This window comes from Eurypyga helias, unplaced genomic scaffold (assembly GCF_000690775.1).
Source record: "Eurypyga helias isolate BGI_N326 unplaced genomic scaffold, ASM69077v1 scaffold36568, whole genome shotgun sequence".
Lineage (NCBI taxonomy): Eukaryota > Metazoa > Chordata > Aves > Eurypygiformes > Eurypygidae > Eurypyga > Eurypyga helias.
The window spans coordinates 1-52,136 of record NW_010268209.1 but is presented as its reverse complement, the minus strand read 5'-3'; the positions used below and the strand labels follow the sequence as shown (position 1 = coordinate 52,136).

Below are 52,136 nucleotides of genomic sequence, written 5' to 3'. Positions count from 1 at the left end.
ACGCTCTTCTCTCTGAGTTCTCTCAGGCTGCTGGCAGGGTCTTAGAGCCACGGTGCTGTCCTGGGAGCCTGTGTTCTGCTGGGGAGTGCTGTAAATGTTCTCATCAGCCCTCCCGGAAACACTTGAAGAGTGCTAGCCAAACCCTGCTTGGGCTACTTCATGAGCAACCCCCCTTCATCTTCCTCCGAATCCCAAAGAGAAACAAGTCAAATACTGCCGTTGCTTGCCTTATTTAATGAAAGTATGCAGCAGTTTGGATCTTTGCAGTAGTTACTCTGTTCTCCGTCTGGGATGTTTACAGGCAGTTTTATTTGTTTGAGTGTGCATCAGTATCCAGGCACCGGAGGGTGAGTTAAGGATGTTATTTCAGGTCCTGTTTCACCGAAGTATATGTGTGTCTCCTGCCTGGACTGATTGGCACGGTTCTAGAAGAGCACAGATCTAAGGGTAGAATGCAGCGTTCCCTGCTCTTTGCTGTTTGTCAGTCTCGGTTGGGGTGCTTTAACGTGTACAGCCTCCAATATTTGCGATTAAATGGGTTTATGGGGCTAGTATTTGTCTAAGGAAAAAACGGTGTCCGACGCGTGGCATACAAACGGATCGTTTGGTCCTTGCTGTAGGAGCGGTGATTCCAGTTCTGGGTGGCACTGCTGGGGTTAATGCAGATTTCCTTATGGAGCCGTTCGCAGAAAGACACATGATTTCTTTCTGTACCAGGAAGGGCAGTAGCACAGGGACAGAATGCTGTCAGCAGGAGCGGCCCGCTCCAGCCGTTAGGAAGAGGACTTGCTCTGGCGTGTTTTTAGACCACCCATCCGTTTTGTGCTGTTGGATTGCACAAAATAACACCGTGCATTTCATCAGGGAACCTCTGGCCACCTCCGAGTCTCAGTGCAAGGCTTGTTCTGGCACAAGACAGCGTGCTGATCCCTAATACGATGTCATGCGTTTTTGCACTACGCCACCTAATTCTGCCCAAAATGACCTCATCACCATCTGGTATCGAATCGGAGCATAGCTGCGTACCGTGGAGTCATTAGGTGGTCACAGTACAGCACAGTCCTGTACACTGCAGTACAGCACAGTCCTGATGTGTAACCATCGTGGCGTTACGACATCAAACTGTGACTGTATTGTAGCGTGATGCCAGGCCCTGCTCTGCCAGTGCAGGGTCATACTGTTAGGGTACAACGTCCTGGTATCAGAAATGATACTGCAGTCCCCTAGTATGTTGTTACTGTCCTATGACAGCACACATTTGCCTCATCGGGCCTAGTGTCTTGTTTTAATAGGTCATCTTCATGTCACAGTGTAATATTTTGATACCGTTGCAGACGTCTTTACGTTGTGACACCATATTGTGAAAGAGAACTTTTGCTTCCAGTCTTACATCACCGTTATCTCATAGATCCTTAGGGACTATAATGAGCCAGGCCCCGAGCTTTACATTTCAGAAAGCCAGAAGCTACAACAGCAGGGCGGGCGGGCTTTCCCTCCTCTCAAATCTCAGGCAGTGCTGTCTGCCATCAGCATTCTCCCTTGTTAGGAGTTTTGGGAAGCTCATAATTCAGCACAGACAGATACTACTTTGGATCTGTTACGAAAAAGGAGAATGAAATGACTGAAGAGTCTTGCAGCGCAGAAGCAAAGCTAGTGGCTGAAGCTGATGTCCCATAAATGGGATGCTGAACAAAACTCTGCTGATGTGTTTTTCTTTCTTTTGTGGTTCTTTCTGCATTATTGCTTGTGCTGATTTGTTGACTGGAGTATTTCTGAGCCACAGAACCTGCTATATGGAACCTACAGAGAAAATGAGGGCCAAAGGCTTTGCCTAAAAATAAATCTGTAATTCTTTTTTCTGCTAGTGCCTGTGGGTGAGAAAAAACTCTTAGTGTTCCAACACCCTACTTATCTGAAGGAAGGATCTATTATATAGTTGTGGGGGTGGATGGGAACTAGGTAGGGTTACAGAACAGCAGAGCTAAAATTAGAAGTTGCTTGATGTCAGGGAGCAGTGAAGATTAACATTAGGCAGTTTCAGTTATGCATGCTGTAAGGCTGCGACTTCTTTGTGTCTAGACCTAACCCTGCCCTTTCAACTCCGCCCCGAGACTCAAGGTCTCGGGGCCCTGAGTGCGTAAGAGGGCAGGGAGGGCGTTCGTGAGCTAGTCCTGCAATAGCTCTGTTCTTACAGTCTAGTCTTGAGATGTCTCTGAGGTCTAAAATAACAGGTTAGTGAAAAAGGGACAGGAGGAATACGTTTTGCCTTCACTTGTAGACAATTAGTACTTGCTGTAATACAGAAAGGTGACAAACATGGGTGTTGGGGATTTTTGCCTCCTTAATTGCATACTGAAATGATGAAGCCGTTTAAATCACTTTCAATTTCATATTGATACTGTGGAGCCTTGAAGAGCTACCGCGTGCAGTGAACGTGAACTTTGTTCTGTGGCACTGCGAATGAAAGATGAATTTCCAAATCGATTCTTCCTCAGTTTTTTGGAGCTGTTGTGCATATTGTTTGACCTTCACATTACAGGTTAAAATGTTATGTTTCAATGTTCTTTGATCCTCTGTCTTCATTGATTCTTCTACGGCTACATCTTTCTTCTTTGTGCTTTTTATTCAAAAGGAAGAAATAGGTGCTGATAATCCTGCGCTAAAAGCCATCAAAGATGACCCACATACATATAAATATGGTTCTGGCACTTTGGAAAGAAGAGGCTTTCTCTCCTTATAAATTCTGCAAATGGATCTTGGGAATCAGAACGTTCCCGTTTGCTGTCAGTGTGGTAGGAAGAGGAAACTATATTAATAGGTCGCTCGTCTCTCCCTGCATCATCCAGAATATTCTGAACGTTTTGACTGAACCTTTGTCCATACAGTACAGATTCTATCCTTTCTTTCTCAACGGGAAGAAATGTTAGGATGTTGTGTAAGGTGAGCTGAAGAACAACTTTGAGCAGCATCAGTAGATTTATTTTGTAAATGGTTTCATAGTACAACCAAGTGGTTAGTAGCAGGTTTTGTGCTGATTTATCTGGACTTTTGAGTAGTGGGAAGTGATAGTAAGCAGTTAGGAGCCTAATCCAAGTGCACTAAATTCAAGGAAAAATTTTGCACACAGTTCACATGGCCAGACTGTACTCGTAGTCACTAACTGAGCCAGAAGTAGAACCAAGATCACCTCATTACCAGTTTTTGTCCTGGACGGCACAGTGCCACACTGAATTAATACCTTCAGTGGTAATGTGGTATAAAGTACAAGCGAAGTGGCTATTTTAGTAGTAAAAAAAAAAATATAAAATTACAGTGGAAGGAGTTATTTGAAGAAAAACTGACTGACTCTTTATGAAGCCCTTGATCTGAGATTTGGTTTGCTGTAGCTCTCTGATGATAGACTGGCAAAAGTACTGCCTTTAGTGCTTTTTGTTTGTTATGTGGTATGCTTTTGGCCTCAGTTTTTGATTTTAAATTGGATAAACATCTATCATTTTGTTCTCTAACATGTATGTGCTCATTTAAACGTCTCTAAGGGCAACTGGACACAAGAGTTCTTTGACTTATGCCATGAAGATGCTGTGCTTTGCAGAGCTTGCTGCCAGCATTCAATCTCTCCTTTAGATCTCTCCTTGGGCTGCAGATTATTTTGGCTAATTGAATTCTAATCATTTGTTTTGTTCTAAAATTGCCTTTTCTGTTTATCAGATGGTAAAATCACCTTGCTCTCTCTCTGGTCCTTCAGCAGCCTCACAAATGTCAAGTGAAGGGCAAACTGCTTGGAACTGTTCTGGAATTCTGCAGCCATTGCTTGCTCAGGGCCTTAAGCTGAGATGAATGAGGCTGCAGCGAGGCTTCTCCAGAGGTTCTTTTCCTCACGTAGGCAGGGGGAAAAAGCATGGGAAGGGGCAAATTCAGTCAAGAAGAGGCTGTAGATTTAACCATTTAAATGACTAATTTCAGGATTTTGAGTCTGGTGAAAGTAAACTATAGAAATTAAGATATAATAGTAATAATCGTATCCAGTTATAAAATATCTATGTTCAGGAAACCAAAACAAATGCTGCACATGAATTGGTAGCTTTTCTTTTCCTTCTGTAGCTTCTGCATGCTCTTGCAGAGCCACGTGCTGAATATAAGATGGTGAATGTTCTCTGAGCTTCTCCTTTAGTGAAGTTCTCCGTTTGGCCAGCTTTAGGACTGTACTGTTGATTATACTTTACATTTTCCAGTGGTTTAGTCTCTGTAACCATTTTTCATGGATAGGACGCTCTCCGTGGTGCTCTGTGGCCACAGCCAAGTGACCTTGGGGTAGATGCTCTTCTTTTTTTCAACTAACACAGGCTTTAAAATGCTGCCATTCTCATTTGACAATATCACAGCTGCTCTATCCTTATGGCAAAGGAGCAGAGAAGGCTGAATTTTTGTTTGTTTTATTTGTGGGACGGGGAGATACATATTTGGGGCGTATATTTTGAATCATTTTCAAACCAGTTGGAATACCAGGTTTGGAAGAATGTGGTTTGCCCACACTTAATTTCAGACCTTGGAACTGGATGAAGGAAAATGGAGGAGAAAATGAGATGAATGAAAAAGATTCGGAGAGGAAGAAGGAGGTACATATTCAGGGGGAGGATGACTTGTTTATCTTTAGTGTAGGAACAGGTCTCTGACTAGAACCGTTCCTTTAATAAAATACTAAGCAAACAAGCCTGTCTTTAAATGACAGGAGGGAGAGATGGCAAGGTCTTAGGATTCCAGAGAACTCGTTTGCAAGGTCTCATCCCATACTTGTGTAGTGATGACACGTTGAAGTGCTGTGAATTACAAGGTTTGCACTGGAGACAGAGGCATTTTAGAAAGCGGTGGAAAGTTAGAGGTATAATTTTGGTGTATTTCTGACCCTGTAGGAGTAGAAATAAAGCAGCTATAGAGGTCTGAAAGAAGTGCCCTCTGGTCATGAGGAGATTGGGCTGTGGCTGTGCAGCCCTCAAAAGTGGAATTTATTTTTTTCAGACCTGTCAACTGTGAAGAAATGGTGTACTCGTGTCGTGGCCTTCAATCTGCTGTACATTTTAGGAACGAGGTTTGGGAGGCGAACAGCTGCTTAGCTGTAGGCCATGAAAGGTGGTACGTGTCCAGGGGTTGGAGCTTAGAGACTCTGAGCAGTATTCAGTGGCTGGTTCAAGGCAGTAAAACTACATCCTTGCTTCAAATGCCTGTTAGATTATTTTTCCAACAGGAAGAATAGGTTCCCCGTTGATTCTTCCAAGTCTCTGTTTCAAAGAGGGGTGATAGCACAACTGATTTTTAGAAATGGATCTGTTTCTAAGATTGTCCTGTTTTACAGTGAGAGAGGCTCTTAAAAGAAGGGCCTTGATGTGCTAGGAGAGGTTTTCATGTACATCTCCAGAGAGAGTTTGTGTCCTGCAGAGCTTGCATCATAAATAGTCAAGATGGACAGAGCAGAAGGAAGGAAGCGGTGTTAGCCTGAGTTTGCAGATGAGGGGCACAGAGAGTTTTTACCTTCAACATGTTTATTTATAGAGGTGTATTAAAAAACTGCCCTACTGGAATCTTGGCTTAGGTGAGCAAAAAACTGTTATAGCTTAAAACAGTTCTTTAAAGAGAGCAAACTCTATTGATGAGCTAGTATCAGAAATGCAAACTGGCCAGCCGTATCCCCTGCACGTCTTGTAGGTGACTTGTCCAAAGTCACAATCTGAATCCATAAATTGCCCCAAGCTGAATCCATAAATTGCCCCAAAGCAACCTGTGTCTTGCTCATATTTGGAAATACCATAATTGTCATAAGGACATTTGTTCTTTCATGGATCACAGCCCAGATTAAGAACTTCAGATTACTTAGATGCTGCTTTGCAAGATTCCCCACATGAATCTCAAAATCATGTGGATGTGTTTCACTTGGAAGTTTTGGGAACAAAAATGCAGCAAGTCAAAACAGTTCTCTGAATCGTGATGCTCAAATAGCTGTAGCACCAACCCAGTGCACACCTTTGAAGAGTCTTGCATTGCTAGCAAACAGCAGTAACCAGGTAGTCATTGGACTGGGCTGCTGCCTATTAGAAAAATTATGGAAATAAGAAGTAGAGACAGAAAAAAAACTTGATGGCATTGATCCATGCTCCTCCCAGTGTGGGAGAGTTCCCTGTTTTTTCTTTATTCATGGTTACCTAATGCTGTTTATAAACATGACAAGTGAATGGGCTTATACTGCTTCTCCCATGCTTTTGACTGCAAGGATTTGACTTAAGCCTCATTTTTTCCCCTCAATATAATCACACTGCTTGTTTTTATAAAGCCTTTTAATACAGCTTCTCTTTGGTATTTACATTCTTCAAATATTTGTTGACCACTTCACTTTGTTTACCCTTGAAGTTTCTTTTCATAAATGAACCGCACGAATACTGTAATGTTTTGTTGCTTTTCTTTGAACTTACTGCTCTGTAAGAATGAATTTCTGGTTACATGGCACCCTTATTATAAAGTTCCTGTTAAAGATTTATTGATTATACAGAGCAAATATTTCACCAGCTTCCATGAGTTATGATTGATCAGACTACGCAGCTCTGAATCACAGTAGTTTTCCTGCTCCTATACCACGTTGCTTCGCGCTGTCGAGCTGCGCTGCTGTCTTGCTTTCTCAATTCTTTGAGTTGCTGGACGTGACTTTTTGTTTCCTCCGTTATACCTGTTTGGAATAGGTACAAAATCAAGGATAGCGGTAGCCCATGTTTGACCAGAAGAGAATCAGTCACAGTCTGTGTTTATTTTTCTTGTGAGACAGGTTTTTGTATGTGTGTTTGTATACACTTCCAATGTGAGTCACATTATTACCTTCTGCATTTTATAACCTCTGTGCAGAAGGTGGCCTTTCAAAGAGTTTATATTTGAAAATACCCATGTGTTGAAGACAAATGCTTCTCCTGTTGCTGGCTGTGCTGCCTCCTGTTGTATGAGGGAAGTGGATGGTTTGTGTTGCGGCTGATAAGGTTTAGAGAAGGGTGCGCAGTCCCTCTAGCTCAGCAAGATGAAGAGCAGTGTGTCTGCAGGAATGACTAAGGAAGTAGTCAGAGTGCTTGGTGGGAGTCAGGAAGTTGAATTTGGAGATTAATTGGGATGCTTAGGTCCCTGTTGACAGCTCTACTCCTTTGTCCTCGCGGAAGTACTCCCTGGTGGTTTTTATAGCAGGGAGTGCAGGGATATTTAATAAAGCTCTGCTAAGTGTTTGCAATGGCAGGGATGTGCGACAGCATGGAGAACCCATATCAGGGCAGTAGAACAGGTGCGTAAGAGCAGGAGAAGAGAAGTCATCCTGAAATTTCGTAGCTGTCTACAGTGAATGGAGCAGCCAGGGTTAACTGAGCTCTAGTGATGTGGGCTACAGGGCATTCTTAAAGAGACAGTGGGTGCTTTTCTTTCCAGTGGGCAGCAGCCAGTTCACATGCCAGAGCTGGGTAGCAAGTTGCAAAGAAGGCTTTGTTCCAGCCATGCCAAGCTGTTATCAGAGCGGGGAATCTTTTTGTCAACTACTTTGGAGAGCATAAAATGCATCGGAGCAGTAAGATTCTTGAATGGTTTAATGATCTCTCCCCCAGCAGAATTGCTTCTGTCTGCAGTTTAGATGGTGGTTGCAGAATCAGAGAGCAGCGGAGCAGGGAAGACACGCAGCTGCGCCCCAGGAAATGCAGTGTGGTAGCAGGTGGCGATGTAATCATTCAGCTCTTCGTTTTTCATCTCCCGGGCAGGCAGGAGGGCTCCTTCCTGTGGATGCAGGTTCCTTTGTGTGTGTGTGGTGAGGTCAGGCAGTTCCTCAGGAAAAAGGATGCCCTGACGCAGTGTGGGGCTGGGATGGGGATACAGAGGGTTTGACTGAGAAAGCTAAGTCAGGATGGAAAGGACAGGGGTGTGTGTGTGTGGGGGGAAGCCGAGCAAGACTTGTGTGGGGCAATGTTCTGTCCTCGTGGGCTGGACTGAGTAGCTGTTCAGTGTTGTTAATGAGTTTCTGGGTGAGCCCTGCAGAAGATTACAGGAATCTGAGCCCATCCTGGAAGAAAGGGTCAAGCAAGGTTAAGAAAGTCAATCGGTGAGAGTGGGGATGAATCCGATGTGTGTGAGTGGGTATTGGGATTGAAAATCAGAGGTGGCTCATGAGGAATCTGAAGGTAGTGCTTTGGGGAAGGCTTTAGGAGGCTGATTTTGGTTGGGATAAACAGACTGGAACAGGCTAGAGGACTGGAGAAGCTGGCATAACCGTAACTGAATTATATGGCATAGCAGTGCACATTGCACCAGCCAGTGCTAAAGAGAGAGATTGGACTCTTTAAGTGCCCTTTTCCTCTTCCTTCTCTTCATAAACCTACTGGAGGGTTTGAGCTGTTCAGCTCTGCAGTGTGGAATAGGGAGTGGGGGGATTGAAGGAGTGGGGCATGTCTGTACCAGGAGAGCGGGTGTAGCCCAGCCCCTGGTGCAGAACAGCCGATGTGCATTTTGCGCTCCCCAATGGCAGCTATTGAAGCTCCATCCAGATGTCAGGGGATTCTGTCTTTGTGCTGAGCTTGCATAGGAGCAGCATGTATGAGGGTTGCTGCCCAATTACTGGGAGCAGCGGGGGATGTGGCTTTCTTATATTCAGAGTGGCATGCAAAGAAATTATTTGTTTGTGTTGGGTTCGAGGTGAGATTTTTCTGCCACTTACCCGTGGTGGTTACATTTGCAATGTAACTGAAAGTACAATGGCTTGGTATTTAACTCTGTCTTGGAGGGATAAGAAAGGGATACTTAGGTAATGGAGGCAGTACTGTAATGATTCCACAGGGACCTGTAATTAATGGGTGATCTCCTGTTTCTGTTGTTATTTTTCTTTGTGTGTATGATAGTCTTCCCCTGGTCAATCTGTTTTGCTTTTCTCTTCATCCTCTCTGAAGCTGGGCACTGATCTTGCTGCTGGGATGCCCTCAGACGCTGGTGGTCGAAGCTGACTCCTTCATTGCAGTAGGGTTTGAGATCCATGCAGCCTCGTTTCTTCATGACTCTCCCTGCACGGTTGAAGTCTTGCACTTGCCTCTCTGCAAGCTGCCCAGGCCTCCACACGGTGCTATAAAACAACTGAGTATGGGAGTTACTTTTATTGGTGCTCAATCTCAGAGACATCTGTGAGAGTTATTGATGTGCTTGTTAATCTTAGTTTTCAAGTGCACTGACTGCTGTATACATTAGCTGTCCGTGCAGCGCAAGTGCTTCTGGGGTAAAATATGCATCAGCTCATCGTTAGTCCACTAGAACAGAACATACAATGGTTTCATGAGATGGATTTAATATCAAGAGTGAGTTGGCAGGGGACTTGAGGATATGTGAGTGTCTTTCTAATATATGATTAGAAATTCAGGACACAGAATTTGTGGGAGGTTAGCTCAGCCAGCCTTTTCCACTGCATCATCCCAAACTGGTGGTTTCCAGGCCAGGAGCTGTTATGTGTCCATGATGCATTTGCTTTCTGCTCTCCATTTATCCTGACCAGGATGCAGTGCCTACCCATGTTGGGATGCGACTCTGTTAGTCTCAACCTACAGGGCAGAGTTGGGCCTACAGAGCAAAACTGACTGGTTCCCCTTGTGCTATCCTTCCTTGTCATGTTCACAGATCCCACTGAATTTAAGAGGGCTAAAAAGGCATTAAATACTTTCATGGATAATGCTGTCTGTGAAAGTGATAGCTGTAGTTACCGCAGGGATCCCTGGCAGTTCCACAGGTGATGGCAGTGGTTGCTGAAGAAACTGTCTAGGAAGATACTGGCCTCGCTAAAAACGCTTGTGCTGTGTGATTGATGTAGGCTCCAGCTCTCAGTCTAACCCTTCGCTTGTTGCTGCTGAGCCTAACTCCCCGCAGCCTCTTTCCTAACATCATTTCACCTATCCTGCTTTTGGCTTTCCACGTGCTGATTGTTTGAGCGTGGTGTTGAGGACAACAGGTAGGGCTCTGTTTCCTAGGTGAGGTGAGCTCTGCTACTGGTGAATGTCTTTAATTCTGTGTGGTTTCTTTTGTGCAATTAAGGAGAGCTAATTAGCTCCTTTTAGTGCAGTCTCCTTGCAGAGGTAGCTGACCTCTTGTTAATCCTGGATTAAGTTCTTACTAAGAACTGGCTCTTTGTGTGTCCCAGTTAAGATGTTGACACTTTGTTCTCTCTCTCTCCTTGTTCTCCTCCTCCCCCTCTTCCTCCCCATGCCTTTGAGCACATGATTGCCTGCCTCCTCCATCCCCCACTACCCCAGGAATCCATGCGCTCTTAGCAGCCACTGTATCTTGCTCCATGAAAATGCCATTGTCAGTTCAGAGGGCTCTAAAAAGATTTTTGCTTGATCTGGTACCTGGTATTAAAAGTGGAAGGGGAAATGAGCAGCTGTATGTGTGTTCAGATCCAGGTGCTCGCTGTTCCCAGATACTTTGCAGACAGACTTTTAAAGCCTGTTGTTGGTTTCTGGATGGCTGGTGTGGCTTACAGGGAGGGAATATTGCTCTAGCTGGATATAGAGTTTATCTCAAACCTATTTGTTGCTCTGTAGGCCTGGATGTTTAGGCACTGGACTGTCTGGTGTGTATCTGTCGTCAGCCCTGGACTTTAATTACTTGGACAGCACATCATTTCCTCTCACCTGGGAGATGCAGTATGTATGAGTATGCTGTGTTACGGCTGGCTCTGAGACAGCAGAGCAGAAACCGCCCCGCCACTCGGTCCAGCAGGCATTAATGGTACGGCTGGCGCCACCTGCGTGAACACTGAAGAGCCTGCCACGGAGAGGCATGCTCTGAGCTAGAGCATCCTTGGGGCAGTGCTCTTGATATATAACTTTCACCTTTCTGCAGGGCTTGGTAGTCCTGTGGTATTTGAACTGTGATGAGTGACCATGTCATGCCATGAATAACTCAGCAGTCAAGCCCTCCTAACGCTGTCCCAGTGCTGCAAATACTGCTCTAGGGCTCGTCTTGGTTGTTTAACACCAGTACCAGGGCAAAGTCTGCGACACGTACGTGCAAGTAAACCCAGTTGACGTGAAATGGGTTCTGCACCTCTTGAACAAAACAGGAAGTGGTAGCTTTACATTCAGAAGAGTTTCCTTGAAGGCCCCTAAATATCCTCTTCTCAGTGCAGTATTATCACCATGAAACAAGCTGTCTTCATAGTGACATGAATATTGCTGCAAAGACACAGAAGCGTAACAATGCCCTTCTGAGAGTTCTGGATTGGATTTTGCTGATCTGATAGTTTGCAAAGCATTTGAGGTGCTTTACCCATAGCTTCAAATTACCTATAACTTTGTCTTTTGCACACCATCTCAGATAAGCCTAAGAAGCTTTTCTCTAAGTCAGTCTTGTATTTCTACTACTGCTCTTACAGTGCTTTTGGAAGCAGAGCTTTCGTTGGATTCATTTTCTCTCCTGCCTGTCTGAAGAACACCCAGGTCTTAAACTCATGTACTGAATCTATCCTACCGCTTCTTGACCTGGTTTGAGCCTTTGCATGTTCTCCATGGTTCCAGTTCTGAAGTGGCTGTTATACTGAATTTCATGAGAGCCTTTAGGTCAGTGTAGCTCTCATGTGACTGCTGGAAAACAGTATCTTGTTCAAACTGTAACAGTCCTTCAGACAAAACATACCAAAATTTGTAGAGGCTAAGAATCACACTTCTGGCTATTTTCATACATCTTTGAAAGCCATAAGAAAAATAAACACTGGAAGATTCATAGATTGTAAAACGAAATGGGACCATTCAGATCTCTCTTCTAAGTCCTGTTGAATGCAAGGACTTGCCTGAATTGATTCTGGTTTGAGATATGGAACAGTATTTAGGAAAACACAAAACCTTACATAGTATTGTTTGCCATAGATGGATAATCTAGCCTTGAAATAGTTACAGTGGTAAGTTTTGTTTACTTCCAAAAATGTGTGCCTCTTGTCTAGTCAGAATTTGTCTGGCTTCAGCTTTCAGCACCCGGTCGTGTTGCACTTTCATCTGTTACCTACCCGCTGTTATCAAACTTGTGTTGCAGGGGGGTCATTTAAGGCATTGCAAAATTAAAAGTGGTCTGTGTTGGCAGAAGGTAGAATAGAAGAGAGGAATAAAAGACAGGTTTGCTTTGATGCGATTAGATTTCGTGCACCAAGTTTATGTTTGGGGTGAACGTTGATGTTTGTGATTGGCAGCACTGTGAACGGAGAAGGTGAAAGAAGCAGCTTGGTCATGAGAAGGACGTCACAAAATTGACATCAAGCTGATAGGATGTCATATGGGGCAATGCATTTATTGAAACACTGGCCATATACACAGTGAACCCATGTGGATCTGTATGTATTCTTTGAGTAACATGAAAAAGATGATGGTGCTGTTGTACTCTTTGGATGAAGACGCGTATGGTCATAGCATTTGAATCTTGAGCAGTGTTTGAATTGCACAGTAGCATCCATCTGTTGGGGAATTGACTAGTAAGAGCAGAGCACCTCCTGCCCCCACTGATTTTGATTATGGCAAGATGATGGATAATCAGCCTTTTGGAAAGATGCTCTTTTGGGACATTAGCACTGAAAGCTGTAGCTGATTCTAAAGAGAAGATGGTCAACCCTGTGTATGGAATGGGTAGACTGCAACAAAAGAAAGCCAAGGGCAGAGTGATGAATATTTACATCACTTAGGGCACAGCTCCTTCTGTTATCAGCGGGGAGCAGTAAGTCCCTGAGGGGGTCATTCGCAGCATCTAAATTTGGCTGTAGTCAGACTCCTGACTTGGGTACTCAGAATCGTACTCAGGAGTCGCCAGCCTGGCTTGGTTAATACGACGGGGAACTCTGAAAATAAACATCTAAGGTGGGTGATGTGACTGTAGACTGGGGAGTGCTGAGGAGTGGAAGTGATATAAGGAGTGAATTTTTAAACTACTGTATGCACACTGGTACAGGAGCTTCTCTGGGTTCTCTTTAAGGCTTGTCTACGCTGGAAAGTTATTTCACATTTAAAGCCCTACAACAACCCAGGGTACTTCCATGCTTGTGGACGCTTGTGCTTCAAATCAAGGGTACGGGAAGCTGTTCCCAATCAGTTCTACACTACTTCCTTACACAGACAAGGTCTGTTTTCATCTACTGGAGGGAACAGTGCAAGTTAGTTGGTTGTGATGCTCTCTTCTTTTTCATCCTTCAAACAATGTAATTGATATTGTACTGTGAGAGCCCTGGGGAGGGACTGAAACCCTTCGCCTTATTCTGGCATAAAGATGTCCATGAGCGGGTGTGTAGGGATACAGGGGTGTGTATGTCCCCCAAAGAAACACCATATACCAATGCTGCTGTAGAGTTGTAAATTTTGCTTGATAACGTTTCTTTAAAAATCCCAGGCCTGTTTATACATGAATAGTCATGAAAAATGAAACCAAATCAGCTTCCTCTATGAAGTAAGCTAAATTGAGGTGAGGTCACCTTACTTCTGAATGAGTGTGTGTCCTCACGGTGTTTAATTCAGTTTAGATAATCCACTTTACTGGTTAATTAGGGTTTAATTTTCCCGACTGGTCTTGTATTGACACGCTTACAGGTTTCAAAACTTTCTCCCACGCATGTGAATGATTTAGTGCGTACATGGGGAGGATGAAGACGAATCTTTTTCGACCTGTAAGATCTTAACCTGTAGGCTTTGCCAAACTTCACGAACAGCAGCCCAGTGTGACAGGTCTAATCGAGGGACCTTGAGAAAAATCGCAGGAGCTCCCCCTCCCCCTTTTCCTGTGGCAGACATGAATAATGAAGGCATTAGGGGGGTTGCATTATGTAAAGCGGCAGCCCACAGGCTGGGTGCATGCGCGCACGCGTGTGTGTGTGTGCGTGTGCAGGAGTGTGTGTGTGAAAGGACTGGAAGAGGAGAGGCGCCCAGACCTCCGCCGAGCCGCACCGTCGGCCGTAACCGCCACGAGCGGGGCGGGGGGAGAGGAGAGGCTGAGCCATGGCTGGAGCCCGAGCGGTGTGCGAGACAGCTGAGAGAGGGGGCTCTGGGTGCCCGTGAGGAGCCCCAGGCACCCCCTTCGCCCTCTTCCCTTCGGGAAGGGCTCCGAGATGGTGCAGGAGGTGAGTACCCTCCCACCTCACTGCTGGCCCACCCTCGCTCTCCCCTCACCACGCGCAAGTGCATGAATGAATGAATTCCTAGCTGCTCCGCGCTGCACTACGGTCCCTAATGGCTACCAGGTTAGTGTTACTCTCCTGTTCCTTCTGCTGATGCCTCTCCCCCTCCCCCTCGGCGTGTCTGTGTGCTGTCTGCAGCCTCCGAAGGGGTGTGCACGCGTGTGCAGGGGTGCATGCACGGGTGTGCGAGACGGAGCCGAGGGGCTGTGCGCGCTGTGCTCAGTGCAGGTTTGCCGAGGCAATCTGCCGTCGGAGACGGGCGCTTTCAAGGCAGATTAAATCTGGAGTCCATGTTGGTTGCTGCTGCTGCTCCTTTCTGTTTGGGGGACTCGAAAGCAGACGGCGTGACATCACGTTGCAGAGATGCTTCGTTTCTTTTCCCTTCCACGGGCGGATTCCTTTTTTCCTTGTTCTCCCCATGCACGCGCCCTACCTCGCCTGCAGCGGAATTGCTAAAGCAGCCTTTTCGATTGTTTGAAACAACCCATGAGCAAATCTGGTTGTTTTTTCCAGCTTTCGTTCCCCTCACCCCTCCTCTTTTTCCCTTTACGCCCACTGCCTGTCTCCCCCATCCCCCACCCCCGCAGGGGCAGTTATTACTCCCATCACATCTGGGTAGGGGGGAGCGAGGCAGAAGGGGGTGGAAGTTGGATGAACTGGCGATGCGTCACAGGAGGGCGGCTGGAGCTGCTGTGAAATACAGTCTAGTTGTTTGCCCATGTGCTCCCTTGCTCTGAAAAGGGCTCCGAGCATGCACACTGCTGTCTTGGTTCGGCTCGCATTCCTCTATGTGTTTATGTTTTTGCATAATGGGGAGGGACAGAATTTGGGTTGTGCTGCTTTTTCAGCTGTCCTCTGGAGCCTATACAGGTGGATATTTTTTTTTTTTGGTGGTGGGGAGCAGTAGGAAATGAGGGCTCATTGCTTTTTCTTAGGTTACTGGTGACTAGCATTTTCCTGTCCATCATGGAAATCATTGATTCGGTGAAGTGGGTATATTCCCATTTCCTCGCTTCATTGTCACATGCATCTGCAAGAGAACGCCTTTTGAAGCTGGTAGATTTAGGATGGAGCTTGTGATTTTTGGCTCAGTAGGACAGAAGGAAACTTCAGGCTGTGAAATCTCAGAGGTATAATTTACATCAGTGCAATAACTTTGGATGCCCAACGTTTTGCTGAGGGAAGCTTCCCCCTGCCCACTGCTACTGAAAACTAGAAAGCTGTATGACGTGAGAGCGATGCCACGTGGTGAGTCAAGCCTGAACCAGGTCCTCAGGACAAAGGACCATGTCTGACTCTTCCCAGTATCAGCTGGAATAGGGAAAGGCCCTTGGCCCTTTTTATTTTTAACTTTCAGCTGGACAGTGCTGCTGCATGGTTAGAGAAAAGGAGAGAGATTGCATGGAGGATATCGGGGTGAAGGGATGTGAGATTGTTCTGTTGTTTTCAGAATAGTAAAGGGATGCAACATCAAGGGATGAGCAAAAGAAATCATTTTGAACCCGGCTTTGAAGATCACAGCATCTTCCATTAGCCTATTATGAAAGCTGATGCTGATGAGCAGCAGGAGTGAGTGGGAAGATGTAAAGCTCTAGCTTTGTTTTCTGCTCCTGAGATACAGAACATCCCTGTCCACCCCCACTCTGTTGCTGATAAGATGTGGTGTGAGGCTTCGTTAGTTGTTTCATCTGTGGTTTTTATAGAACCTCAGCCACAAGACTGGAATGTGTTCAGGGGGATGCTACCTGTGCTGGGGATAAGGTCCGGGGATGCTCATAGCCTTACTGAAGTTATGGCAGCAAATGGGCAGAGAGGAAGAATGCTTGTGCTCTTCTAGAGGTAACCTGGGAGTTGTATCACACCCGTGTCCTCAGCCAAAAATGCGCATGGATCTTTATCCCTAGTGATATTTAGTGCTCTATTGCGTTTTCCTCACTCCCTAGAAAAGGTGCACATGGGTTGATGTATGACAGCAACGTTGTGTCTCCAAAGCACTGCAAGGTTTTGATGTTAGCTTGGAAATAACGAGGTTTAAAATAAACATGCTTGGATTTATTTTCATTTTATTTTTATTCTTTTGAGCTGTCAAGTTTCCAAACTTCATATCTGAGATGACTTAGCAGCATCCTTCATTATTATATTTATTTTATAAACACGAGTTGCTAGCTCTGTTCTGTCCCAAGTTCCAGGCTCTGAGGTTTTGCAGACAGCATCAGATACCACAATTCTTGCTGTTAACTTCAAGAACACTGGCATTCTGGAGGGGAGGAGAGGAAACAAAGCCCATATCTGTTCCTCCTTTGGAAGTACAGCTCTAGACTGAGTGACCTGCAGGTGACAGTGTTGGGGCCGTGTCTGAAACAGACATGCCGTCAGCTTTGGAGGGATGTGCAATTCTTATTTTGCATTATTTCCCTATTATTGCTTCCCAGATTTCATAGTATTATCCAACATACTTTGTTCCACGTGGTTTATCTTCCTTTGGAGCAAATGGAATCATACTGATTTGTGAACACTGGAGGGTGTTTAGTGTGTGATTTATAACACGTGTTTGTAGACTAATGATCCTTCCTAAATTATGGCTGTTGTATTACTGGTCAGTATTATTAAGATCTGTCTTGTTCTCTTTTGAAAGCATTTTCCAGCTTTTTCTTGGGATTTTTGCAATAACTCCAAGTAGGAAGGGAGCTTTGGAGGGTTTGTTCCAAACACAGCACAGCGGGAGTTTGTGTAAGATACCAGACCATTTGTCCATCAGTGTTGATAGTCTGTCTCTAGTGGTAACCAGTATCAGATGATGCAGAGAAAGACAATGACATCGTTAATAATACATTGGACCAACCTTGCAGCGCCTGTACAGGCAGAAGGCAAATTCCTTCCCAATGCTTGCAGTGATTTGCTAATGGCCCAGAGCGTAATAATTGCGTTAATTTTATCTCATGAATATGTAAACATGCTATTGAATGTCATAGGAGGAGGATGCCATGCTGTAAAACATCAAAATAATCACAGTAAATCTTGGACAAGGATGGACTTTTCTGTTAAAAAATAGTTGTTTAAAAAACATGCAGAACGGGTACTATTCCTACTGTTCTTTTTAAAGCAGATGTCATGAAACACTGCTCGGTTTCTGTACGGGCTTACAGGTGACATTGCATTTTAATTTAATGCTTTCTTTTTTGTCCTTCTGTTTTTTTACTGGGAGATGTTTGTTATTGCTTGTAGAGCAATGGCAAACCCAGGGAATTGCTTGAGGATATATGGATTCTTGGATTATCAGTTTGAAGTGAGAGTAGGTTGGTGATGACCAAAAGTTGTTACCATCTGCTTGCTGTTCGGTAGACTGCATAATGAGTTTCTGAATCTCATCATTTTCCACTGATGTCAGACTGTATCAGAGAAAAGTATCTTTGTGTAGGCGTGTAATTAACCCCCTTACTAGTGGTTTCTGCTGAGAATTAACTCCTTTTGTACTACAGGCAGGCTTGAGGTGCCATCTTGACCTTGTAGCGTTTTCTGCTCTTTTCAAGACTTTATCAGGAGACTTCTGTTTTATGCTTGAGGATCTCCTTCATTCCTGTTTAGGAAAGCATGTAAGCACAGGCTTGACTTTGTTTGCACAGCCCATAGACTTCAGTGCACCTGCACACAGAGTTAAATATGTGCTCAGCACTTTCCAGAATTAAGCATGTTGGTAACCCCAGTTCTGGGCCTTGAAGAGCTGACTGGGTGCTGTGGGCTGCGGGGAGGTGCCGGCAGATTTACTCATGTAAAGCAAGTTTTTCAGAGGATTGCGGTGGACTTGGAGGCTGCTGAGTAGCTTCCCAGATCAGGACTTCCTTGAGGAAGCCTGAGGGGTTTAGAAACGTGCTGCTGGAAATGGTACCGCTGATGTGTTTCTGCCCCGTGGGGAGGTGGTGATCACAGAGGTAAGGCAGCGTTGTGTGCCTGAAGCTGCTGCTTGTTCAGATGAGCTGCCCTCGTCATTACAAATCCTTCGGTACTCTTGGTAACACAGCATTTACTTCTGGCTACATTCTAATTCACATCCTGCGACTGGCAGATTCCAATGGATTTGCTGTTTGTCATCTTGTTCTGTGCATTGCTACCTGACAGGACAAGCTGCTATTGTACAGCGTGGCCACAGGTACTGCAACCCTGCTCCTCTGCACACTGCTGTGTCTGGAGGATGGCTGCTGGCTACTGGGACATGTCTGATTTGGGAAAGAGCTTTTCTTAAGCCCAGGGACAGCTGTATTGAGTTGGCAGGCAGAGTGATCATTTCAGAAGGTCTGGTAGGATGGACAGACTGTCATGTCAGTTCAGGGCTGCTTGAATGTCATTCATGCAGAATTTATTTAACAGGCTCGAACGAAGTCAGGTATCTTGCAGAGTTCTCCATTAGAGCATTGCAGAGAGTCCACAGGGTTCCTTTAGAGCTGTAAGAATCCCAAGCTTAGCTTGTGGAGCACAGACTGTAGCCTTTCCCGAGGGGCTTGCTGAAATCTCTGTTCACTGGCTGGTCTGAATCTTTACAGGACGTACTCTGTCAGAGGAGGAAGTTTGTCTTGTGTCTTGCCTTGCGTCCTTGCTTCGTGGCATGTCCAGAGTAGGTGTGACCAGGTAGCTTGTCCCTGCATGGCTAAACGTTCATTCCTTTCCCGCCACCTGAAGAAAAGCTCAGTTCTTCATGACGTTGCCCCGGATCTCGAGGCTCATCCTCCATGTGACTGAGCAGAGTTTGGCCTCTTCCTAGCCACGTCACACTTACTCATGGTATTTCTACCACAGCTCCATTCATAAGAGGAAGCACTTCTCTTGGGCGCAGTGAGAACATAAACCAAGAAGATGTGCTCTGCCTTCTGTGCTCTCATATAGTCCGTGCATGGGTTTCACCTAGGAGCACGGGGCTGCTGCTTAGGTGGGCTTGTTTGTGTTCTGTCCCTGGCTTCATCTGTTGCATCCGCTCAGGGCTGCGCTGCAGGGGTATGTGCGGCCCTGAATGCGCTCTTGGTCAATTAGCTCTGTAAAGCATTATTTATTACTATTATTTTTTTTCAAAGTGGGTCAAGCCGTTTTGGCATTTCAGACGTTGATTCCTGGTTCAATTGCAGGCCTTGGTCGCTATGGCAACTGCAGAAAGCGTTCGTCATGGCTGTGTCTTGGGTCAGATTCAAACTTCAGGGACTGAGCAGGAGCAGCGAGAGTTTTGAGGGGCTCAGGGCAGGGGGAGACGAGGGAGACGGAGCTGCGGGCTTGTGTTCTTTGTGCCCATCCTCACTGCGACAGAGAGGAAAGTCTAAATTATCAGACTCTTCGTGTTCTTTGTGTGCGTGCCCATGGAGTCCTTCATGTGAGAAATATTCAGCATTGCCCAGTCATCACAGAGCGTGAGGTGGATGCAGACCTCCTGAGCTTGATCAGATCACAGCCACTGACTTAAGGGAGAGCCTAAGAAGGCTCCCTTGAAGCTGTCTTTCTCCTTATCTCTGCAAAGGTGATAACCCATACATGCCTAACACAATGCATATGGATGGATTTAGTTTTTTAAAGCATGCCAGTGACTGGAAAACGAACTCAGAGGCCAGAGTCTGCCTGAAATTGTGCTTGGCAGAGCTGGCACCAAGATGTATAGCTACGGTAGTGTGAACTGAGCCTGGACGAACGGCTACATGGCAGCTTTAGGCTAGTTAGTGCTGATGCTGCTCCTGTGTATCTGCAGCAGTGTGGGTTACTCAGCCATGACTGAAAAACCCACCTGAGGAGCTTTGTGAGACTGTGGGCGATTAGCTGGAATTGGCAAGAGAGTCACGTAACGCTTGTGCAAGGCGTGTTAAGCTGGTTTGGGAGCACGAGCGTGAAAACTGCGAATGCAACTTCCATGCCTGTGTGTGATTGCATATTGGAGCTAATATTAATGTGTTTATTGCAGTTCACAAAAGGTGAACTTTGTCTCACTGTTCATTTAATGACAATTTGACTAAAAGAGTACAGAACTTCTTAGAGGCTTTCATCCAAGTTTCACGTGCACATGGTGCAGCTGCACGCTGGTTTTGGACCCTTTACTTTAGAAGCAGTAAAAACTCAGTGCTCCCTCATAATTGTAACCTGAAAGCAAGCAGAACCTTGACTTAATTGAACTTGGTCCTTACAGAGGTGCATGAAGCTGAAACTCAAAGTGAAACTTGTGAGTGTGAACTCACATGAACTGAAAATGGGAAGGAGGTTGTGGGTGATAAACTCAGGTTTCGTAGAGCTGTAGAAAAAAAGCAAGTCAGCCTGTTCAGACTAATTTAGTGTAGTGGTATGTGACTCGGGAATATTTGCTTTGACTCCTTGCCTCGTGTTTCTGGGGACCTCTCACATAAAAAAACAACCAGCTTATGTTGAATCAAGCCTGCTGGGGGCAAGGTTTAGGAAATTGGATGTAATGCCAGGTAAGCAATAACACAGCATGAGCAGGGGCGATACAGCCTCAGAATTTAGAGTTCTTAACTGTAGGGATGGCAATTCAAAGCCATTTCTATCTCTGGAAGCGTTGCTGATGAACTTCAAGTCTTGGTACCGTTTGTGCGGCACCTGCTGCACATGCCCATTGCTGATTGCAATCGGTACTCGTGATGCAACTATTCTGGGTTGTCAGAAAAGCGTGTGCATCTTGAGTTTAGCCAGGAGAAGTAGCAGCAGGAGGACAGAAAAGTAAATACCCATTTTGACTGAATCAGCTGAAAGTCTGTGAAGAAATGTTGAACATTTCAATAAGATAAAGAACCCGTCATCGTTTTACTTCATGATACACGTAAACTCTGCAGGCTGCTGGGAGAATGGTCCAGATCATCTTTTGCTCAGCCTTTTTGTTTCAAATATGATTTGGAAGGATTAAAGCTTGAATGTTGCTACAGCTGGTGCTGTAGGTGTAGTGAGTATTCCGTATACCTGTGCCTTGACAAGGGAGGACACAGTATGCTGTTGGCATATCCAGGATCCATCGTTAGGTGTGAACTCATGATGTGAAGAAATAAGCTAAGGCAGGGGAATTACTCTGCTGCTCTTCACACTGGAGCTAACTTAGGGTTTAGGTGGCATTTGGACAAGCAGCTTTTTATTATTCCACATCTATGTGGTTCTCAGTCTGCTAGGTAGAAATATGTAAGATTTAATCCATCTTCCTGCTTACAGAACGTTTTGCAAACCCATTATCTCTAGCCAGTTCATTATGCATATGAATTTCAACACTTTATATTCTGAAAACACCTTTTAAGGGTTTTCCGGGAAGTGCCACGCCACTGTTCCTGCCAATTGCACGCTCGTTTCTTGTATGAGTGTGACGTGATTCTGTTAATGTTTGTTGTAGGCTTGCTGCAGGTTGTTTAGGGAAAGTTTCATTGCTTGTGCGTTAACACAAGGGGTGAGCAAACAGAGGGGAATTTATGAGACCAGTTCATCCAGCACTAAGCCTGAAGCCAGTGGAGGAGCATATTACATTATCTACCCCATCTGCTAGCTAACGTTTTACAAACATTTTTGGTATCTTCAGAGGGAAGAGGTGGAGATGATTTTTATCTGAGAATTAATGAAACCTTGGGCATGCATTCAAGTTCCTAAATTTTCAGAAAGCAAATGATCCATTTTAACTACCTCACTATACATCCCACGGTAAGAAGCAAACTTCAGTTTGCTATATATAATTGGGTTTAAATTACAGCCCTTAGGAATTTTATTGCAGTAGGTTCTTTAATTCAGTCCCTTACAGTTTTAATTCCTTATCCTTTTTCCATTGCCTGCTCTTCCGTCGCTCAGATGTGGATTGCTTTCTAATGCTCAGAAGGTAGCAGGGGACCGTGACAACTCAGCATGACGAAGCACAGACTTCATCCTTGGATCAGGCCAGGATCCACCGTAACCCGCTAGCTGTGGCGCTGAACAGTACCAGCTGGAAAGGCCTCAAAGATGTTTGGGCTGGTCATAAAGAGATTGGACTGCTGAAGGAAATGGGTTACGTAGGGAAAAATGGAGGTAGTGTGGGGTAGTTGGAAGGGTCTGGCAGGAAAAAGAAGCATAAAAAGAAAAGGAACAGTGAGGAAATCTGTGTTTCCTTGTTCTGTGTAAATACATATGTAACTGGCTTTCTGGTGTAGGCGCTAGGACACTTGCTGAAGATACAGGACGAGAATTTCCATTACCATAAATGTTTCAGAGTTTCTATAAATCTCTGAATGATCTTGCTTTTCCCTGTTATGAAGGGGAAACATGTTTAAAATCATGAAAGCTTTTATGTTACAGCAAAACATTTTCATGCCCAGCTCTTTCTGGTGTGGGAAAGGATGATGTGACACAGGAAATGACGACTGCATTGTATCGTGACTGCCCTCCCAGTGCCCCATCGTTTCTGATGATCTTTAGTGGAGTGTTTCCTAAAAGATCCGATTCCATTTTTGTGCATCCTGTTGAGAATAGCTACAATGACTGAAATAAAATAAAGGAGGGACGGAGCGGGACTGTATCGAGAACACTGACATCTCCCTCATTCTTGAGTGCAAGTTTAGGTTTTCGAATCATCATTTTAAACTCTGAGCTGGCGGGAGAGAATGAGTTCATTCTCGTAGGTATTCCCACTGGTAAATGGTAACTATTTACACCCTAATTTTACTGGGGACGTAACTCCAAAGTGTGGCCTCGGTGCATTGCTTCAGGAAGCTGGATTTGTCCGCTCTACTAGTGGAGAAATCTGAGGGTAATGCTCCACCTCAGGGAATGGGTGCAGTTGTTTTCTGTTTGGGCTGCAGCTTATTAACCCTGCTCTTTCCTTCTTTCTGCAGTACTGCCAGTAACTCAAACCGCAGCACGCCTGCCTGCTCTCCGATCCTGCGCAAACGCTCCCGGTCCCCGACACCGCAGGACTCCCAAGGAGACGCCATGGTGGAAAAAGGCTCGGACCACTCGTCAGACAAATCCCCTTCCACGCCGGAGCAGGGTGTACAGCGTAGCTGTTCTTCTCAGTCAGGCCGCAGTGGGGCCAAGAACTCCAAGGTGAGGAGCGAGCCAATGACTTCGGTCAAGATGTGCACGTGTCCCCAGTTCTGAACTCTCTGATGCGGTACACTGGCTTTGTCTGTGCTTTTTTTCCTCTGGCTAACTTTCCTCCTTCTTCCCCCATCATACATCTAACAATTCTTCTAACTGGGAGCCATTTGCATAGGTCAGACTTCACAACTCTGTCCCTTCAGCGACGTGAGTCCAGCTGATGGATTGTACTGCGGTTCTGTAACGGCTTGCGTAGGCTGAGCTTTTTGCGGTCAAGGCACTGTTTCCTTGGGAGGCTCTGTGGTTTTGAGAAAGACCTTGAAAATCAGCTCTTGCAAATACTTTTTAATGTGAAGGGTCTTGGAACAAATAAAGGTTCCTCTGTGCACACGGCCTGTGAAGGGCCCATGCATTCTTCAAGTCCTGTCTAAGCCCCGTGTTGAGATGAGGTTCAAGTTGCACAGAATCAGTTTGTCTCTGCACATTGCCTCCTATCAGTGAAATATGATGACTCTCTTGGTCAGGGTAGATGATATTTTCCCTAGAAAGGTATTGTGGCTTTTGACTTTATGAGAAACAGCCTTGTCTTTGCTGTACTGATGAAGAAGGTTTCAGGTTTGGGGACTCTTGATTTTCTGTGAGCAGTGGAACCTGGTGGAACACACCCGAGGACCTCGGGAGCCAAACATAACCTTTGATTATAACCCTAATGTCAGTGGTGTATTACAGGATAGTTAGCTGTTAGGAGCAGTCGTGTTTTTCCAGATTTTCTAAGTGAAATATTTCAGCCTGAATAACCTCACAGTGTCACAGGCATAACTAACTCTGTGTGGATTGTGTGAAAAGAGTTGTTAGATCATTGCCCGATTTATTGCTGGATTGTGTCACGCACGCAAGAAGTCTTCATCCGCTCCACTTTGAGGTCACAGTGAGCAAAGGAAACAAGATTTGCTGGCTTGCATTCACTGGACTGATTTCCCAGCACTAAGAGGGGAGTGTGTGAGTTCAGAAGAGGTGGTGAAGGCTTTTCTTCAAGATGAAATCGCATGAGACCTGTCAGCTCTGAGGTTGCCATTGAGGTCAGAGTTGCTTCCTGTGCACACAGTAACCCCCAAACAGCACCTCGGGGCGGCAAGACCAGATGACACCCTTCTGCGTTGTGGTACAGGCAGCCTGTCCCCAGAGGAAAGCCACGCAGATGGGAGACAGGGTGCAGGGCACGCTGTCTTTGGGGCCAGCCGGGGGACACTCTGTCAGGGACCAGCGTCCTTGGTCAGGGGGAGTTGCAGAGATGAGTTGCCTTGCCCTGGCCCATTAAGTGCTCTGATTTAAGGCCACGGGAGCGTGATTTTTACCAGCACGGTGACTACCTAAGCTTGACTGTTATTCATGGTGCTTTTCACAAGGAAGGGAGGGGATATAATGCTTTCTGCTGGGTTTGTGGGTTTGCCCTCTCTTGATTTGCGAGGTAATTTTTCTTCTTTTCCTTAATTTCTCTCTTTTCATTCCTGCATGCTTTCTCTCCGATTAAGTCACACAAGCGCCTCTCCAAAGTAAGCCTTCTTTTTTCTCTCCTGTCCCCCACTGTAGAGTTGTCTCATCACTCAGAAACACCCCCCGTGGTACTGAGCGGTGACCCCAGTAAGGCATTCTCCTGGTGCGGCTGCGAGAATGTCAGCAAGAGCTCAGCCCCGTGCCTGTAGCTGAGAAGCTGGTTTCACTTATATCACTGGGATCTCATTAATATTTGCCCACACGGTGTGAGAACTGGCCTGTTCATCACACTCCTTCAATTACTTCCAACTAATTTTAGCCTTTGTTGTGAGGTTTGCTTTCCTCTCCCTTGAAGTGAGCTGATGTCTTTGCCAGGGAGAAATCTGCTGGCTCTGGTAGGCTGAACAGTACCATAATCCCTTCTCTCTCCTCTCTTCCTACAAGAAGCTGATCTCTGTAACTTCTTGGCTGCTTTTTATGATGAACAGTAGTTTTTTGGCCAGTGATCTCAGCTTACTGTGTGATGCAAATTGCACGCTTTCCTGTGTGATGTAAATATTAAAAGATCAGTGATTTCAAATGAACCCAGCTTAAACTGGTACAACAGACCTGTCCCAAATGAATTGTGAGAATTCATGGGCTCGCTCTGAAAGGTGCTAAGTAGAAGATCCCTCTGTGGGTGCTTGGATTGGAGATAAACTCATTTGAGATTTGATGTCACATCTCTGGGCTACCCTCAGAAGAGTGTAAAAACCAGAAACGCAGATGGGATGGTTATTGGACAAAGTGCCAGGCTGTCAGCATTTCCACATCTTAAAACCAGAGTGAGTTGGATGGCTTGATGGTCCACGGAAACAATGTCTTGGCCAGTTGGTGCCTTACATTTCATTCTAGGCAAGTTCTCAGAGATCAGGGGAGCTGGCTTACTGTTTTTCGTTGGTTGTAATGCCTCTTGCAACCAGCCTGACCTTGCATGGTTGCTGGTGTCTGCTGGAAGCTTCTTCATCTCATTTTGTAGACAGATTGTCTTGTGCTTGGTAACTGTAGCTTGGATAACTACAAAGGAGGACCGTGGGACTAGTGTCTGGGGTGAGTTGTTTCTATGGGAAATGCAGGTCTGCAGTGGCAGAGTCCTGAAAGGGCTCCTTGTGTGGGTCAGGAGAGGTTATGGCCAGGCTATGGTGGGCTGGAGGTGCTTTGCCTAAGCTGTGGAGAGCTGTGTTAGGAGAGGGACTGGTGGGAAGAACGTCGGTAGGGAGTGTTGTATGTGTAAAATGTATGCATAGTGGTGCTGTGATGTGCTTGAAGCCAGCCCCACGCTTTTCTGGGAGAAAAAACCCAACAACTTTTAAGAGCATTAGAGAAACAAGAGGGAAGTGGACCTCGGGTGAGTTCTAGTGCGAGGAAACAGATGAACAGAGGGAAGGGGATCCCGGGCATGACCTCCACCAGCCTGTGTCAGAGCCTCCTGCCTTGCTCACCCACGATCTGTGCACCAGGCGAGCCTAGAGCAGTGTGAAGGCTGAATCTCTTTTCTGTGCTGGCACAAGTGAGGAATCCCAGGCGTAATGAGCCCCCTGATTCCCCCCACAGATGATGATGGTGTCTGTTCAAGAAAGGGAGAGGTTAGGAACAAAGAACTTAAAGACAAAGACCTTAAAATCTCTTTTTTCAGCCTCTTGTCCTCTCCTCACCCGTCTCCTGCAAGAGGAATGGTCTGATTTTCCAACCTGTCTCGCTAATGAAACGAAACAGCTTGAGCCCATGAGTTTGATGCTGTGTTTATACAATTGCTGACAGATCTGCTTGGCGTCCCTTGCCCTCTTTTGTCTGTTGTGTTAATTGTCGTGCTGCAGTGTTGCCATCAGAGGGAGTGCTTCACCAGGAGTTTTTAAGCACTGGATTACATCTGTAGGACATCTTTTATGGCGCTTACTTTTCCATGCTGTCCACCAGCTTGGCATGGACCAAACCACCTATAGGCCTGCATCAGACACAGGCTTTTACTGGCAAGCACTGCTGCTTCTGGAACAGTTTTCTGAACTCGGCAAAAAACCCCTTTTTGCTAGCAGCCAACAATGAAATACACATTTTTAATTCTTTTGCTCTTGCCCAAGGATAAAAGTGATTTCCTCTCCATGGCAAATCCTTCAGATTCTTCCTATAGGTAATAATGCTGAGGATAAGTATCAGGTTAGGGGAAACCATGAATTTTGATGTAGGCCCAGGAGACTGTAGATGAGTTTAGGTCAGAAGGGATCTCGGAAGGTCCCTAGTCCAAGCCTCTGCGCAAAGCAGGGCTGATGTGGTTAGATCGGGTTGGTCTAAAGTCTTGGCAAGGCACGTTTTGTAAACCTCCAAGACTGGAGATCCCACAGCCTCGTCGTGCCCCTGCTCCAGTGCTTAACCACTCTTGTTGCAAACTGGCTTCTTCCTTCTCTCCAAGCAGAATTTCCCTTACTGCAGCTTATGACTGTGGCACCTTATCCTTTCAGTGAACGGTTATGAGAAGAGCTGGGCTGTGTCTTCTCATTTACCCCTCCCACTGGGTGGTGTAGTCCCCCGTTAGATAGTAGGTCATGAATTTCTGGTCGTTTTGGACTGAGGTGTGGGATTTCGGAATCAGTTTTATTGAGTTATTTGGCCACGGCCATTTAGAAGCCAGGTCACTAGTGTATATTTTGGAAGTACACAGGACAGGAGAAAGGGCTCTGGAATCCATCTGAGCTCTGCCCTCACCCTGGTTCTGTGCCTCTGTTTCCCCAGTTGTAAAATGGACTTAGGGATACTTCCAGAGCTCTGTGGCCTGTCATTCACGTGGCAAAAGGTTTCCATACCCCTGGGAGCAACAGTGTGTAGGAGTGAGTTGTGATCCTGCTCCCAGGAATGCTGAAAGGTGGAAACTTCTGAACTTTATATGCGTGATCCGCTGCTTCCCATCTGCACTGTAAAGCTGTAATCTTCCATAGCAGTATATGCAAAGATACCATCATCCCCCATGAAGGTGTAGAGGCAACACTGTGTTAATGAAAGGCTCAGAGAAAACACCCCATTTTTCACCTTCCTCAAGTTCTCCTGAGTTCTTCCTTGTTACAGCCACCATGTAACTATGAACTCTGGTATCTGCTCCTATAGCATCGTCTCTGCAAATCGGTTCAATCTTTTCCACTTCTGTGTGCAACTCCATTCCTCTGTTACTTATTTATTTTCTCTTTTCAGTTCTAATGCTTATGGTTTCTTTTTCCAGTATGACAGACTTAACCTGCTCAAAGTAAGAATATGTTTTTCCTTTTTCTTTCTTTTTCCCCTCCATTATACCGTCTCTTGATTTTGCCAGTTCACATCCCCCTATATTCTGCCTCTCAGCGAGTTAAAAAAAGGTAAATAAAAGTGAGGATAGATTTAAGCACTAAGTCTCCTTTCCCTTTGGACTTTGTGTAGTCTGTTCAACCTGCAAAACAGGAGTTAAGGGGAAGGAATCTCCTCGTGTTTAGAACACTTGGTGAAGGCAAAGGATGAAGCTTGGATGTCAGTATGATTGTGTGGAAGAGATTAAGAAAGAAGGAGCTGCAGAGATCCTTTACAGAGGAGCCACGCTTGAGGAAATTCAAATGTGAGAAAGCGTTACTGCAATTAATGCAGCAGAAGGGAATGAAATCATGTTGCAGTGTGCTGACACCACAACATGTGCACCCTGATTTAGGAGACACAGTGACAGCAGTGCCTCTGTTTAGTCAATGCCAATTATAGTTTGATTATGAAATTTTTTCCCCAGGAATTTCTGAGTTACGCTTTTTGCTCATTAAGGCAGACAGATGGTAAAACAAATCTGCAGGAATATCACTCCCATCTTAGGCCCCGTGCTCCTGAGGACAAGGTGGTGTGTACATGGATTAATTCCTCCATTTTTTTTAGTATAGGCTGAATTGCATAAGGTCTTTTTCCATGTCCTACTTGCCGAGAAGGATGACTTCAGCCAGAGCCTTTATGAATGGAGGGTATGGCCAAGTATGGAAAAGTGTAGGAAGCAAGAGGAAATTGCCCTGGTTAGTTGATGAGCCATACTGTGCATTCAGTTCTCCAATTTGTATCCCTTCCCCAGGATTTGGGGAAAGGCCTTAGGGGTGTTCCTCCTCGGAATGTCAAACACATTTTGCCCTGTGGCATATACTGTGTTATTGTGGGGTATTTTATGAGAGACCAGTCCAGTGAAACTGGCAGAAATGCCGAAGGTTGCAAGGGGTCCTTCAGAAATGTTGGCTCCATGAATGAAATCCAGGTGCCAGTAAGGTTGACTATGGGAGTGGCATATAGGGAGCATAGGAAACTGAAAGCGGGGAGGTCTAGTGTAAGCAACAGTGTAAGCAACCTCATGTCTTCATAGAAATCTCTGGTCCCATCTGATCTCATTAACCCTTTGCGCTTTTGTTCCTGTGGTAAGCATCCTGCGCATTGTTGGCCCCACCGTGGGCTATCCCAGTGCGGGCAGTTTCTGTGTTTCTGTGAATATGAACTTACCTCTCAGAGTGAAGCTTCCACAGGCTCTGTTACAAGTTGGAGAACAGCATGTTTTCCTTCATACTCCAGACTGGGTAAAGCTGTGAAAAATACTCCTAGTCGAAGGTCAGAAGCAAGATGAGTTCAAAGAGAGAAGCGCAGTGCAATATTGCTTCTGTCCTTGTCTGTTAGACTCAACAGCCCCAAGTGTAATGTAGACGTGCCATTGCTGGTTGGGAGAGGGGGACGGGCACCGCTTGTGACGTGCCTGGCAATATGCCCCGTAGCCGGCCACCACTATGGTGAAAGGCTACAGTACCCCTGGGCTTCATTACCCTGAGGTAAATCCACCCTAAAACGGGGGATGCATGTACTTTATGCCAGTCCTGCTCAGTGTCCGGACGCTGGAAAGCCAACCTGACTGGAGTGGGAGTGTGAAGCTTGTTTCTTCCTCTCTCTCTGCAGATAAATCTCAGTTCCAGCTGAAAGTTGCCAAGCGTTTCTTTCCAAGCTGAGCTAGCTTTTTCATACGCTCCAGTGTGACATGTGGCCTGTCCTCTCAAACCATCCGAAATGCCGTGATAAGGACAAAAAAATCACATACACAGATGATGCAAAAACTGCACTGAAAATCTGAGGAAAAAAAAAAAACCCTCACCCCAAACAGCCTTTTTTTTTTTTTTCTTAGCTTTTCTAGTGATTTTCTTCAGCAGTTTTCCTGGCTCTGTATGTGTCTCCCTTTTAAAATTTAAAATACTATGGAAAGTTTTGCCACTAAAACCAGCCAGTGGCTGATGGCTTTTGTGAGTAAAACTGTCTCCCTGCCTCCTGGCCGTTCTTCGAGGGCTTATTTGCACAGGGTCCGCTCAACGCAATGTGATTTTTGCAACCTTAGCCAGCAGACATGGTAGAAGGAAGCCTCTAAGAGGAGTGGCTGGCCGTGACTGTGAATAGCTCCTCCGTTGCTTGTGGGCGCTGCCGGTCTGCAAAAATGGTTGCAGCACGCGCGCACGGGTTCATGCGTGCACGCGGACGTGCACACCTTCGCCTGAACTGTTTCCTATTACGGACTTGTGCTGCTGGGTTTGCTCTTTGTTCCTGTAACTGGAAATAACCGTGTCAGACCACACTGTGAAATCCATTAAAATCTTCTGTTTAATCCCACTTTCACTAATTGTACAAACCAGATTGGATCTAGTTTCTCTGTCCAGCTTTCTTTTTGATCCTAAGATCTCTGTGCTAACTAATGCTTCTCTTTTATTTTGTTCTTACAGAAAAGCCAGAGTTGGTATAATGTAAGTACTCCAGTTTCTCTTGTCCCTGGGTGAATATGGGCTGGGGGCCTGGGGTGGGGGGGAAGGTGCAAAGGGGCTTTGCAGCAGCACTGCGGCATGCTGACCACTTCCAAAAAGAGGAGAGGGAAATGGCTCAGACCTGGCAAAGGAGGACTGACATCCTGAGGGCGAGGATGCCAGCGACAGAGAGCAAAAGCTTTGTCTTTTCAGGCGCTCTTCTGATGACCTCCACATCCTGTACCTTGCAGTTTCTCAGCAGAGTTGGTCTTGATGTGGCGACAAACAGAGCTGCCACCCTGCAAACCCTTTGCATCTCTCAGGGGCGCTGTGGGGCGAGAGAGGAGTTATTTTCTGTTGACCCCACAGAAACACAAACCACCTATTGCTTCTGCCTTGATCTCATTTTCCTTCTGCAAGCGCGAGTGGCAGCGTTTTTGGTACAAAGCTGGTGGTGTGCAAAGTTCCACTCTCGGTGTCAGCTTTGCACGGTTGAACCCCCACCCCGAGTGCTCTAAAGTAAATGCCAGCAGTACCGTGATTTTGTAGGGATACGCAGCAGCCACTCCTGCCTTCCTGCAGCCTAAGACATAAGAACCAGTGATTTGGGCTGGTGCAGTGTGGTCAGACTTGGCAGAGTCACCAGAGGCAGATTTTACTACTTGCTGTATGCAATCGGCACCAGGATAGTAGTGAGGGTGGGAAAAGACGTGATCTCGGAAGCAGAGAGAAGCGTAGAGGCGATGGCATTAAGAATGAATTTTAAGCCACCCTAGGCCAAACTGGTGGAGAAGTGGCAGATGGAGGAGCGTGGAGTGAGGCAGTTTGGGCAGATGCACGGGCCCAGCCAGGCTGCTGCAAAAATGGATTTGTGGCCGTGGCTAAAGGTGACTTTTGCTATACGCAAGAGCTGCTTCTGACTGTAGCTGCTGAGGTCCGTACCCTGCTGCATGATGCTTTGCTGTGGTCTGCTTCTGTGGGTCTCGTGTGTTTTCATGTCCTCTCTATCTTATCTTTCTGTTCTCTTGTTTTTCCTCCATATATTTTCAGCATGAGAGACAGTACATCCGGAGAGTAAGCACTGGCTGCATTTTTTGTGGTTTCACCCCCCCCCTCCAGTTATTTTCCTTTAGAAAACAAAACCATATTCTAGTTAGTAGAGACATTCTGGCCAGATAAAAGCAGCAATGTGGAAATGCGGATGGGCTGCAAACTCCAGGAAGGCAGTCAGTCCTACTTGGCAGTGTTATTACAATTCAAAATGTGCTAATGTGTCTCCTTGATCCAGTTTCCCTTCTTTGCCAACTCCTTCCAGACAGGACTTTTCTGCCATTTGGACTATTCTGATTCTTCTGTTCTTCTCCCCACTGAGGGCAGCTCTAGAAATGAATCTGTGGAGGCTCCCCTTCGCAAAGCCTTGGAGTTTCCTTCGCTCGCTTTCCCCCACTTTCGGTTCGCATAAACCTCGCCATGCTCAGAGCAAACACCCTCCACATTGTTCTTGTGCCAGTTCATCAGCCCCAGGTGCCAGGCACAAACCAAAAATCTAGTGCTTGCCTCAAAGAGCACATGGACCTCAAAGATCCCCAGAGCATCGGTGGTCAGAATGCCGGTTTTCTAAGATGGCCTCAAGTTTTGCTGCTTTTAACTGGTCTTTTTGTCCTTGTAGCACTGTATCCCTCTTTGCCAGTTGGAACCCTTCCTTTTCCCTCTCCTGGATTCCTTTTTCTCTACTTTTTCCTTAAGATGCTACCAACTTCTCTCGCCTTGTGTGTTCTCCTTTTGATCCTACCAGTGCTTTTTGGGATTGACATCCGTACTAGATAGAGAAGTGGGAGAAAAGGGGTGACCCACCCTCATGGAATAGGTTGGCAGGAGAGACCTGCCCTTTCTTGGTCTTGGTGTGCTTTCTCTGCTTTGCTTTCCAGAGGACATACGCAAACTGGCCCGGGGCACTGGGAGATTTAGAAAAGGACACCAGTTATAAATACTCTCAACCTTTTACAAAGCTTGCCTTGTGTTCATGTCCTCCTGGTGGGAGAGCAGACCATCACTGGGCTGGCGGAGTTCACTAGCAGCGGAAAGAAAAAGTCCCTGAGGTGTTTCTCGTGCCTTTAGCGCGGAAACGCAGACATGGAGACTCCTTCTTAGGGAGTGAAACTCGGTGTGTTGGTCAGCTGTGGTTTAGGCCCCCCCTGTCTATGCTTAGCCATCAGGATGCAGTTCGTGTGTGTCTGCTTTGGACTGGCAGGGTAAAAGCTGAGAGAGTTGTCTCTTTCAGGTTTTCTTAAGTACTAGTAGAATCATTTGCTGTCTTACAGTAGGTCTGAAAGATCCACAGGAGCACAGTTCTACCCATTTGGCCTTTGGGAGAGCAAAGTCTGCCCTGCAGATCGCACGGAGCCCTGTGCCCTCAGGTCTGGAACCAAACGCTGTGCACAGGGCAGCTTTCAGCCTGGCACGCAGGGGGTGAGTCTCAAAAATAAATCCAGTCAGATGCAAGTAGCCATGTAATGGAGAGAGCCCTGCGGTTTCCTTTGGGAAAACCAGTAGGTCTGCCTGTGCACTAGGAGGTGGGAGGTGGCTGAGAGTCTGTGGAGAGCCTTTCTTTGTGGAGACCTTCGAGCAGCGCTCGCAGCTTGGTAAGAACAACGTCGGGCAATCACAAGACTGAACACTGTAAGGAGTGAGCCTTTGCTGGTCTCAGTGTGCCGCCTGTTTTTCCTGCAGTACCCTCTTGGAGATCTTGTAGGTACCAAAGCAGACGGGGGAACTCGGCTGTTGGAAAGAGTAAACCGTTCCCTATAAAGACAGAGAAATCATGCATTGTTTTGGGGAAGACATCAGAAACAGCTTTCCAATGGGTGGCAGCCCGAGTCTGACTCAGCAACAGCAATCATGTAAACGGAGTCTACTGCGAAAATCCAGGCTTGATGATGAGTTAGCAAGGTGTTGAACAAACAACCTTTTCCTCTGTATATCAGTGCCATCACAGTTTAATTTCCAGTAACTGTTTTGTCAAACTAATTTCTTTGCTGGCATTAATCAACATAGCACTCCTGCTGTCAGTGGAGTCTAAACTCTCCCACACAACCAGGGGTTGTATTCTGTTCTTTTCCAGTAGTTCTGCTGTCCTGTCCAGAAGCAATGGAAATCTTCCCTAATAAGCTAAGAGCAGGTCCATCAGTCATGCAAATCGGAGATTTTCCCTCCCCCTTTCCTCTCTGCCTCTTACCATCTCTCCTGCTCACCTGTTTTCTGTGCTGTGCAAGACTCGACCTTTCTCAGTGCTTGTTGGATTTCGCTGTCCTGTCCCATCCCCCAGCAACAGGATCTGTGTATTAACAGGGAGCTCTTAACAATGGGGAGTCACCCTTTTGTCCCCATTTCCCCAACCAAGCCTCTACTCTGCACCCTTGGCAGCACCATCCCCTCCCGACTCTCTGTTTGCAGTAGAGTTAATGTTTGCTGACTCCACCTCCAGGTTAGCGCCCCGGATTCCTCCTGCCATTCATCCCTGCAAAGGGAGATGGGTGGGTGTGTAGACAGAAGCATTCTGGTGAGGTTTTTTTTTGGAAGTAATCCCATAAGCAGTTTCCAGCAAAGAGGGCCATTCCGTAAAGCAATGCAGGTATCTTGCAGATGTCTGTAATCCTAATTCTTTGTCCTTCCCAGGCGACAGAAATTTCATAATAAACAAAATCCCTCCCCTTGGGGTGGCAGATGGATGTTCTGCTTCCTTCTAACAGGGCTAAACAAAGGGACTGGTGTGCTGTCTGGTACCAGCAATGCTTTTGTGGTGCATCTGAGCAGACAGAGCACCTGTCAGTGAGCAACCTGCACTCCCTGGCTCTGGAATGAAACAGTGGCTTTGCACAGGCTTGGCGAGTCACTTGGATGGGTGTTTTTTTTAAATCTGTGTGCCCAGCTGTTTAGGAGGAATGAGGATTTTACATCAGTATTCTTGTGCCTAGTTTCCACAGACTCAGCATCACGGCTGGGCGGCACTGGTGTCTTGTAGACATTTACCTCTGCATCTCTACCCTTGAGCAGGCAGATGGAGAGGCTGGGGACTAAGGACAGCGGGATTCAGGGGTTCCAGCATGCCAGGCAATCTCCCTGGGACCTGCAGGGAGTTCATGTGCTGGAGTCTGAAGGAAGCGCTTGCCTTTCATTGCCAAAGTGACCTGACTAATGAATGAAACCTATGAAAGAAAGACCTGTGCTTTGGGTGGGGGAGGGACTCAGAGATAAATACAGGAGTAGCAGAGCCCTTAAGGTTTCTGACTGTGTGGGTCTCACATGGCTGATTTCTCACAGCTATATCCTTCAGGCTGGTGTCTCCTTGCTCCCCTCGCGCCTCCCCCAACACGCTCTGTCCAGCAACTTTCCATTACAGGAAACATCTGCTGGGAGGCAGGGCTGAGCCTGGGTTACTGCAGGGCATTGGCCGACAGAATTACCCAGCTCCAGTGACTAAAAGCATGTGCGAGTCATTTTGGTATCTTCCCCACCCGCTCCTTCCATGAGAAACATTAAGGGAGGCTGAGGCTGCCGCTTTCGGAGCAGGGACTCCAGAGGAAGGCTGGAGGCAGGCACTGAAGGAATAACTGCTTTCCTGGTTTCAAAAAGGGGAAAAAAAGGCAGCTGAAGTCTCTGAGCTGTTTACCCTCCTGTTCAGTCCTGGAAACTGCGGCTAGATCCGTGAGTTACACCTGGTCCGGCGGGGTTCCGGGCAGTCGGAGGTATTGCAGTTGCTGGCTCTGGCAGTCACAGGCATCGGGCCTCGGTCGGAGTTGCAGATGCCTTGCACACACCCGCCCGGGGCTGCTTAGGCTGCCAGCACTTTTGCAGAGCTTCTTCAGGGGATGCCCACAGCAAGAAGCTAGTGATTCCCAGCAGAAGAGCACAGCAGTTGCCTGCCAGCACGCTGACCCTGATGAGCTACTTCTTCAAAGTCTTCTGGAGGGCAAATCCTCTCTGGGATCTACAAGGGCTGCTAGGGTGGACGACCTGAGCGTGAGCAGGAAAGTAGGGGAAGGCACGTAAACTCCTGCCAAGCTGCTGTTATCTCTTTCGACTTTGAATCTAAACAAGAAGCGGTGACAGCAGGAACAGGAAAAACAGAGTTTGACTGAGAACACGGGAGCTGTGCAAGTGCTGAGGGAACGCTATGGATTCCTTGCTGGAGTGCGGGGCTTTCTGGCATCTTGTGCTGGATCAAGGACTGCCGTGTCTGCTGGGGGACCTGGAGGGGCTCATCGACTCACCGCAAGACAATGCCAGCCGTGGATCAGATGAAATTCCAGCTGTGAGTGTCTCTAAACCGAACTGTTTGTCACTGTACCAGAAGTTCTGGCGCTAAGCAGAAGCATGTGGTGTAGCACAGGTTTTAGACAGGTCTGGACATCGCTTACTGCGGGGATGGGAGGGGAGTGCCCCCCCCCCATGGAAACTGTAGTGCGAAGTTGGGTTGCTGCAGTGCATCGAACCCGAAGCTCAGAGCTGCTTATAATCTCTATTCCCTGCTCCTTTCCCATCCTGTCTGCTTGTCCCAGGAAATCTTGGGCTTGGGCTCTTGCTAGAGCCCTCTCTCTGGCCAAGATCTTTTCCAGATGTTCAGGCTGGAAGTATGGCAAGTAAAAATTCCTATTTCTGTCACCTGCTGGTTAGCAGATTTTATGCAGGAGTGAGATACTTTCCTTTGGGCCCACAGGACTGGAGCAAATACGTGAAGTGCCGAGTCGATGTTAAAACCCACAGTGTTCATTGAATTGTGTGAGGAACAGGGAATGCTGTTTTGTGGGGGTTGGGGGTCTGTGTTTCCTTCTTTGATTTAACAGCATTTGACAATTTTGTAAGGCTAATGCTAAATACCCTTGAGATTCTTCCCAGCCCCGTGACCCCCCCACTACTTCTCAAACAGTTACCTTCTGTAGTCACGTTGATTTTGGGGCGCTGGCTGGGAGGCTGGGGGGTGTGCCCACCTTTCCGCTTCGGGAGATTTGTGCTGCGCAGTTGGTACGTTTGTGGGAGAAAGAACATGATAGATTAGATGGGAGATAGGGGCCTCCTGAATGAACACTTGCCTCTATTTTGGTGAGCTCTGCCTTCGAACGGCGTTCTGGCTGTTAGGAACAGCTGTCAGCACGGGCACACGGCGTGTAGGAGGCGGACAGAGTCACGGCAGAGTTGCGTAAACACCAGAGAGAAGCCAGCTCCTGGCCTCCCTCCGGCCAACGGCCCCGTTTTCCATGTGGCCTGCCGTGAGGCCGAGCGTCTGCAGAATAAGCACAAAACGTGGTTGTGTCCCTGCGAGAGCCTCTCCTGAGCCCCAGGAAGGGGTTCGCACTGTACCAGCGCTTAGCTGTGCGTTCAGTGGCTGGCAGGTGGAGCGCTTGATGGGGAGAGGAACGGGGATGACTGCATTATTCCCGGTGACAGTGATCGTTCAAGTTCCTCTGGCAGGGCTGCAGCTGTACGAAAACACCTATTTTCTGCACTGTTACTGGGAGAACTGGAGATGGGGGCGGCTAACTGATGCGTTGCAGAGCGCGTGTCATACCTGCTTCAGTCTAGGCGTGCTGGAAAAGAGATGTCTCCTGCAGTCACAGCTTCCGTGCAATTCCGTGTTGCTACCTAGCAGCTATGTCTATAGCCCTTCTACTCTGGACTTGCTCTGCCGAGTCAGGTTCTCCTCTTCTTCCCACTTAATGCACTAAATCCCAAATCCTCCCGTCTGTGTCTGCTGTGATGGGAGCTCCCAGCCTCGTGCTTTGTAAGTGCATCTGATCCCCCTTCTCCTTACCGAGGTGTTCCTGTTTCCCCGCTCCGTTTCTCTGTACTCATGCCTGCCCCTCTCTTTAACAGGCGCTCTGTTATTTGCAGGTGTTGAGTCCAACATACAAACAACGGAATGAAGATTTCAGGAAACTCTTCAAACAGCTTCCTGACACGGAGCGCCTCATCGTAGGTAAGGCGGCCCCTCGGTGCAGTGCTCTGTTGTGCTGGCCCATGGTTTGGGGAGGAAATCCAGCACACGTGCATGCAGCTTTTCCTTCTTCAAGGAGATTGCCACCAAGGAACAAGCCCCCTGTGTCGTCTTGTGCACAGACAGAACCCCCCCTCCCCATTTCTAATGGGTTTCATTTGTTTTGCTTGTGGGGAGCAACACTGATTTGTATCAGCTACGGCTCATTCCCTCACGGCTTGGGGAGCGTGTTTTCCTCCACAGTGCTCCCCCAGCCCTGATAGCGTGTTAGTGTTTGAGCTCCTTCCTTGTTTGGTCAGGGTTGCATGTCTCCACATGCATACCACTGAGCTTCCCTTTTTTCCAACATCCCTGCTGCTCCCTACTCACACATGACTGCCCTTCCTGTATCCATTGTGGCTTTGGCCTCGCAGCTGATTAGCGGCTGCCTAGCACACTGCATCTGTTCTGCTGTCTTATGTAACTGGTGAGCTCATCCCACGTCTCCGACTGTTGGAGGATGCACATCCTAGCAGAGGAACAGAAATCGTTTAGGGTGCCTAAACTGGGAGAGCAATGAACAATGGCACTAGAAGGAGAAAAGCAAAAGGCAGATTAAAACCTGGAAATAGGACAGAGGAGGTTACGGAATGACCGGCTAATAAGGGAAGGTCATCAGTCAGTAAGAGACTGTCTGTGACGTGCCCTCGGGAGGAATCATAAGCCAGTGGACAGGGCAGCAGCTGTGGCTCAGTGCTTTCTGGCTCTGCCTTTGGCTTTTTGCAGGATTGTGTCAAGTAGCCGCTTCTCTTAATGCTGCTGCTTATCCTCACCTTCAGGATGTCCTCTCTTCTAGTTTTGGTGCTCCTAAATCACCATCTGTTGTCCACCCACAGATTACTCGTGTGCGCTACAAAGAGACATTCTCCTGCAGGGCCGCCTCTACCTCTCTGAAAACTGGATCTGCTTTTACAGCAACATCTTCCGTTGGGAGACACTGGTAAGGCTGTCAGGCTGCCGCACGGAGCATGCGTTTGATGCCAGCGTATTTGCTGACATTGCTTTAAAAGCAGTCTTTCCGTTGTCTTTCTCATCAGTGTCTCTCTTTACCTGTGTTCTTTTTCTGCCTTCCCCTCTCTGCATGGCTCTGACTGTAGCTGACAGTTCGCTTGAAGGATATCTGCTCGATGACCAAGGAAAAAACAGCACGGCTCATTCCTAATGCCATCCAAGTTTGCACTGACACTGAAAAGGTACATCCTTGAGGCCTCCACCTCTGGGGCCACCCCTCACAGCTGTCAGGGGCAGGGGGATATAAGCGTGTTGGCGGGGTTTTTCCAAACTGACTGCTTGTGCTGCCTGGGAGGAAGCACCAAGGGGAAAGGGCTGGGTGCAGAGCTGCTGCCAGCCTTGGGCTTGAGCTGAGTCTGCACACACGTAGCTCCTGTGTGGGGTGTGGGGCCAGGCAGAGGGTCTGGGTGATGCAGTGGCACATCTCTAAGGGAATTGTTTGTGCTCAGACATGCTCCCTTGGGTGAGAAGCGCTCGTCCTCTCTCTGGGGTCTCCGTGAGCTTCGGTCTGTGCCCAGAAACTGAGCAGCTGTGCTGTGTGGCTTGCTCCGTCCTTCTGTGAACCGTAGCTGGAAAGCGATCCAAACAGGCTTGTCTCTTCTTCCGTTTTTTGGGCCTTTTCTGAACTGATTTTTCTCTCCATCTCTCCCCATTCAGCACTTTTTTACTTCCTTTGGGGCTCGAGACAGGACGTACATGATGATGTTCAGACTCTGGCAGAACGCTCTCCTTGACAAGGTACAGAGACCAGCACCTCAGCGTTGGGGTGGGATGAAAGGGAGGTGATGCATATATCCCAAAGCATAATCCCTGTGACTAACGTGTAAAAAGACGCAGGGACAGCAAGCACATGCGTCTAGGGAGAGCAGGTACGTAACTGCAGGTGCAGTTATCTTTGCCCGTGGAATTCTGTGTACATACAGACACATCTTGCACGCAGTAGGTGCCACTTTGCCTCTGCTGAGGGGCAGAAACATGCCTCTCAGGAAGAAGGTTTTTTGAGGTCCATAGTTCAAGTGAAACAGCCCAGAAGAACGCAGTTCAAAACGCAACAGAAATAGCCCATGGCGCAGGCAAAGCTCGTAGTCTGTGCTTCTGAAGCGTAGCGTTCAAGGTAGCACAGCACAGGGAGCGTGTGTTTAGGGCATCCCAAAACCAAATGAGAGGAATGGTGGGTGTGGGGTGCACTGGCTAAGGGCTCAGTGGGTTTTAAAATAAAGCAGGGATGTGCACCTGCTGTGCCAGAGGCCCCATATGTCCTGTATTTGACCTGAGTATCTGTTCCACAGCCCATTGAGTATTTCTGGCCTCACTGTGGGAGTAGGGCTCCTGAACTGATCTGACAGTGCTGCTAGCATTTCGGGATGTTCTGGCGTGAGTTCATACTATACTGGAAGGCTTAAGTAATCAAGCACCCAGAATACCCTGTTCTGAAAAGTGGAGTAGTATTTAGTGTGTAAAAGGATAGTTGTGCATTGGGCAGCTTGTGTTGCTACCATATGCTGTAATTTGATCGGGCTTTTGAAGTTCCTAGCAAAATCCAGTGCCCTTGGTTTCAAGGTCAAAGCAAATGGGAACTGAGACGTGGAGTGATAAAGACAGGAAATGCTTCCAGACCCCTTTCTCCAAATGTAGGATCCATGCCTGGCAGGAGAGAAGGTGAAAGAGCCTAGCCCATTTTTCCTGATTAAGACATGTGAATTGAAGTGCATGTGGGAAGAAGCTGAAACAGAGTTAGACATTTTTCTGGATAGAAGTTTCTCATTTGAGGGTTTTTCCCATGCTTTTGATTGCTACTTTTGGGAGCTAGATTTAAAATTTCCTGCCTTATCCCATGCAGTGACTATGGGAAGAAGTTCAAGCCGGCAACTCAGAAAAAGTTCACCGCATTTCTCTCATTACCAAGAAATCTTTGTCATTGGTCATAAATTTCTCATGGGTGAAAATCCATCCCCTTTCATCCCTGTACCACGTATTTAAATCACAAGTTCTCCTGCCCCATTTCTGAAGAACCTTAGAAGGCAGTCATGTGGTGATCAACTGACTTGCATCCCTAAAAGACTGGGCTTTTGTGAACAGCCTTGGAAATTCATTTGCTCTTCTGAACTGGAAGTTTGTACACGCTTTTCACAGTAGTATCTGTTGAGACAAATGCTTTTTGATTTTAAACTGTAAAAGAAAATGTTTTTCTTTGTTGCTCTTTTAGGTTGTTTTCCCTGCAGCTGTAATTCTTCAGGCAGCTTTAATTTAAAAAAAGGTGGAGGGGAAAACACCACATAAGGCAATGGGCTTTGGTATAGTAGGAGTTGTTAAATGGAGGCACAGCAGAAGAGGTGGGGAAGGAAATGCAGGTTACTGCTGATGTTATTACTTGCACAGCATTATAGTAGTGGGAAAACTCTTTGCATGTGCTGCCCTGGGTGTAGCTCATGTTGGCTTTCTGATAGTCTTAAGTAACGTGAGATTGTGGCATGGGAAAATAACAAAGTCAGATTTTAGGGCAGGGCCTGGGCTGATGGTGAAGGCTTGCAGGGGCAAAAGGGTCTCTTACTGCTCAGTGGGGGCAATCTGTAAGCCAGCTTGGCTTAACATTGTCAGGATATGTATGCTGGCAGCCCTTAGCCAGCATGGAGCTGCGACAGCCTGCCAGGAGCACACAATCCATGTTGTAGCATCACTGGAATTCAGAAGAGGTGAGAAGGCTCTCACCTCCCATCCCGGGCCTTCCAGAATCTCACTTCTCCTTTCAGGGCAAGGAATGTAATATTCCTGACAATGGTAGTTCCAAAAATTCATTGTATTTTAGTATTCTGAGGTGAAGATGTATGCTGTTCTCCATTCCCTCTTTTAGCCTCTCTGTCCAAAGGAGCTCTGGCACTTTGTCCACCAGTGTTACGGCAATGAACTGGGTCTGACCAGTGACGATGAAGATTACGTGCCTCCTGATGATGACTTCAACACAATGGGGTGAGTGAGGAGGAGTAAAATCTGCTTGTGACAAAGAAAAGATGGCCTCAGGAGCCCAGGAGTCCTGAGGTATTGCATACCTCAAACTGCTGATTGTCCCTGGTGAGAGATTCTGGGTTCTGCCCAAATGTTTCCCCTTAAATGTGTAATGTTGAAAAGCTGAGAGCGTACCATTTCCACATGGAAGGTGGTAGGGACTGAAATGCCTGCCTCTCCGCTTGCTGAGCTAGATGAGCAATTCTGTAAATGCCAAAGCATCCTGGTCACGAGGCCAGTCAGCATGTTACATGGTCAGAAAGTGCTGATGCTTGTCAGTCTGTGTGTAAAAACTTGAAACGTGTGGGCTTGATCTTCCCTGCACTGAGCCGTTTCTGCCTCTGGTCAGACTGGAAACTTCACAGAAGTATTCTTACTTGCTCTGTGTGTCCAGCTGTAGCTGTACTGAGAGGGGTAAGCATAAAAACCTGTGTTCTCTGTGGCGTCTCAGCTACTGTGAAGAAATCCCCGTGGAAGAGAATGAAGTCAATGACAGCTCCTCAAAAAGCAGCATGGAGGCCAAGCCGGAAGCTAGCCCTCAGCTGCCAAAGAAATCTGTCACTGCCAGCACGCTGACATCTACGGGAAGCAGTGAAGCGCCAGCCTCGGTAAGTGTTCTTCCCCCGTCGCGTTGCAGTGGGAGCAGTAATCCTTTTCTCTGGGATCCAGCCGGTATTTCTTTGAATGTACGAGGTGACTGTTTACCCTGCAGCTCCTCTTCCACTGCAGCTGACCCTAGTCCTCCAGTCAGTGGTATCTGTGAGCGTGGCATTTGGCCAAGAAAGTGAGCAAAGCTTGCCTGCCCTAAAAGCCAGTAAGCTGTGACTCCTGGCAGCAAGTGCCTTTCCCTTTTTATACTCCTAGATGAAAAGGAATGGAGTGTTGGAGATGAAAGGGTTATAATTTCTTCTTTGCCTTCAGTTGCTCCCTAGGGAACAGCGTGCGCCCTCATAGTATTGCGGCAGAGCAAACCTTGTTTAGGTACAACCTCAGGTTTTCCTAGCTGTACAGGGTTTGTTTGGGAGCAAACCCTGTGTTGTGTGCTGGTCTGAAGAACTGTATGCAGTTCTTGGAGAGGAGGTGATTGAATGTGTTTTACAAACACCATATGATTTCAACAACACCTTCCTACTCTGTATTATTTAATCCCCAGACATGTCGACGCCAAATGTTCAAAGGCATGAAAATTGGCCCGTGGATGTAAAGTTTTCAGAAATAACCCCAATTTCCAGGTGCTGATCTTGTCCTCAATATGCTCTGTCCTTGCTGCAGTTTGATGGAGTGCTACCAGAGGAGGAAGAGGTAGTGGCGGAGAGTCCTGTGGAAAAAGACCTTGGCATTGCAAATATCATGGGAGAGAAGATCGAGATCATCGGCCCCGTGAACTCCCCTTCCCTAGACTTCAACGACAACGAAGACATTCCCACCGAGCTCAGTGACTCGTCAGAGACCCATGATGAAGGTATGCGGGGCTGGGGCACTTGGAAGGATGTCTCTGAAATAATCTATGTAGTTAGTTACCCTTCCTGGCATTCCAGCTATATTGTTGTGGGATCAGTGGAGGAAAAGGATTAGAAGTGCCTCCTTTGGGTTCCTCCTTCACGAAGTGAAACACACTAAGGGCCTGGTACTGTGACAGCACAGCCTCTGATACTGGCTCGGAGGGTCACGTGGGGCTTTGCGGGCCTGTTTCCCCACAGGGGAAGTCCAAGCCTTTTACGAGGATCTGAACGGCCGCCAGTACGTGAACGAAGTGTTCAACTTCAGCGTGGACAAACTGTATGACTTGCTTTTCACGGACTCCCAGTTCCAGAGGGACTTCATGGAACAGCGACGGTTCTCTGGTAAGCTGCCGGCGGCAAAGCCCGGTCACTGACGGGGGCTGCGAGGTACGGAAGGAAGGGCTCAGCACATGTCTTGGAGGTGTAACTTTCCCTGATGACGGAGGGATTGTGCAATATTCTGAGCAGATCTTGGGACAGCTGTAGTCTGTACCAACAGTAATCAAAATCGCACCCAGCCTTGTTTGGTTGTCTAGTTTTGTCCTGTAAGAGGTGCAGCTAAATTCATGGAAGAGGCAGACTCTTATGTGAGGAAAAAGCTTTTCTACACCAGACACTGGCATGGACTGTGCAGCTGATGATTGAAGAGAGTGTGCCCTGGCATGCTGTAGCCCTCCTTTCCCTGTAACTGTAGGTTTGCTGGAGGAGATATGACCCCAGCCTTTCCCTCTTTCCCGGCACTTAAAAGAGTGGAAAACATTAACATTTACATTTACTAGAGGAGACCTTTCTTTCCCACTGAGTCAAACTCTAGTGCTTCTGTAGCCAAGCTCTCCGAGGGGAAGGAATTGTCCTGAGCTTGGTTACATGGTTATGCTTTTTGCTAGGCCACTGACATCCCTTTCCAGTTACTTAAATGGAATATTGTCTTGTCCTCTCAGATATTATCTTTCATCCGTGGAAGAAAGAAGAAAATGGCAATCAGACCAGAGTGATCTTGTATACCATTACCCTCACCAACCCCCTGGCCCCCAAAACTGCCACTGTCACTGAGACGCAGGTATGCGAAAGGGGAGTAGGGGTGTCACGCCTTGCAGAAACAGACCTGTAATTTATTTTCTTGTCTTGGGCACGCTGCTTTGCATGTTTTCAGTCTCCCTATCCATTTCCCTTTACACGTTTTTCTTGTATTAACTTGCTGCCCGCTGTCACTGGGAATGTGACCAGCTATCTTGCACTCGCACTGGATTGCATTGCCCGGAAAGGGCCATACGTGTTCCAGCGAAAGCAGCCGAGTTTGCAAACAACCCAGCACGTTCTAACAACTCTGTGTGTCATCCCTACTGGTGGGTTCTGAGCTGTGGTCAGTTCAGCAGATGTTATTCACCAGCAGGGTGTGAGAAAGACACGATGCTGTCTGCCCAGTCCTTCTCACAGCTCTGCGCAGAGATGTCCAGGCCTTGTTATTAATGGTGAGGGCAATTAGTGACCTGTTAGAAAGGGGAGCATCTGCAGTGCAGTGGGAAGAGCCAGGCCAGCTGTATCTAGTAGGGGCCGCAGCTAGAGAGGGAGGAAAAGCCGCCTTCCATGTCCAGAGAGATGTTCAAGAGGCCAGAGGTATATATGGAGAGTTAGCTTGAGGGAATACTAAGAGGGGAGCAAAGAAAAGCTGGGATGTGGCCTGTTTTATTCCGAGTTTGGGGTCAGCCACCGAGGCGCACTGTGCTGTGTCCTCGCTGCAGTAAGTGGAAATAGCCTGAAGGAAAAGCCGTACAGCGTGTATGGATCTGCAGTTAACGGAGTCTGTCTGTCTCCTTTGTGAGGTTTACTCTGGGGCAAAGAAACAAGCAGCTCAGAAGGGCTTAAAAGAAGTGACTGACATGTTTTTACAGTGTTTAGAACGGCAGAATAATTTACACCAGGAAGGAGCTCTGCTCAAAGCAGGGCCAGCCCTGATCTCCAATCAGGTTGCTCCCTGACAAGCCAGGCACCAGTTGAATGAGGTGACACTTGCAAAGGTCCAGAGGACGGGTCCTCATGTGGCAGCGTATGGAACTACATCCGGCAGGAGATGCTGGAGGTTGAGCTGCTGGAACTGAACATCCCTTTTGAAACACGCCCTTGGGAAACACCCGAGCGAAAGGCTTGCTTTCCTCGGGTACGCCTTCCGTAAAGGTGGGCCTGGGTGTGCTGCCCCCGGTTTGTGGTGCAGCTGTTTGAAGTGCTAGGGAAGGTGCCAGTCCATCCAAGCCGTGCTCTAACCAGACTAAGCGTTGCCTTGCCATGCTGTCTTTTATGCAGACAATGTACAAAGCCAGCCAAGAAAGCGAGTGCTATGTCATAGATGCAGAGGTGCTAACTCACGACGTCCCCTACCACGATTATTTCTACACCATTAACCGCTACACGTTGACTCGTGTCGCCAGAAACAAAAGCCGACTCAGGTACACGTCTTTTGGGATAAAGAGCTTTGTCGATGACCAAGAGTCACTTTTGGGTGGGAGTTCTGGTGTTTGGTGTGGTAGGATGGGCTGGGGAGCGCTTAGCCTTATTTTTTTGCCCTGTTGCCAGAACATACCTGTCACGGAGTTACCGTAGGGGCAGCTGCCCACTGTGGTGACATCGAGCAGACAGCAGCCCCGAAGCAGAGCAGAAATAACAGTGTGCATGATTATTTCTCATACCTACATTGACAAAGGACTGTGAATTGACATCGCCTCCAGGAAGCAAAACGGGGAGAATGACTTTCCTTTCCTCACACAGGGTTTCCACAGAATTACGTTACAGGAAACAGCCTTGGGGGCTGGTGAAATCCTTCATTGAGAAGAATTTTTGGAGCGGTCTAGAAGATTATTTCCGTCATTTGGGTAAGAGTGGTGGGGACTGGAGCTGCGGTAATGACCCGCAGACATAGGTCACGCGTGCCTCCCTGCCAGGCCAGCGCCATTTTTATTAAACGCTCCCCCCTTGCTGTCCGCAGAGAGCGAACTGACCAAAACTGAGAGCACCTACCTGGCTGAAGTCCACAGACAATCCCCCAAAGAGAAAGTGAGCAAGCAATCCACGGTGCGCCGGAGGAAACGGGCCCACGCTCACCTGCGGGTGCCGCACTTGGAGGAGGTGCTGAGTCCCGTCACCACCCCCACGGACGAGGAGGTTGCGCATCGAATCAAGCACGTGGCAGGTGAGGAACTCCAGACCCCTCGCGCTTGGGGGTACCCCTGGAGAGGAGGGTTAATGGGAAGAGGGGTTCCAGTGCAGGGAGGATGCTTTACGATTGAGTGAGTGAGGTGGAGGGGTGGGTAGAGGGAAGAGGGTTGTCCTCCCCATCAGACAGCATTTCCTAGCCTAAAAGCATCCATCTCCTCAGGTTCCACTCAGACACGGCACATCCCTGAGGAGAGCCCCAGTGGCTTCCACCTGCAGAGTGTCTCCAAGCTGCTCCTTGTCATCAGTTTTGTGTAAGTGATTTCTTCCCGTCCCTTCACAGCCAGCCTTTAACAACTTTGGTCTTTTTGTGTTTCTGGCGTTCAGTGCTCCCCTGTGCCAGTTTTTCTTTTCTCATATTCCTCTCTGGTCCCAAACTTTGCACAGCACAGGGAAGAGAAGAGCGATGACAGGCAGAAAACGAATCAAAATTTACCTCAAATGCCCTGTTTTGTCTGGCTTGACGCCAGCTTTTACCTGTACTTAGCTGGCCACTGCTCTGGCTCTGGATCTTATTTTATCAAAGTTTCTCCTTTTCCCCCTCAGTTCTGACCTTGTTTTAACCAAACATGGGCTTGCAGACCTGCACGAGAGTCCAAAATGTAGGTCAGCTATGCTGTCTGGGACACAGGCAACACTGAGAGGGGGAAGCAGGGTGAGGAGCAGCTGTGCAAGGAGAGGGGAGTCAGTAGTTAAAAGAGAAGAAATCCAACACGTAGAAAGACACTTTTTTATTTCAGTTACTCAGTTCAGAGATTTTCAATGACATGTAGAAACTAGTTGATTTTTTTTTTAATTTATAGTAAAAGTCATGTAATGTCATCTGCCAACAAACTAGCTGTTACCATGGAAGATGACCACACAAAGCGCTCTGGGAGTTATCACAGCAGGGTTCGGGGTATGTGAGGGGTCTGTTCCTTCTTCGCTCTGGTCTGGTTCTGGGCAGCAATTCTGACGAGAGGTACCATCTCAGAAAGAAGCTGGGCTGTTTTAAGAGATTATTTCTGCAAAATAAAGGGTAGAAACACATAAGGCAGCAGAGATTGGCAGGATTTTAGCAGCGAGAACTACGTTTGGTTTGGGTCCCTTTTCTGCCACCACCTTTCACAGTTGCTAGTCTCGGACTTGGCTGGGTTGGACCTTAGAGGAACAGCAGAACTTGGGCTCATTCTTTCCTTAGGCTCTACTCACCTCTTAGTGAGGTGTGAAGAACCTGAGATTTGTAGATTGAGGGAACTTTTCAAATTGAGCTCCTTTCTGCATTTCCTTTTCCCGCTGGGGATGGAGACTGCAGAGGCTGGCAGCAGCAACCCAGCTAGTTAAGACAGCCTCACGCTACCTTCTGCGCCTCAACAGGTGGGATGCAATGAAAACTCTGGGTAGGAAGGCACAAAAACCTTATGACCATCTCCCCTGGCAGGCTACTAGCTTAGCCTGGTGCAGCCAGAGAGCCCTCCGCTTTCAGAATGCTCTTCTGGCCAGTTGCCATCCTCCTGACTGAACTGGGCGATAGTGGGCCATTCTTCCAGCAAAACAGCTGTGCTGTTTGGAGCCAGGCACGAGCACGGTATTTGGGAATCTGTTCCCTGTGCGTGGCTGATGGGAGGAGCAGAAATGCCCGTGTGTGGCGATGGGGGGGCGAGAGGAGCGGTAGGGCGTCTGGTCTAAGCGCTGGCGTGCAGGGTGGTGTTCCCATCGCGGTGCGGTGGGAGTGGGCGGGCTGCAACGTGCGTCTGTGTGTCAGCGCCCCGCGTGGGCTTTGGGCTTGGTGGCGAGAGCCACGCACAGCTCAGCGGATTTCACCACGGATTGCAGGCACGTGGTTATTTGTCTGTCCTTCTTGCCTCTCTTCCCACTGTTCTTTCTTCCCTCCACCCCTCATGTATCTTCTGTGCTGTCTACAAGCTGCTCTGCTCAGCCCAGTTTCTCCTGGTCTGTGTCAGTCTGTTTCTAACCTGCATCTACTCCGTCTTTTCTCTTCCCTGCTCCCATTAGGATCTGTTTCAGGTACTGTCTCTCTTTTTACCTCTTTACTCTGCTGTTTTCCTCCCTTTCTCTGCATTCAGCACGTCCACTCATCCAGCCTGCTCTGTCTGACCCATCTGTCATCCTTGTCTTTCTGTCCTTACTGCTCACACACTTCTCCCACGAGGTGAAGTTTTGGGTTCTGATCACCTGGCCCTCACTCTGATTAAATTCCCACTCACATACAGCGTGGACCTGGGCCCCCGACACCTTCTTCAAGCCTTGAGCCTTTTCCCAGGCGTGACTGGCAAGCAGTGGGCTATGAAGTGCTCCTAGTGAACTGGCTGTTTTTCTTATTTCCAGTCTGGTGCTGCTGGTCATTCTCAACATGATGCTGTTCTACAAACTCTGGATGTTGGAATATACTACGCAGACGCTCACGGCATGGCAGGGCTTGCGGCTACAGGAAAGGTACTGTCACACCTGCTTTGGTATTGCCTCTTCTTGCATGTTTCCTACAGATGTTAGAGGCTTTCCCAGAACGCCAAAGCCCCAGGCTGTCCTGTAGATTGCTTCCTTTTTGTGTCAAACAGAGGAAGCAGGTAGTTAGCTGGAGCTGTGGGGCCCATCAGCATTTCCAGACCTGAAACTGCTGAACAGTTGCAGCAGAAGACAGTGCGTTAAGGCAGCCTCTGCTTCTTCCCAGGCATCCCCTGTCACGGAGGATGCTGTACGGAAGACTCTTGTGATCTTGGACCAAGGTTGTCACCTCCCCTCCTTCGATGGCTGAACCTCCCTCTGTATGAAAAGCAGTGTCTTAGAAAGAGCCCTTTGTGCTCAGAGGAGAATTTGGGCCTGATGACACACGATTGATGAGTTAGGTGTGAGTCTAGGTATCAGTAAGCTGTTAGAGCGTGGGAGGAAGAGAGGGATCATTAGGAGGACACAGGCTCCTTAATGACCCAAGCATTCCCTGGCAGTACTGGATGGTAGGCAGTGGGGTGTGACTGCAGGTTGACTTTGTTTCTTTAATAACTGGTAGCGTGGAACATGGCCCAAGGCTTTTTGGACATCCTGTTTCAGTGTAGTGTCCACTTGCTGTGTGCTGAGATGTGTAGAGCTCTAGGCTGTCTGGCAGCATTTCCCCACTTCCTTTTGCAGGAAGCATGCCGACAGCCTCCAACCAGACCGAATTTATTGCTGGGATTAGTCTGTCTTTCCATACTTCCCCATCTTGTCTGGGGCCAAGGCAGACCTGCCAGGATGCGTTCCAGAGCACTTTTTTGTAGGTGGTGACCTGATGATGTTTAATGACAGCCAGCAATTTTGTGGTTTGAATTCCTCCTGGCATTTTTTAGGTGAATGCCTTTTTATGTACAGAAGTGCTAGGTATCCTGCCTGAATCTCTGTTTTCAGAGGCTGAGAACATCCGAAGCCTGCTTTGCTACGGTGGTTTTGTGCTTTTCTGGCTGTACTTTTGTGTGGTCACAGTTACTCCCTCGCTAAGTTGGGTTTGACTTTAGGCATCCATAGCCACACGCTACCAGGGTAATAACTTTTTCCCCATGATTTCTCCTCATTAGGGAAGGCAGTTATTATTTTCTCCCTAACAGCCCTGCTACTTTCCCATAGACAGACACATTGAGTGATTTTGCCTGCTTAATCTTCCTCTGGCATTTATTTGGATCACTACGATACAGCATTTAAGTACAGAACGTGTGTGCTGTGTGTATGCTGCTTGCAATGGGCATGTTCTGGAATTACAGGGGTAGCTCTACTCCTTTCCCCATCCCCTTCACACAGGTACCTTCACTGTGGTGCAATCCTGACTGTGGTGGAAGTAGACTGAACCCAGCTGCTGGGGCCAAGGCCAGGTGTGCTCAGAAACATTCAGGCTGAGGCTCCAAAAATTATTTTTCCATTTCTGGTTCTACTGAGAAGTTCTCTGGGAGTGGGGGCACTCTAGAGTGTCCTCCCCTCAGACAAGGAAAGCAGTCTTCAGTAGTAACTGAGTGTTACTTATTAGCATTAAGAATTATTGACCATGGGGAATGGGTCCATTTTTAAACTTGTCTTGGTTTTTATTGTTGTGGTTAATTAACACTTATTTGTTTGATCTCCAGGTCTGGAGCCAGCTGAGCAGGGCAGATGCAAGCACTCAGAGTGCTGATGGGAGGCTTAGAGGGCTGCCTGGAGCTGCCACTGGGCAGGAGGTGGACATTGGCAGTGCTACGGTGAGGATAAATCTCAGTTGAGCAGAGCAACGTCAAGGCAATTAGCGCAGGAGTTGGAAGGTGGGGTAGTGGCACCCCACTCTGCCTGTTTGCTAAGGGAAGAGGGGAACAAGTTACATTATATTGCCAGGGAGAAAGGAGGTACTTGCCCAAGAAGTGAGTTCTGGCTGCAGGTGAGCTGTTGCCTACGCAAGGACTTCCATAAAGGCGGCCTGAAAATCTCTAGTGTAGCCTGAGAAGAGAGATTCAGCTATATTAGAAACCAGCGGAGCCCAAGAGGTAAGCAGAAGATGAACTAGGAAAGACTTTTAGCTCTGTTAGAAAGTAGCTAGCATGTCGTGGCTATCTTAACTGAAGGCGTGCAAAAGCAAGGAGCCATAGCTCTCAGAAGAAACAGGCAGAGTGGGCTGCTGCACCTTCCTGACAACGCTAACTGCCTTGACTCCACTTCTCCTATTGCTCTGCTCGACTGAGATTTATCATTGCGTTGGCCCCACCGAGCTCCACCTCCTCCCCAGGGCCCGTCACGTGGCCCTGAGCGGCAGCTCTGGGCATCCAGTCCTGGAGATCCTCCCATCAGCACCTTGAGTGCTTGCGTCTGCCCCGATGCTGCTCCCCTCAGTAGCCTCCAGCCCTCTTCTGGAGGATTAATTGGGCCTGAAGGGAGGGGATTGATACCTACGCTTTGCCCATCTTTGCCACTAATTAGCTGATTACCAGAGGTTCATCCATATTAACATTGGTATCCAATTTAGGAAAATACTAAGCACATTTAAATGCACTAGAAAACCTACCCCTTTAGGGTGAAAAGACAGACAGAAAGTGATACAATCTACCTGCTCCCCCTTGACTTCAGTTTCCCTAGATTCACTCTTGCTCGTATTCCACCTGACAGGTTACCCCAGTCTCAGACAGAGTGGGCCCAGTTATTAGAATCCCAGCAGAAGTATCATGACTTAGAGCTACAAAAATGGCGTGAGATCATCAAATCCTCGGTGATGCTCCTAGACCAGGTGAGACCGTACCGCCGGTTAGCGCTGTGACTGGAGGGTCACCGCGTCTTCCCCGTCACCTGCTGGCAATCCTTCAGCCTTACCTAGTTCCACTGCGCTCCGTCAGGCGCGTCACCCCGTAGATCCGACTCCTGACATGGCAGCAGGTACCAAGGGCTGTTTGCAGCGTAGTGCAGCTTCTCTGTCACCGCAGGGGTCCCGGGCGTGACAAGGAGAGAATTCTGCAGGGCCCAAACCTGTAGATTAGCACATCTTATATCTAGTAACTGGCATCCCAGTTTGGAAAACAAACATTTTTACTTCAGCCCTGGCTCCAAGAGCCGGCTGTACACCGGGCTGCTTAGAGCAGAACTGATAAACAAAAGCCTTGCTCCCCTATGGAGGGGGCTGCTCACCCCTTCTCTGTTTTCCGGGAGAACGGTCTCTCACGGGCTCCCGTCTGCTCAGTCCCCAGCTGACGCACTGCTCCCAAAAACCAGGTGGTTATGGTATCGATGCTTTACCTGGAAGGAGGAGGCACCGATGGGGAAGGAAATCCCGAAGTGCTGTCACCTCTAGGGTAGCTTCACAGTGGAGAAATTTCTTGTCTTGCAGATGAAGGATTCACTAATAAATCTTCAGAATGGCATCGGGTCCCGGGACTTCGGGTCAGATCCAGAGGAGAAACGGAAACGTT

The 52,136-nt window shown here is 47.6% G+C and overlaps 1 protein-coding gene across 1 annotated transcript; it reads left to right on the top strand.

The window, feature by feature from the left end:
• Positions 1–23,014: 23,014 nt before the first annotated feature.
• Positions 23,015–52,132, top strand: GRAMD1B (GRAM domain containing 1B; the record flags this gene model as incomplete). The annotated part of the gene is made up of 18 exons (XM_010157688.1): positions 23,015–23,218; positions 30,478–30,498; positions 37,384–37,468; positions 38,362–38,465; positions 38,623–38,718; positions 39,194–39,274; positions 41,388–41,503; positions 41,991–42,147; positions 42,812–43,001; positions 43,240–43,383; positions 43,983–44,101; positions 45,343–45,485; positions 45,805–45,908; positions 46,022–46,225; positions 46,412–46,502; positions 48,577–48,684; positions 51,343–51,460; positions 52,055–52,132. Coding segments are annotated over exons 1-18 (2,073 nt in total), but the record flags the coding sequence as incomplete, so codon positions are not given.
• Positions 52,133–52,136: the final 4 nt, after the last annotated feature.